Source organism: Aethalodelphis obliquidens, unplaced genomic scaffold (genome assembly GCF_003676395.1).
Source record: "Aethalodelphis obliquidens isolate GAN/ISIS:26980383/991018 unplaced genomic scaffold, ASM367639v1 scaffold89, whole genome shotgun sequence".
Taxonomy (NCBI): domain Eukaryota; kingdom Metazoa; phylum Chordata; class Mammalia; order Artiodactyla; family Delphinidae; genus Aethalodelphis; species Aethalodelphis obliquidens.
Genome location: NW_020838033.1, coordinates 5337847 through 5398794, shown reverse-complemented (window position 1 = coordinate 5398794; position 60948 = coordinate 5337847). Strand labels below are relative to the sequence as shown.

The following is a 60948-nucleotide window of genomic DNA, read 5'->3' as shown; positions in this document are numbered from 1 at the left end:
TCCTTTAGATCTGCTGCCTGACTTTTTCCAAACCCACCAATACTTTCTCTTTGACACACATCGTGGCTCTTCTGCCTCTCCCCAGAATATTCATTTTTGCCTTTTCCCCAGCCCCTCCCCACTGCTTTGACATTTTATGTCTATGCTATTATTCCACCAGGAGAGCATGTGGTTTGGTGGACCTTGAAGTTAGAAAAGGGGTCTAGTTTAGGATGTGCCATTTTCTAGTTTTGTCATCTCTCTGAAGCAGTTTCCTCATCTTTGAAATGAGGACCATTTTGTTGCCCTAACAATTTTTCAGAATTGTCATGAGAATTTTTTTTTAAAAACCCAGCATTAATTTAACTTTAAGTTTTAGCAGTTGTCCAAGTGACTTCACAAAACTTCCTTCACCCCCATGAGAGAGATGTAGCTCATAAACCCATTTTACAGGTGTGGAGAAACAGGGTGAAAGACAAGTAATTTGCCTAAGATCACACAGCTACTAAGTAGCAGAACCCGAATCCAGGACTTCTAATTGTAAAGCTCATGAGCACTCCATCTTTTGGGGAAAAAAATCCCAGCCCAGAAAAAAAAGCCTATGAAATGCTATACTAATACGTTATTACCAGTTTGAGGCAAGGGTGAATAAGCCCAAAGAAGCATCATGCCTGACGCTGAGTTGGCTGGCCAGTGAAGTCATCTGTCCTTTCCCATGGCCCCTCCTGACTCACCTGTTGGACAGGTAGGGGGAAGGGGAGAGTAATCATTCTTACCTGCTCGGGGGTAGGGTGGGACAAGACACACCCCGTCCCTTCCATTGGTTCTTTCCTTAGTCTTACTGACAGTTCCTTGCCCAATCAGGAGGAAGTAACCCTCAATCTGCCAATAGGTGAGGAGTTAGGATGGAACCTCAAGTTGGAAAACGTCTCTAGGGCCGAGTGGCAGTCCCTGGGGCCAATGGCCAGCGGATAAACAGAGGCGGCGGTGAAAGGGGACTGGGCGCGAGGCTCCGCCTCTCCATAGGACAGTCAGGCCGGGCAGCCAGTAAGCCCACATCAGCGGGTGGGCGTCTCCCTCAGGGGCGGAGCTTCGAGGGGCGAGAGGCGTGGCTTGGCTGTCAGGTCCTTTCGCCTTTTGTTCGGTTACTGAGTTGCTGCCTTGGCCAGAGTCCGGAGCAGCCACCGCCCGAGTGCGCTAAGCTCAGTTCGCAGCCCGCGCCGGCTCCCATCCCGGCCCGACCCCTACCCAGCCCGGCCAGGCTCCAAACGCAGCTGCGGACGATCGGGGCAGGTATCGCTGAGGCGAGGGAAGCGGGGCGAGCGGACGAGAGGCCGATCCCCGCCGTCCCCGGGCAGGTGAGGGCGGGAGCCAGGGAGAGCCACCCTGCACGGGCGGCAGGGGGCGCGCTGGGGTCCTGGGCGCGGTGACTAAGTGGGCGCGAGGTTCGCGCGGAGCGCGACTGGGGGCTCCGAGAGCCGGTGTCTGAGAAAGGTGGGGAGGGATCAGGGCAGGTGCCTCCGGGTCGCGCCTCCCCCGGGACCCGCGGAGCTCGCTGGGCGCCGCGTCCCTGACTCTGGCCCTGCTTCTTGCGGGGGAGACTTTAACCTGCTCGGCCTGCGTCCCAGCGCTCACTCTGTAATCAGGAATTTACTGTTTGCGAAACTTGCTGCCGCTGGTCTCTTTGGGGCCACCGTCACCCCACCCCACGCGTTATCCTCGCTTTCCCTCCCTCTCTACTCCCCCAGGCCTGGGTGGGGCCCTATTGTCTACGCCCGGCTTGCCCAACTGTGAGGGCTGAGCGCACATTTTCCTAGAGACGCGGGCCCCACCTGCCGAGCAGGTGAGCACACGGAGTCCGGAGGCCCTGCCCTCCAGCTCTGCGAGCCTGGTCGGGACTGTACCTGCGGCGCCTCTCTCCGCTCCGTTCGGGTGGGTGCCGGGCTCTGGCTCCGCCAGCGGAGGCGGGATGGGATGGCAGGGGGATTGGTGCTGGGCCCGGCTCCGCGCTCAGCCGGTGTCTGGCACCCGAGGCTCAAGATAGGGGTCTGGGCGGAGGGGTCGTGCACGGGTGGAGAATTCACCGGCCCAGTTTCCAGTAGCTTCGGCTTCCAGAGTGTTGATATGGGAACAGGACTACCCTTCCTTTCTATCCTCTTCTTGGCGGAAAAATCACGCCGAACAAACTTTCCAGGAAGGAGTATTCACGGCGGCTTTCTCTGGGGGTTTTCCTGCCTCCTTGCCCGGGGCTTCCCGCAGGCTTTAGGGGTCCTTCTCGGAGCAAAGCCCCCTCCCCCAGCCGGCCAGGCTGAACCTGGGCAGTGCCTGCGCTGTGACCCCGTCCTCCCAGCCCCCACCTCCATCCTGTTTGCTGGGCCCCTTGGGGCCTGAGGGGGGGCCGGGGTGGGGGGCCGGGCCAAAGGGGAAGCAGCTTCTTCCTTGTCTTCCTGTCTCCGGGGACCACCACACCCCCTCGCAGGAGGTCTGCCCTACAGGCTCTCTCCCGAGCTCTGCCCCCCTCCCCAGGAATGGGGGTGGGGCCGGGCCGGGCCAAACTGACTGAGGGTGGGGGGAGCGATTGTTCTGGTGTTTTTTTTCCCTCTATCCCATCCCCCACGTTATTTAGCTGGCTGGGGATTGAGTCCGAAGAGCGCGGAGCAATGGGGCTGGATTTCCATTTGATTTCTGGGTTTTGAAGGTGCATTCCTTCTGGAGGCTTTTGAAGTCCTTTTCCCACCCACCCCCCTTCCGGAGAGACTTCGATGGGGAAGGTGGGACTGGAGGAAGGCTTCAGTGGGGAAGGTTTCAGGCAGAGCTGCGTTAGCTGCTGCCCTCCCTACTCCCCCCCAACAATTTCCTGAGAGCGCCTTCCCTGGCCTCCTTGGGGAACAGAAAGGGGGGATGTAACAGCCAGGTTCTCCATTCCTGAGATGAAGGGAAGACTGGGGGGATCAGGGTTGCTTGCCCTGACTCACTTGGGAAGACCCTTACCCCGTGGGGGGTAGATGGGAGAGTGAGGGCGGAGGTCAGACCCACCCCATGGAGTGCCCTGGGTCAGGGGGAGCCTGGGTCAGGGGGAGTCCCATACCTCTTCTGCTCCAGTGGGTGTCACAAGGGCAAGGAGTTTGGGCAAAATAACCTGTTTTCCCTTTTCTCTGTGCCAAAGTGGAGGAGGGGAAGGCATTGTTAATTACACTGGTTAAATGATTAGGTTAGCTAATCTGTTTCCTGGCTTCGATGAAAAGATAATACTGAGGAAGTATTGTTAGGAGGTGCAAACTGGCTACTTACTGGACTGGAGGGAGAGGGGAAAAAAAGGTAGGATCCAAGTGGTCATTTCTTGCTAGATCAAGCCTCAGCTTGGGTGACATGAGCCCTCTCCATGCCTCCACCCGGTCCCACCCCACCCCAGTTACAACCCCATTTCCTCTGGAATCTCTGTTTGGGCTGCTAGAGATGAGGATTTGAGAGTGCATTGCATGGGAAGGAAGGGGTACTGACTGGGCAGGTACAGGTGACGGGGGTCTCTCCCTGGCCTGGGAGGGCTTGTGGAAAAGAGCCACCTTAGAATGAGATGGGGCAGTTGACTTCTCTACAGAAGGGCTATAAATGGACAGATGTTATAGTGGGGCAGTTCTGAGCATAGGGATTTAGGCTTGGACTGAGCTAGGTTTGATTCCCAGCTCTGTCGCTCGTTACCTGCGTGGCCTTGGTCAAGTCACTTCACCTCTCTGAGCTTCAGTGACCTCCTGGGCAAAATGGAAATAATAGTACCAACTACCGAATAAGTACTTGATAAATGGTCACTTAAAAGGTAAGGGGCTATTTATAGATTCCAAGCACTGTCATTAACTGTTCTCACTTAATCTTTATGACCATCCCTCTAGGCAAGTATCATTACCCCATTCTACAGGTGAGGAAGGGGAGTTAAGTAACTTGCCCAAGGTTGCACAGTGAGACCCAAGCAGGGCCAAGGCTGGCATTTGGGTCCTTTGGCGACAAGCCCAGGGCCCATCTTGCTGTATCACCCCACCATGGCTCTGGGAAGAATTTTGCTGCCATCCCTTTTTTGAGAGTCTCTGCGTAGGAGTTTGGGGAGAAGAGAATTCCAAAGGCTCCAGGGTGGTGTGTGTGGTTGGTGAAGGCGGGGGCAGGTTTGCCAGGTAGGGGTGACTCACGTCCCAGCCTCCTGCCCTCTGAAACCCCTGACCCTCCCGTGGGTTGGTTTTTGGTTCCTGGTGGAGGGGGCTGTCTCCCCAAGGCCAGGGGCTGTGGCGGATGTGTGGAGGAGGTTTCGGCAGGGGGAGGAGGGCAGGGGTCAAAGCTGCTGCCGCCTCCTGGCTTGAGCTGGGCCGAGCCATGGACTGTTCTGGACTTCTCCCTGTATAGGAAGTGGGAGTTGTATGCTTTGCTGGGGGCTGGAGCTGGGCCAGGATAAAGGGGGGCCTGTCCCCTGGGGAGTGGAGAGAAACGAGAGTCAGATTTAGGACCGGACCAGTGTCCTGCTGGACTCTACCAGTCAGCACTGCCAGGCTGGTCTTGGGCGGGGAGCTGGCTGTCCTCTGGAGCTGGGAGCCCTGGGGGCTGGGAGTAGGTTTTCTGCTGCTGAGGAGGCCTTTCTGGTGATTGGGGTGGGGTCAGCAGGGCCTGGGTCCTGGAGGGAGGGGCTGGTGTCACTGTCCTCAGACCTGCTGGCACGTCTGCCTACTGGGCACCTGACACTGGAACGGGCCTGGGAAATGGGGCCTCTATCTGTGTCAGTACAACCTGGGTACTGAGCCTATCGACACGGGGCTTCCAGATCCCTTGAGGTCAGGAGGGGACCCTAGGCATGGGGAGTTACTGATCCTGGAGAAGAGAAGGCTGAGGGGACTTGATGTGACAAAGAAAGAAAGAGAATGAACTTAGTCCCGGGTGATTGCTGTGAAAAGGGTGACAGGTTTGCAGTTTTCCAACAGCCCTGAGAACACAAGAGCGATTGGGACTCTTATGGAAGGAATGGAGGCTAGACAGGAGGAAGGACTTCCTGCCTGTTAGAGATGAGATCTTGAGTTGATGAGCAAGAGGGAGATCCTGGTGGAGGCTCAGGGTTGACTCTTCTCGGAAGAGGATGAAGCAGGGTCCCATCCCTGTGAGCTGGGGGAGAGCCAGGCTGCCCCAGGAGAGAGGGCAGGTAGGAATCACTACCCTTTGGGGCGAGTCTGAGGTCTTTTGGGGTCCCTGGGGAAACTCTTAGTCTTGTGTCTTTTGGGAGGAGAGACCTGGCCATGTGAGAGGCAGGTGGCCATGAGCCGCTGGCCCAGTGATCCCTTTGAAGAGAAGCAGCAGTGTGACTGGGGCAGGTCATCAGGGTTTGTGTCTCTGCAAGCGACACCTTGAGGCCTGCCTCCAGGGACGTGGTTGAATCTGGGGGATGTCTGGGGGGCGTGGACTGTCCTGATTTCCAGCAGCTTCCTTGGCTAGGCTGAAGAGAAAGCTCACCGACCACTCCCCCTTTGCTCAGCCTCCTGGCCCCTCAGGCTTTGGGGGCCCTCAGGGCAGGGAGCTCAGCTTTCTAAGACCTGCAGAGTGTGGGTTACAGGTCAACTGTCTTTCCTCTCTGTGGGGACAGAGGATTCTTGTCTCTGGTGAGTGGCAGGGACAGGGGAGAATTGGGACGGGGCTGGGCAATCAATACACTGCTTATTTTGTGGTGAGTGGAGGATGCACTCACTACACAACTCCCGCTCCCACTTGATTGAAAAAGTAACATCTGATCATTTTACAAAACAGTTGGAAAGTTTAGGAAAGTTTCCAAGAGAAGAAAAAAAGTCACCCGTAATCCTGTTGAGGCATCTAACCATGAACATTTCCTTCCCTTCTCTTTTCTTAGCATCCTCCTGTTATCTCAGCCTCGCTCTCGGATGCTCTTATGCTCTGTATACAATAACAAATTTTAACCAAATCTTTATCCGAACCCTAGTTTTCTCCAGCAAATGCTGAACAGGGAAGTAAGAGTTGGGTCTTCCCTGCTTTTCCAGGAGAGGGCCAGGCAGCGATCCTTGCAGAATGAAACCCTGGGGAATCACACCCTGAGGAGTGGACATGAGCTGGGGACGGGCTCCCCAAGCCCCCCTGGGTGGGGGCGGTCAGGTGGCGACACCAGGCACTTGGGTACTGAGATACGTCACCGACCCAAGTGAGTCCTTAGCTGTTGTTTCCTGAGGCTGGTGAAGTGTTTTTCCATTCCCAGGAGTCCCGGTTTAGGGTCATCTGCCGGTTTGGGATTTTTGCCCACCCAGGGTCCCCAGCAGGGAATGGCGCTCCAGCTGGAGCCCTCTCCAGGGGAGCCCGGAGGTTCCCAGGGTCCAGCCACCTGGCTAGGCATTTCCCTCTCCTCCAAGTCCCCTTCATTTTCCCACCCTGGTTTGTTTGCTTTGGGCAGGAGCCCAGAAGGAAGAAAATAAACAGCAGCTGGGTCGGCCTGACCTGAACCTCCACTCGCAGCCAGTGCTGGGCCACAGCTCAGGCTGTCCTCCAGCCTGGAAGTGAGGGGTTTCCTCCGGAAGCTCAGGATGGGCTTCTGTATCTTCTCCCGTCCCCAGGACCCTGGCCACACATGGTACCCGCTTCAGTCCCTGCCCGTTTGGAATGACCAGTCTGATGGCGGAGACCACAGTCTTTGCCAGGGAACATCTAGTGTGCGGGTGGTGGACATTTCTCCTGGAGCCACCCGTCTGAGGGCAGAGGCCTAGATGGGAAGCCCCAGCCTGATGGGGGAGACAGCGCTCTCAAGGGATGCAGTCCTGTCTGTCTCTGTACTTTTCTAGAGTCTGTTTCCGTCTGTGCTTGGGACCGCTCGCCAGATCTCTTCTGGAGCCAGAGACAGAGTGGGGAAGGGTGGTGGCTGGCGACACTGTGGAGCCCAGCCTCTCCCCTGGGGCTGCTATGTGGGGAATGTCCAGGCCTGACTGGCCTGCAGGCCCCCAGCTGCAGAAGGCGGCACGTGTGACCGGGGAGAGGGGCAGCGCCATGTCTCCACCTGGCCTCCCCTCCCAGGACCTGGACATAATTCATCCTCCCTGGCCACACCTCCCCCGACCCCAGGGGCTCTGGCCTAGGGCCGGGAGGCAGCTCCCCTCCTAGCCTTCATCTGAGGGGTCAGGGAAAGGAAGCCTGGGTCTTGCCCTGAGTACTGGGTCCCACAAAGCAGGCTGGTGGCTACCTTGCCAGGCCCATCTCTGCTGGCTTCCTCCTCTGCCATGTCTGTGCTTCCCTAGTAGAAGGACGCTTGCCTGGGCCTTTCCTACCAACAGAGGCCTTGCACAGTCATGGCTGTGTACCATCCACACAACACACAGCCGTCTGAAGAAGGGAGTGTCTTGATTGTCTCTACTTTACAGAGGCGGAATGAGGCTTCAGGAAGTTGCGTGATTCGCCCAAGGGCACGCGGCCAGTGAGCGCGGGGGGCTGGATGGAGCCTTCCCCTGACCCCCATGCCCTCCCGCCCTGCCCATGGCCCCCTTCGTCTGTCATTTTCTGAGCCCGTGATCCGTGTCTGCACAGGGTGCTGGCCTCTGGCCCAAGGAACTTCTGGGGGGCCCTGACTGCTCTGATGCAGTGTTTCTGAGCCGGGTCCCAGCTCACCTCTCAGGCAGCCCATTTCCGGTCCTGGTCTCCCCGTGTCTTATTGACACTTGGCGTCCTGCAGCCCAGCCCAGCCCGTCACTGCGGCAGGTACTGGCAGGGCGAAGAAGCCTGATGCAGCTCTGGTGGGGGTTCTTTTTATTTCTCTTTAATTTTTTTTTGGCCGTGACGCATGGCATGCAGGACCTTCGTTCCCCGACCAGGGATCGAACCCGTGCCCCCTGCAGTGGAAGCACGGAGTCCTAACCACTGGACTGCCTGGGAATTCCTGGGAGTCCTTTTTAATGTCAGAGCTGGGCCACACTCTGCCAGGACAGTCTTCGATTTAGGGTGCTTGCTGCCAGCCCCCTGGGTCGGCCACGCGGAGGAGGAAGCAGGAGCGACAGGCAGGGCAGGCCCCAAAGCAGTCCCCTTGCTTGCAGACTCCTGGCCAGTGTGGACCAGTGGGGGAAGGGTCCTTCGCACACCCTCTTCAGGGCCCCTGTCTTCTCTCTTCCTGTCCCTTGCCAGGTCCCCCACCCCACCCAGTGATCTCTGAGCTGGCTTCTTCCTCCTGCAATAGAGACTGCTTGCTAAACAAAGTGCGCCCATTCAACTCAGGGCCCCGCCCTGTGTCTGGCTCTGCCCGGCTCCCGCCAGGGTGCAAGGGCAGGGCCCGCGTCTGTCTCACCTCCTTCCACCCTGGCTCTGTCCAGGGGCATTGTGGCGGGTGTCACTCCAGGTCCAGGGCGGAGAGGGACAAGACCAAACCGGGTGCGGCCTCCTCCACCCTGGGAGCTGCAAAAACAGCACTTTTGTTTCTTGTGAAAGAATTCCCCTGGGGCTTCCCTGGTGGCGCAGTGGTTAAGAATCTGCCTGCTAGTGCAGGGGACACAGGTTCGAGCCCTGGTCCGGGAAGATCCCACACGCCACGGAGCAACTAAGCCTATGTGCCACAACTACTGAAGCCTGTGTGCCTAGAGCCCGTGCTCTGCAACAAAGAGTAGCCCCCGCTGGCCGCAACTAGAGAAAGCCCGTGTGCGTCAACGAAGACCCAACACAGCCAAAAATAAATAAATAAATATATTAAAAAAGAAAAAAAGAATTCCCCTGGTTCTCCTGGGGAGTAGGTGGGGAGAAAGGTGGGGCTGCTTGACAGCCCTGCCTGAGGTCTGACTTATATCTTTCCTGTGGCGGGAGTGGCTTCCCACCAGCATCCTTTCTTCAAGAAGAGTTCTGGTGCATGTCCTTTCTGGACTGCTTTCCACCTCTGACCCTGCCCACCCTCAGCCTTTTCTGGTCTGTCATGGGAATTCTGACTCTTTATCCCTAGAATCTTAGATATCAACTTTCCTCTGAGATCACCTGGGCTAGCCTTTCTGAAGATGAAGCACAGAGAGGGAAAGCTGTTGCCCAAGGACACACAGCAAGTTTGCAGCAGAGGTGGGACTAGAACCTGGGACTCCTGATTGCCAAGCAGCAGGTGCTCGGCTCCACCTGTGCCCCTCCTGCCCCCTGCCCCTCACTCTCTTCTGCAGCAGGGTGTCTGGCATTCTCTCCTAGGTGGGCTGGAGGCTGGTTGGCAGTGAGGCAGATCTGGATTTGAGCAGAGCGCCACTGTTTTTCAGCCTGGAGCTTGTTTCCTCACCTAGAAACTGGGAATAATAAAATGCCGGCCAGGGTTGCTTCTAGGGAAGCATGAGATTCATTTGCTAGTTAAGGCTTTCCCCCCACCCCCTCCTCCCCTCCGCCATGGATCCTGTGACCTCTGAGGGCTCTGTCTCGCCCTGGGCAGCTGTCCAGCCCTCAACTTCTTTTGGCTCCAGGCCTGGGCTGGCGGGGGTTGGTGAGGGGCCTGCTGAGGAAATGCCCCTCCTATGGCCAGCCTTGACCTCGGTGGTCCCTTTGGATATGGGGCTGGTGAGGGGATTGTCCCTGAGGTTCCGGCCAAGGCCTGTATCCCTCTTACTTGGCTCAGAAGCATCAGGGTAGGCGGTGGTCTCTACTGGGGAGCAGCTTTTTCTGGCGCGGGTTGCGTGTTTTTACTGATAGGGCTGGAGATGTCCAGTTTGTCCTAAGCGAATCTGACTGAGGCTCGGCGTCCAGATGTCGGCTCAGCCCTCTGCCCGGCAAAGTGGCCTTTACAGGGTTAATGCAACTGTATTTACTGATGCAGTTTCATCTTCCTTCTCCAGTGTTTGGATGTCCAAGGCCTCCTGCCTGAATTTTCTCCCTGGGGCTTCTGCGACAGGCTTTCTCCTCCCAAACTCTCCTGTATTCTGTGTCCAGGGAAGGCAGGAGTGCCGGGCAGTGTGTGGTTAGGGTGGGGGCGGGGGGGAAGGGCTTCCCCTGAAATAGCCACACTTGGCCGGTGCCTGGAAAGCAGCTGGGCACATCTGGAGGCACCGAGCCCACTTCTGTTTATCAGCCTGAAACTCTGAGTCACTCGGGGTGATGGGAGGAGAGGAAGGAGTCCGCGGGGAGCTGGTCTGGCTCCTGCCTCTGCCGGTTCCAGGTGTGCTCACAAGCAGACGGGGAGCTGGGGTCGCCATAAAAGGCAGGGTGACATGAAGGATCTTTGTCATCCTCCTGGAGGGTGGCACTGGGGCCATCCCAGAAGACATATCCTTGGTGATCTTTGTTCCTGGGGTGGGACCAGGCTCACCAGCCACTCCAGCCTCGTCCTTAACTGGTCTCCCAACACAATGGGACAGTGGGTTTGAGGTGCTGGGTACTGCTGCCCAGCCTCACGGGTGGACCAGCCTGGGGTCTACTTGCCATCTGAGGCCACACTGGGTGTGCACAGGCCACAGACTCGGGTGTCACTCACACCTGGGCCTGGGCCTGGCTCTGTCATTTCTCTGCTATGCCTCCTTACTGGGTGGAGCCTCAGTTTCCCCATCTGTAAATGCGGGAGCAGAGCATGTGCTTCGAAACCCACTTGTGAGGATGGTGACCTTTTAAAATTTATTTATTTTATTTGTTTTTTAAATTTTTGGCTATGTTGGGTCTTCGTTGCTGTGCGCAGGCTTTCTCTAGTTACGGTGAGGGGGGGCTACTCTTTGTTGTGGTGCGCGGGCTTCTCATTGCAGTGGCTTCTCTTGTTGCGGAGCACGGGCCCTAGGTGCGCGGGCTTCAGTAGTTGCGGCACGCGGGCTCAGTAGCTGTGGCTTGGGGGCTCTAGAGCGCAGGCTCAGTAGTTGTGGCGCATGGCCCTTGTTGCTCTGCGGCATGTGGGATCTTCCTGGACCAGGGCTCGAACCCGTGGTCCCTGCATGGGCAGGCGGATTCTTAACCACTGCGCCACCAGGGAAGCCTTCTTGAAGGACACCAGGAAGGCCCTCACTGGGGCACAGCCTCCCTTGCCCGTCCTCCCAGCTGCTGGACTCTGGAGGTCAGCACCGAGACGGGAGCTGGACAGACCAAGTGGGAGTCACCACCTCCCTGGTAGAGTCAGGCCCAGCTATTCATGAGCCTCAAGTGGCCCCAAGTCTCTGAATAGTAGTCTGCCCCACCCTGAGGGAGAAGCAATACTGATATCTGGCCATGGTCACCAACATTGAACACCTACTGTGTGCCAGGCACCAGGCTGGGTCCTTTACGAATCTGGTCCTCACAACAGCCTACGAGGGAGGGGGTGCTACCCCATTTTACAAATGAGGACTGAGGTTCAGCAGAGCAGTGAGTTGCCCAGTAGTATGTGGCTGAGATTTGAACTGGTTGGTGGGATTCAGAATTCTGGGAAAGGCTTCTAGAAGCTGGAGTGCTGGAGAGATGGGGTCCTTAGGGCCTGAGCCTCTGGGGTCACTCGTGATCCTGCCCCATCTGCAGGAAAGTGAGATCTTGGAGTCTGAGGCTTCCCAGAGAAACCTGTCTGGCTGCTTCCCTGCCCCACCCGGTTTCCTGCCCAGTGCCTGGGGTGTAGCTGCCTCACCTCTACAGTGCTTCCCAGGGGGCCCCAGTGGATGGGGGTGGGTCTGCGGGACCCTAGAAGCTGTTGAAGGTCCTGAATGCCTTCTCCTGTTCTGGGGGTTTGGGGCTGGGACAGCAAGGTGAGTGAGCTGAGGGCTGGGTTGGGGCATCTGGCCCTTTATACCCCTCCCGCCATTGGGTTCACCCCACCCTGGGCTGGAGGTCAGAGATGCAAGCCCAGGACTCACAGACAGGTGTCCCATCCTGGCAGTCCCCCCCTGGGCTTGGTCTCTCCTGTCTCCCACCCTCCTCCACAGCCTGCTGACGGCCTTGCAGCTGTGGTGCGGGTTAGGGGTGATGGGCAGGGCCTGGGGAGAGGCTGAAGGTGGGGACTGGGCCTGTTGATGGGATGCCTCACTGCGGCCAGCTAATTTCCTGCCCCTCCTTTGTGTCCCCAGCAGCCACCATGGACGTGATGAACCTGATCGAACAACCCATCAAGGTGACGGAGTGGCAACAGACGTACACCTACGACTCGGGCATCCACTCGGGGGTCAATACCTGCGTGCCCTCGGTCAGCAGCAAAGGCGTCACGGAGGATGACGAGGCCTGTGAGCGCCAGTACATGCTGAAGAAGACCACCACCTACACCCAGGCGGTGCCCCAGAGCCAAGGTCAGGATCCCTGGGGACTCTTCCATGGGAATATTCCAGCCGAAAGCCAGGCTGGGCACTGGAGGGAGGTCAGGGTCAGAGGAGGCAGACTTCAGGGGGCTCCCGGTCTGAGGAGGGAGGCACAGCTACGGTTGTTTGTTTGTTTTTTTTTTAATATATAAATTTATTTATCTGTTTATTTTTGGCTGCTTGGGTCTTCGTTGCTGTGCACGGGCTTTCTCTAGTTGTGGTGCATGGGCTTCTCATTGTGGTGGCTTCTCTTGTTGCGGAGCACGGGCTCTAGGCATGCAGGCTTCAGTTGTTGTGGCACGTGGGCTCAGTAGTTGTGGCACACGGGCTTAGTTGCTCCGACGCATGTGGGATCTTCCCAGACTAAGGCTTGAACCCATGTTCCCTGCACTGGCTGGTGGATTCTCAACCACTGCGCCACCAGGGAAGCCCCACAGCTCCTGTTCTTAGACTTACCAGTCTGAGGGAGGAGGCACAGCGACTTCAGAGCGCCCGCATCTGGGAGGGAGGCAGATTCCTCTTCCATGAACCTCTGGTACGGAGCGGAAGCGTAAACCCTGCCCACCAGTCTGAAGCAAGAGGCACAGTCTTTGCCTTCCGTGAACTTACAGTGTGATGAGGAGGCATCACTGCTGCCTTCAGGGAATTTAGGGACTGTGGGGAAGACACAGTCCTCTTGCTCCGGGGAGGCAGAGCCCGGTTCTGGGGCTTAGTCAGGGGTGGGGATCCCCACCAGCCCAGGGTGCCCTGCCTGTCTGGGGGAGAGGAGTATCCAGTCCTGTCTGTAGTCCACAGATACCTCCAGGGCCCTGAGTGTTGCAGCCCAGAGAGCTATGGGAGCTGGGGAGGGTGCTGGGTAGGCTTTGGCAGCCTGGGCCACGGCAGAGCTCAGCCTCTGCACCCTGGGGAGCTCCTCCCACACAGCAGGCAGAGGCCTCTCAGCCTGGCAGGGCCAGGCATTGTGTTGGTAGCTCAAGTACAGCATCCGGATGGGAAAGTCACGTGGATGGTCTCTCCTTCCCGACTGGTTGGAGGGTGGAACCTCTGCCTCCCTCTCTTCGGGGCTTTGGGACACTTGCCAGGGCAGGGCTGCCTGCCAGGGCAGGGCTGCCTGGGAAGCCGGGGCACCTGTTTGTGGGACTCCCAGACCCGCCAGGGGGTGGAGCCTGGACTCTGAGCTGAGAGCCCCCCTCTTGCTTGCTGAAACCCACAGTCTGGACTTTCCCTCTGATCTGCTGTATTCTACTGGGTGGCCCTCTGGGCCTCTATTTGCCTGCCCGTATAATGGGAGAGTTGTCTCCTTTGGGGAGGATGAGGGTATAATTAGAACCGTGAAATTTCAGGGTTGAAAATAGACCGAGGTTGTCTCATCCTACCTCTACCTGGTGGTTAAGGGAGGGGCATAGAGTCGGGGTTGGATTCTGGAGTCAGGCTGTCTGAGTTCAGATCCCAGCTTGGGTTCTTATAACCTCTCTGTGTCTCAGTTTTCCCATCTATAAAGCGGAGATAATAATAGTCCTTACGTTCTAGGATTGTTGTAAGATTAGATGAGAAAAGTATAAGGAAAGCACTTAGTTCACTGCTAAGCACATAATAAGTACAGGCACACCTCGTTTTATTGCACTTCACTTGATGACACTTCGCAGATACTGCGTTTTTTACAAATTGAAGTTTTGTGGTAACTCTGCATGGAGCAAGTCAATCGGTGTCATTTCTGCAACAGCGTTTGCTCACTTCATGTCTCTGTGTCACATTTTAGTAATTCTTGCAATATTTCAAACATTTTCATGACTATTTTATTTGTCATAGTGATGTATGATCAGTGATCTTTGATATTACTATGACTTGCTGAAGACGCAGATGACGGTTAGCATTTTGGGGCAGTATTTTAAAATTGAGATATGTACATTTTTTAGACATAATGCTATTGCACACTTAATACACTACATACAGTGTAAACATAACTTTTATATGCACTGGGAAACCAAAAAATTCATGACGCACTTTATTGCAATATTCACTTCATTGCAGTGGTCTGGAAATGAAACCGCAGTATCTCCAAGGTGTGCCTGTACTCAAAAGATGTTAGCTATTCCTTTTAATAATAATAATCTCTGAACTTTTTCTTAGCAATATGTGCCAGGCACATGCATCCTTTCTTTTTTTTAATTAATTCATTTATTTATTTTTGGCTGTGTTGGGTCTTCGTTTCTGTGCGAGGACTTCCTCTAGTTGCAGCGAGCGGGGGCCACTCTTCATCACGGTTCACGGACCTCTCACTGTTGCGGAGCACAAGCTCCAGACACGCAGGGTCAGTAGTTGTGGCCCACAGGCCCAGCCGCTCCGTGGCATGTGGGATCCTCCCGGACCGGGGCACGAACCCGTGTCCCCTGTATCGGCAGGCGGACTCTCAACCACTGTGCCACCAGGGAAGCACCTCGTCATCCTTTCTTTTAAGAGCAATTCACAACTTTTTTTTTAAAGATTTATTTATTATTTATTTTATTTGTTTTTAGCTGCGTCGGGTCTTCGCTGCGGCGCGTGGACTCTCCATTGTGGTGTACAGCCTTCTCTCTAGTTGTGGCATGTGGATTTTCTGTTTTCTAGTTGTGGTGCGCAGGCTCCAGGACGTGTGGGCATTGTAGTGGCACGTGGGTTCCAGAGCGCGAGGGCTCTGTGGTTTGTGGCACGTGGGCTCTAGTTGTGGCACGTGAGCTTCGTTGCCCCGCGGCATGTGAGATCTTAGTTCCCTGACCAGGGATCAAACCCGCATCCCCTGCATTGTAAGGAGGATTCTTTACCACTGGACCACCAGGGAGGTCCCAATTCACAACTATTATCTCATTTAATTCTTGTAAGAATTCCCTGCGACGGACAGGACAGGTGGTGCCCCATTTTACAGATGATGTAACTGAGGCGATGATGCCCTCCTCAAGGTCACTGGTTAAAGGTAGAACTATGAGTGGTGGTCTGGGAGGCGGTCCAGAGGACCCAGATGGGATGCCTGCTCCCCAGTGTCCCCCTGCCCGCATCCTGCAGCTCAGTCCCTGCCTGTTGGCCCCCAGGTGACCTGGATTACCAGATGTCCACGACAGGCAGAGCCCAGCGGGTGCGGGAGGCCATATGTCCTGGTGTGACAAGAGAGGACAGCTGCCTGCTGGCCACCCAGGTGGAGGGACAGACCACCAACCTGCAGCGGCTGGCCGAGCCATCCCAGCTCCTGAAGTCGGCCATCGTGCATCTCATCAACTACCAGGACGACGCTGAGTTGGCCACCCGGGCCCTTCCTGAGCTCACCAAGCTGCTCAACGATGAGGACCCGGTCTGTGAGGGGTCTGGCTGGGGTGGAGGCGGGGCAGGGAAGGGAGAGGTCAGGTGTCTGCAGGAGAGGGCCCTACCTGGGGTGGAGGGAGGTCATTGACCCAAAGCCCCATCATTGGGAAGAGTCTCACCCGGGTCTGTGTGAGCTTTGTGGAGGGGTCTCCTGGCCCTTCCTTCTCACAGTGGCAACCAGCCTGGCCCATCTGCTCAGATCCTCCTATCCTCCCCCTCCCCCCAGGTGGTGGTGACCAAGGCGGCCATGATCGTGAACCAGCTGTCCAAGAAGGAGGCATCTCGGCGGGCGCTGATGGGCTCGCCCCAGCTGGTAGCAGCCGTCGTGCGCGCCATGCAGAACACCAGCGACCTGGACACAGCCCGCTGTACCACCAGCATCCTTCACAACCTCTCCCACCACCGCGAGGGGCTGCTTGCCATCTTCAAGTCGGGTGGCATCCCTGCCCTGGTCCGCATGCTCAGGTACCGACCCCTACCCAACCGCGGGAGCCTGGGGCTTCCCCTCCCTTGGACTCCCCAACCTGCCCACGTCCCTGGGCTTCCATACATTTACTGAGCACCTACTATGTGCCAGGTGCAGAACCACACCCAGTCTTGGTGCTCAGCTGCTCACAGCATAGCAGGGGAGACAGGCATGTAACTCGCAGGTTAGTTATCAGGATACAGTATAGATGAGAGCAAAGGTGTGTCCAAGATTGGTCAGCGGAGCTCCAAGAAGCTGTTCACTCTAATGGCAGGGGGTTGACGGATGAGTGGAGTTTGGCTGGTGTAGATGAAGGGAAGAGTATTACAGGCAGAGGGAACAGCATGTGCGAAGTCCTTTGCCACCTTTACCTTTCCCAGCCTTGCAGTGTTGATTGGCCTTTTTCCTTACATCATATTAGGCTGCGAGTTACCTAAGGGTGGAGATACTGATCTTATTCCCCTGAGTCCCTTGCAGGGCCTCTCTAGTATGAGGCCTTCCACATGGCAGTTACTCAGTAGGGACAGGTGTCAAGGGGACCAACCGTACGTTTAGCACCCAGCCGGGAGCACAAAGCAGGAGGAGTCCTGGTCCCAGTGGAGAGAGGAGAGATGCTGTGTGCTTTGTGCATAAAAATGGGGCTGGGGGTGGGGGGCTCCCCTGGCGGTCCAGTGGTTAAGACTCCGCGCTTCCACTGCAGGGGGCGTGGGTTTGATCCCTGGTCAGGGAACTAAGATCCTGCATGCCGCACGGTGTGGCCCAAAAAAAAAAAGTGGGGCTGGACTCAAGGGACACCATTGGGGTGTCAGTACTGAGAGGTGGCCCACATTCACCTGGGACCTGACTCACGTGACCCCCCTGCCCCTCTCCCAGCTCCCCCGTGGAGTCAGTCCTTTTCTACGCCATCACCACGCTGCACAACCTGCTGCTGTACCAAGAGGGCGCCAAGATGGCGGTGCGCCTGGCAGACGGGCTGCAGAAGATGGTGCCTCTGCTCAACAAGAACAACCCCAAGTTCCTGGCCATCACCACCGACTGCCTGCAGCTCCTGGCCTACGGCAACCAGGAGAGCAAGGTGGGCCGCACCCCACCCCCAACCAAGACCTGCAGCCCCCGTGGCATCACCCTCCGTCCAGCGGCAGCTTCAGGACACTGCCTTCTTACCCTATTTAGGTTAAATATATATGTATATACAGATGTACATGTTTCACCATATTACTGGATATTTTGAGGACAAGGGAGAGAAAAAATTCATTATCCTCATACAACCATGTGCTTCTCCAGTGCTTTCCTGTGGGCATGTTTGTACACAGTTGTACTTACAGCAATTTACAACTTTGCATCTGTTTTCTGCATGATATTAAATTTTTTTTTGGCTAGACTGTCCTCAAAACCACCCTCTATAACAGCAAATAGCATTTCACTTAAGTGGAGGCCTCAGACTTTATTCTGAGGGAGGGCATCTAGGTTGCTCCCGATTTTCCACCTTGATGAACGCACGATGCTGTAATGAACATATTCAAGTACACAGCCTTTCCCAGAGAGTAGGAAAAGTTTTTCATCAGTGGGGCTGAGGATTTTTAATATCTCTAAGCTTTTACTCAGAGTTCCAGGTACTTTCCAAAAGGATTGCATTATTTGCAATGCCATCAGTGGCAATGTACATTAGTAGTTTCACCTCATCCTTTCCATCATTGTGTTTTACCTTTTTTTGTAACGTTTTGGCTTATTTAATAGTCACAAAAGCTGTTCAGGTTTTAGATGAAGCACAGTAGTAACAGCTCTGTCACCCCCCTTCCTTCTTTGTTCCCTGTCCTAGTCCCTATCTGTCTCACACGCATTTCCCCCCTCCCTCCACAGCTCATCATCCTGGCCAATGGAGGACCCCAGGCTCTCGTGCACATCATGCGGAACTACAGTTACGAGAAGCTGCTCTGGACCACCAGCCGTGTGCTCAAGGTGCTGTCCGTGTGTCCCAGCAATAAGCCTGCTATCGTGGAGGCTGGTGAGTACTGTGGCCGGGCAGGCGGGGGTGTAGGGGCTCTGACCAGTGACCAGGCTCAGTCAGCGGTGCTCCCCTGTGGCTGATGTGCCCCGATCTCCCACCCCAGGTGGGATGCAGGCCCTGGGCAAACACCTGACGAGCAACAGCCCCCGCCTCGTGCAGAACTGCCTCTGGACCCTGCGCAACCTCTCGGATGTGGCCACCAAGCAGGTGAGGGAGGTCATGGAGCCTGGGTCTGCCTCTTCAGCCACCTCGTCCTTCCATCTTACCATGTCCAACCTCCTGTCTGGGAGTCTGACCTTAGGAGCTGGGGAAGGGCTGAGACTTCTGTATCTTGCTCCACTGTGGCTGGGGATGGAAGTGCCCTGTAACCCCTCATCCCTTTAGGCTCAAGGCTCTAATCCCTGTTAGGGATTCAGAAAGGGGACTAGATGAAGGAGGCTGATGTTTCTTGGCTGGGGTTCAGGTGGTGTCAGAGGAACAGTTCTGACCTAGACCCTGGGTGGGGGGGGAGCAGTAGTGTGCAGGAGACGGCTTGGGGGTCGCCGGTGCCTAAAAACAGCTTAAGGAAAAATGCAGTTTCAGGACAAGTCTTCTGGTCCCTCCTTCCAACCTGACTGTCACTGCTAAGAATTGCATCGATCGGCTGCTTGTTGAGCACCTGCCACGTGCTGGGCTCCACTAGGCACCGGGGACATTGGCTCCTTTACCCCTTTCGGTACTGGGAGGTAGAGTGTGGGGCCTAGATGAAGAAACAGAGGCTCAGGTGGTCCAGATACACAGTGGAATATTACTTAGCCATTAAAAAGAATGAAATAATGCCATTGGCAGCAACACAAATGGACCTGGAGATTATCATACCAAGTGAAGTAAGTCATTCAGAGAAAGACAAATATCACACAGAAGCTATTATATGCGGAAGCTAAAAAAAAAATGATACAAATGAACTTACTTATAAAACAGAAACAGACTCACAGACTTAGAGAACAAATTTATGGTTACCGGGGGGAAGGGACAAACTGGGAATTTGGTATTAACATGTACACACTGCTATATTTAAAATAGATAATCAACAGGGCCTACTGTATAGCACAGGGAACTCTACTCAGTATTCTGTAATAACCTAAATGGGAAAAGAGTCTGAAAAAGAATAGATACATGTATATGTATAACTGACTTTGCTGTACACCTGAAACTAACACAACATTGTAAATCAACTATACTCCAATATAAAATTAAAAATTTAAAGAAAAAGAAAGTTTTCACAGAAAAATAGAAAAAAAAAAAAGAAACAGAGGCTCAGGGAGTTAAGGAACGGCCCTTGGTCACAGCTAGCAGAGCTGGGATTTGAACTCAGGACTGTCTGTCCCCAGATCCTAGGGTCTTCCTATTCCATCACGGCCCACATGGCTCCCCTTGGGAGAATGAGGCTCCTGGGTTAGGGGTGTTTCCTGAAAGCAGATTTGGCCTGGGGACCACTGAATGGGCAGCAGCTAAGGCCCAGAGAGGGGAGAAGCGTGTAAAAGTGGGTCAGCTGGGCCATGGAAGCATGGACCTCCTCAACAATTTCTTTCTGGCCTAGGGGCCTCCCTCGGCCTGAGTAGAGCTCTGTTGGGTCTGAGGACAGGAGCGGGTGGAAGGAAAGAGCGTGGAGCTTACAGACAGGCCTGAGTTCAGATCCGGCTCACTAGCTGTGGGTCTGTGGGCAAGGCCCTCAACCTCTCTGGACCTCAGCTGCCCCGTGACTACCTTCTCACGGGGTTTGGCAGGATCACGGGGATGAACACACACAGGCAGGGCCCATCGAGTATGAGCTGAGTGGGCTGGAGACCTCCGTAGGCCATCTGTTCTCCCGGGTACACTTGGGAAGACCCTGCGTTTGGGAATCTCCCTCACTCTGCCTCCCCCGACCCCAGGAGGGCCTGGAGAGTGTGCTGAAGATTCTGGTGAACCAGCTGAGCGTGGACGACGTCAATGTCCTCACCTGTGCCACGGGCACTCTGTCCAACCTGACCTGCAACAACAGCAAGAACAAGACGCTGGTGACGCAGAACAGCGGCGTGGAGGCGCTCATCCACGCCATCCTGTGTGCCGGTGACAAGGATGACATCACAGAGCCCGCCATCTGTGCCCTGCGCCACCTCACCAGCCGCCACCCCGAGGCCGAGATGGCTCAGAACTCCGTGCGCCTCAACTACGGCATCCCGGCCATCGTCAAGCTGCTCAACCAGCCCAACCAGTGGCCGCTGGTCAAGGTACCGCCCCCTGCACGGTGGGGTCCAGCGAGGGGAGGAGCTCTGAAGACCAGATTAGGCGCTGTATGGGTTCAGGCAAAGCTGCGGTAACAAAGAAGCCTGAAATACAGTGGCTCCGATAAGACAAAAGTTTACTCCTCTCTCATGTTCCGGTTTAGACCTCCACAGTGGCTCTGCTCCTGAGACCCAGACTCCTTCTATCTCGTAGCTCAGCCATCTCCTAGAATAGAGCTTCAAAGTTTAATATGCACAGGAACGCCCTGGGCAGTCTCATTCAACTGCAGGCTCTGATTCGGTGGGCCTGGGGTGGGCCTGAGAGTCTGCATTTCTAACAAGCCCCCAGGTGATATTGGTGGTCCATGGAGCACATTCCTTATGCCAGAGGGTCTGGTCATGAGGGTGGGCTGCCCTCACACGAACAGTTGGACTATATCATCCCCATAGGTGCCTTTTAGCCCTGGAGAAGTAGGGAGGGCTAGCAGCGACCAGAAAGTGGGACACAGCACTTCAGCCCGTACTCTGGAACCTGGTCATTTGGCCACATCTGGATGCAAGGATGTTAGCACTGTGTTATGTGTCCTGCTCAAACTCAGGAGGGTTGCGAAAAAGACAAAGGGTAGAGAGGATTCTGGGGACACTGGGTGTCTGCTACTGGGAGCCAGGGTGGAGCCTTCTTCTCGGGGGGCTGCCTGGGTAGAGGAGAGATGTGTATCAGTTCCCTGTCACAGGCAGGGGAGGTGAGGGTGAGCCAGGGCAGAGCTACCGGTGTGTGTGACACCTGGTGCTAGAGAGTGAGGGAAGCCGCCGTAGACTGGGGTCTTGTCAAAGGGCGCAGGAGCCAGCTGGCAGGGGCTCCTGTTGCCTACGTTTTCAACAATAGAACAGTCCAGATGAGAATGACTCTTAAGTGATTATATATATCGTATTTTAAAGAAAGGGCAGCACGCGGTCCCTCCCCTCCTCGGTCTTGGTCTGCAGCACAAGCTCGAGGTGGGTGGAGGGTCTGCACCCTGACCCAGCAGCTAAGTTGACAAGTGACCTTGGCAGGTCATCCACCCTGTCCTCATCTCCCCCGTGATTTTCATCCCTGCCCTCCTGGTTTCTTGTTTTGAGGATCAAATAAGATGATAAATTGCTCCCCAAGGAGCCCTGGGAGGCCAGAATGGCTCCTGGGAGTTGGAGGACCCTGGGGCAGAGACCTCTTCCCAGAGCCGCCTGCTGGGGGTTGATTACAGTGTGAGCGTCACCAAAGCAGGAGGCTTTGGGGTCACCCCTAGTGAGGACCCCCTCTCCCTGATAATCAGGGTTTGGGAACTATCAGAAAAGCAAGACTATGTTGTCTGTGAGTGGGAGGTAAGAGAGAGGGGACAGGGGGCAGTGTCAGGGCCTGGGGGCTGATGGAATATTCTGGAATGGGGTATCATTTTAGCAGGGGCTCTAAGAGTTAGACATGAGGACCCACAGATTGTATGGAATAAGGGGCATGGGCTGGGGGTGATCTCATTCTCTGGAGATCTTCCAGCATGTCTGTGGCTGGCCTGGGGGACAGAAGAGATGAGAGGGGAAGGAGGAGATGATGCTGGAGAAGTGATGCCCAGGAAATGCCCTTGGTGAGTGTCCCTTTTCTTGCCAGGCAACCATCGGCCTGATCAGGAATCTGGCCCTGTGCCCAGCCAACCATGCCCCACTGCAGGAGGCAGCGGTCATCCCCCGCCTCGTCCAGCTGCTGGTCAAGGCCCACCAGGATGCCCAGCGCCACATGGCTGCAGGCACACAGCAGCCCTACACGGTAAGTGAGCTGCAGGGGCCTGTGACCCCTACCCGGGGAGTCAGAGTGTCCTCTGTGTGAACGTGTGCGCACGCGAGTGTGTAAATAGGGAGGCGAGTTGCAGTTGATGCCAACTCCAAGGACCAGTGAGGTTTGCCAGCGTCCTGGGGGTGTGTGACCACTCCCAAGTGCTACCTGTTGCTATGCCCCAACGGCTCTCTTGTACAGGACGGCGTGAGGATGGAGGAGATCGTGGAAGGCTGCACTGGAGCCCTGCACATCCTCGCCCGGGATCCCATGAACCGCATGGAGATCTTCCGACTCAACACCATCCCCCTGTTTGTGCAGGTGAGTCTGGGGCACGTGGGCAGGAGAGGTTCCCCCAACCCCTGCTTCTGCCCACTGCTGAAAGGGGAAGGTTGCCAGCCATGGGTTTGAGGGGGTCTGGGCCAGGCATCAAGAGGTCTTTGGAGGAGTTTGGAGAGAAGTGGCCGTACCAGGAGTGACCACTTAGCAAACGCCAGCAAATGAAAATAAAAGCTATGTTTTAATGTCCGACAAAACCTAAAAGCATTGAAAAGCAAACAGCAAACTGAGAACATATTTGCAAGCACCACAGCAGGCAAGAGTTTAATATCTTTCATATAAAAAGAGCTCGTTAATACTAGACCCCAGTGCTAGACCCCAGTAGTTATATAAGAAGAGGCACATGCAATTCCCAGCTGGCTCATAAACAAACAATGCTCGGGACTTCCCTAGTGGTCCAATGGCTAAGACTCCGCACTCCAAATGCAGGCGGCCCGGATTCAATCCCACACCTAAAGACCCCGCGTACCGCAACTAAGACCCAGTGCAGCCAAATAAATAAAGAAATATTAAAAAAACCAAAAAACAAAAAGCAATGCTCAACCCCAGGAGTTTAAAGAAATGAAACTTACCCTGCAGTGAGAGCCCATTTTCCACTATCAAATTGGCAAAGAAAAAAATGAGTGCTTGGGCTTCCCTGGTGGCGCAGTGGTTGAGAGTCCGCCTGCCGATGCAGGGGACATGGGTTCGTGCCCCGGTCCGGGAAGATCCCACAGGCCGCAGAGCGGCTGGGCCCGTGAGCCATGGCCACTGAGCCTGCGCGTCTGGAGCCTGTGCTCTGCAACGGGAGAGGCCACAGCAGTGAGAGGCCCGCGTACCGCAAAAAAAAAAAAAAAAAAAAAATGGAGTGCTTTGTGCTGATGAAGATGTGATCAAATGGGCAGCCTTAGACCCTGCTGGTGGGAAGATAAGGTGGTAGAACCTTTCCAGAAAGCAGTTTTGAAATATGTATAGACAGCCAAGTAGTACAGGTCTGGGACTCTGTCTTTATGCAATAGCATAATGTAATTGAAAACATGGCATAGATGTATGCACAGAGCTGACAATTGCAGTGTTACTACTAATAATTGAAAATTAACCGACTGTCCAATGATAAGAGAATGGTTAAAAAAGGAATGGTCCATTATATCATGTGGTCATAGACAATGGTGTCGAAGAAGAACTTTAGTTTTTGAAATTTCGTTCCTTTAATTATTGAAGTTCAGAGTAAGGAATTGGTGCCGGTAGCTACCTCCACTTGCGATTGATGAGGTTTTTTTACTTTTTGTTGTTGTTTTGCTTTGTAGCATTCTCTTTCTCTCTCTCTCTCTTTTTTTTAAAATTTAATTTAATTTTTTATACAGCAGGTTCTTTTTTAAAAATTAATTTATGTATTATTTTTGGCTGAGTTGGGTCTTTGTTGCCACGCGCAGGCTTTCTCTGGTTGCGACGAGCAGGGACTGCTCTTCGTTGCGGTGCGCCTGCTTCTCATTGCAGTGGCTTCTCTTGTTGCGGAGCACGGGCTCTAGGTGCGTGGGCTTCAGTAGTTGTGGCTCGTGGGCTCTAGAGCGCAGGCTCAGTAGTTTCGGCACACGGGCTTAGTTGCTCCGCGGCATGTAGGATCTTCCCGGCCCAGGACTCGAACCCGTGTCCCCTGCATTGACAGGCGGATTCTTAACTACTGGCACTGCCAGGGAAACCCCTATACGGCAGGTTCTTGTTAGTTATCTACTTTATACACATCAGTGTATACATGTCAATCCCAATCTCCCAGTTCATCCCACCACCACCACCCCCACTCCCCCTGCTTTCCCCCCTTGGTGTCCTTACTTTTGTTCTCTATATCTGTGTCTCTATTTCTGCCTTGCAAACTGATTCATCTGTACCATTTTTCGAGATTCCACAAATATTAATAGTTAATATACGATATTTGTTTTTCTCTTTCTGACTTACTTCACTCCGTATGACAGTCTCTAGGTCCATCCAAGTCTCTGTCTCTTTCTCTCTTGAGTATCAATATGTGCGCATAGATGTGCTGCTTCTGATTTGTTCTCTGACCAGGGATTGAACTCGCGCCCTCGGTAGTGAAAGTGCAGAGTCCTATCCACTGGACCGCCAGGGAATTCCCGTGAACTCATAGATTTTTAAAGAAAAGTTATTGAATAATGTGGGAAAATGCTTTATGCTACAATGTTTGATAAAAAAACAGGAATCAAATATATGTATATGACTGTGATAAAAATCCAATGGAAAGAAGCTGTGTCTGGGTGGGGGATTGTGTCCAGCGTGTTTTTCCATTTCTTTTTACTTTTCTTAGACTTTTCATGCTTTCTACTATGGGCTTGGGTTAAATCCAAAAAACGGAGGCAGAGATGGGCAGGGCGGTGAGGTGCCTCATGCCCGCCTGCCTCACGCCCACCCCACGCCCCCTCTCCCCAGCTCCTGTACTCCTCGGTGGAGAACATCCAGCGTGTGGCCGCTGGGGTGCTGTGCGAGCTGGCCCAGGACAAGGAGGCGGCCGACGTCATTGATGCTGAGGGGGCCTCAGCCCCACTCATGGAGCTACTGCACTCCCACAATGAGGGCACCGGTGAGGGGCTGGGCTGGGGGCGAGGGGTCGAGGGGGGAAGCTGAGCCTTGTTCCTCCGGCCTGGGTGGAGGCAGGCGCCTGACTTGGCCCGTCCTTTTCTCTGCTCAGCCACCTACGCTGCTGCTGTCTTGTTCCGCATCTCCGAGGACAAGAACCCAGATTACCGAAAGCGTGTGTCTGTGGAGCTCACCAACTCCCTCTTCAAGCACGACCCTGCAGCCTGGGAGGCTGTGAGTATCCCGGGTTGGGCTGCAGTGTCTGGTTGTGCAAGTTGTGCACTGCACAAGGATTGCACTTAGGGAGGCCTCTACCATCCTGTCAACTTCATAGATTTTTATTTTATAACTGGGTCATTTATGACAATCCTCAGCAGATGGAAGTAGTGGGTTGAACCATCTACTGTTTTTGACCTACAAAATGGCAATTTTATTTTGTCCAAACTAATCTGAAGTGTTAGGGCAGGGGTGCCTTTCTCTCACTTGCACGAAGGTGCCGTATAGGCTGGAGGCTGCCCTGATCCTGGGTGGGGCAGCTCCTGGCACCCATTCTCTAGTCCTCTCCCCTCCCCGCTCTAGTTCTGAGGGTGCCTCCTAGCATGAATGGTGGGGACCCTCCACCCTGGGGAGGTGCCTGAGGAGAGGAGTTCATCAGAGCTCTGTGTAACCCTGTCTCATCCTCTGTTCCTTCAAGGGGTCTTTGCTCCCAGCCTGGAGCCTACATTTTCCACCCTTCCCCTCCCACAATGTTTCTCTTTGTCTCCATCCTCAGGCCCAGAGCATGATCCCCATTAATGAACCCTACGCAGATGGTAAGTGTGTGCAGAGCCCAGGGCAGAGGGGGTGCGTGTGTGGGTGTGAGCAAGGGGGCAACTTTGTGACCCCAGGGCCAAAGGACCAGTGACAGCCACTGTCGTGTCCACATGCACTTCTGTCCGGGTCCCTGATGTGAGAGTCTGGGGAAGGGGGCGGACCCACTGGGGGCGGGCGGAGGTAGAAAGTGTGTGGCTGAGGGCTGTCCAGACCCCCCCGCAGGGTAACCTGAGACCCTGGACGGAGCTCCCTTCTCCTCCCCAGACATGGATGCCACCTACCGCCCCATGTACTCGAGTGACGTGCCCCTGGACCCCCTGGAGATGCACATGGACATGGATGGGGACTATCCCATTGACACCTACAGCGACGGCCTCAGGCCCCCCTACCCCACTGCGGACCACATGCTGGCCTAGCTGCCTGGACCCTAGTATGGCGACCCCTCCCCGCCCTGCTTTGCAGCTCTCCCTTCCCGCTATGGGCTGCTGAGGCTCGGGCTTTCCCTTCCCTTCAGAACCTCCTTCTCATGGAGGCCCTCTCAGGTTTCCCCTGAAACCCTGGCTCCTTTCTGGGGGGAACAAGTGTGGGGTCTCTCGGTGCTGAGCTCCCCCAGGGAAGGTGTGCCTCGCCTGCCTCATTCTGTTATCTTTGCTTGAGGCGAGGAGTCCTGCCCCTTCTACCATGGTGGCCGGGTTATGCACGAACTCCTACGGGCCACAGGGCTGGCCTGACCCCTCTGTGTCTGCCCCTCCCTCCAGGTGCGGTTCCCCATCTGAGAGGCTCTCCTCGCGGGCGTTGGGGCGAGATAGCCAAGTGCCTGAGCCTGGGCAGGAGGGCTGCAACTTCCTGCTGAACCCTGCGCCTTCAGAGGTCCTCTGTAGGGTCTTTCTCGGGATGGCGATCTGCTCTTGCTTTCCTGTTCTGGGCTGTGGGTCCAGGGCCCGACACCCCCTCCCACCCCCGAGGCCCTGGCACTAAAGCTTTAGACTTGAGGCCCCCACTCTGTCCCCCCTCCTCCTGGGCTTCCCGTCTCCATAGGGCTGTGGTTCCTTCTCCGGCTGGCTCCGATTTGGTCACTGAACTCCACCAACTGTACTGAGCCCCTGGGGTCTCCAGGCCCCAGGTTCAAGGCCCAAAGGCCCAGAATCCAAAGCTTATCTTGAAAAGTTCAGGGATCCTCTGACCAGGGGGATGGGGCGGAGATGCGGAGAGTGCCTCCCCTGCTCCAGGACATGGCCTGCTCCCTCCCCAGGATGCGCAGTTGGCTTTGGCCCCTCCCAGGGTTAGCAGCTCCCTTGCACCTGTCCCGCCCACACAACTGCCCTAGCTGACCCCCTGAAAAGTGCTCTTGGCTGACCCCTCTGGTGTGCGGTGAGGGGCTTTCTCTTCCCCTTCCTGTTTCAGACTCCCCCCACCACCTCCTGCACACGGGTGTGGGGGGCTGGGGAAGGTCCCAGTAGAAAATTTTATTATTATCGCTTTATGTTTTTGGTTATTGGTTTTTTTGTATAGACCAAAGCAAAGAAAATAAAACTAAGGCACAGATCTGGTGGAGGCTGTTTGGGGGAGGGGTGGGGGGGGCGGGGCTCCGTTAGCAGCCTGATGCCTACTCGGCTGGATCGCGAGCATCGCGAGCGTCCAGGCTGCCTTGTGTGTGGAGAAGGCAAGGTGCGGGGGAGCGGGGAGAAAGGAGCCGTCCAGGAGCTGGAGTTGATTTAATTTAATACACACAACTTGGAACCTTGGGAGGCTAGGAGGGGTGAAGAGATGACGGGGGGTGAGCCCCCCCTTTTGGGCACACCAGGCCGTATTTATCTCTTCAGCGGTCAGCCTCCTTGCCGGCCTCTCAACTTCCAGCCTGCTCTGCCCCCGTCCAGCCTTGATGAACACTGGCCCATCTCTCCAGGGCAGAACACTACCCCACCCCCACCCCACCCCCGCCCCGCCGTGGCCTGTAGCTTGGAGTCCAGGCCCCTTATTGGTCGGTGTGTGGTGGGCCCGCCCCCACCCCTGCACCCCTCCCCTCCGTCCCTTCAGCCAACGTCCTCCGCGCTGTTTCTTGCCTCCTGATCGTTGTCCATGCTGTTCCCTCTGCTCTCATTTCACCCATCACGGTGCCACTGTCAGCTTATGTGACGGTCCCCCACCCTCGTCCCCAAATTCTCCTTCCTGGGGAGGGCTGAATATAACACACATGCCAAGCCTGGAACATGTGGCCCCTGTGGGCCTGCTCTCACCAGATCCGTTGCCTCATCTCTATACCTGTCTGGAGCTTGGGCCGTGGAGGGAGGTCATGGCCTTGTTCTTGGAGGAGCAGTGGCACAGGTCTGGTGTTGGGGGCGGGGCAGGGAGCCCAGTAAGGCGGCAGCTGAAAGGTGCAGGGGAGAGGTGATGAGATGCTGAGGCGAGCTCTGCTGAGAGGGGCCGTGGAATGGGAGGGGAGAACAGAATTTTCAGAGATCATGAGAAGGTCTTTTTTTTTTTTTTGGCCAGTTCTCGCGGCTTGTGGGACCTTAGTTCCCCAACCAGGGATTGAACCCGGGCCCTTGGCAGTGAAAGTGCACAGTCTTAACCACTGCACTGCCAGGGAATTCCCACGAGAAGGTCTCTTAACAATGCGCTTTCTGTACTCTGTGTTCAGGGCCTGCCTTAGTCTGCTCGGGTTGCTATAACAAAATACCATAGACTGGTGGCTTAAACCCCATTTACTTCTCACAGTTCTGGAGGCAGGAAGTCCAAGATCAAGGTGCCAGTAGATTCCATGTCTGGTGAGAGCCTCCTTGGCTTGCAGATAACACCTCCTTGCTGTGTGCTCACATGACCTTTCCTTGGTGCTGGCTCAGAGAGAGAGAGATTTCTCTCCCTCTTCTTATAAGGGCACGAATCCCATCATGAGAGTCCCACCCTTGTGACCTCCTCTAAACAAGATTATCTCCCAAAGGCCCTATCTCCGAATACCATCGCACTGGGGGGCTAGAACTTCAACATATGAATTCAGAGGGACACAGACATTCAGCCCATAAGAGAGTCTTGATAGGAAACGATCAATTTGGGTAATTTGAGAATTTGCTAAAGGGACAGTTTTACAAAGGTGTGGGCAGGTATAGGAAGCAGGAAGGGAGAGGGTAGTACTCTGGACTAATTATGGGGGCCTCACCTTCTCTACCCTCAGGCAGGAAGGGAAGGAGTGCTTCTTGGGGACAGAGCCCTGTGGATGAGGTTCCTGACAAGGGAAGGCTGTGACCTCACTCCCTACTGGTGCTCCCTGTTGGCCAAACCCAAGCAGAAACCAGAGAGCCCATCAATGTGGTCTATCCATGTTGTATCCTGCTGCCCAGAGCAGAGTGGGGAGTAGATCTGGGGAAGCCAGTGGAATATAACTCTCTCCCACCCACCATCTTTCCAAAAGAGAATTGGAGATGGCTTACAAGAAAGGATTGCTCTTTCAAGTCTCAAAACAGGCAATGAGGACAAGGGAAAGCAAGGGGCAGCAAAGCACCCATGTTAAGGGTTCATACTAGCCATGATTGAGCTTCCTCATTGACGCTGAGCTTCCTGGCAGCCTGGTCAAAAGGGGAAACAATGCAAGTTAAACTCAATGGAGTGAGTTGACTGCTGCTTCAGTTTTCATGCAGGAGCTGTCTGAGCCCCACAACCTTGAGAAAGTCAGTTCACTTCTCTGAACTTCAATATCCTCATCTGTAAAAAGGGGGTAATGCCTGCTCCACCTACTGAACATGAGGATGAAATGAGAAAGCACAGCGATTCCAGCAAGAAGAAGGAGAAAGGGCAAGAGGCTTTTTTCTAGAGAGACACCTAGGTGAGGTGGGCAGACCTGATTGACCCACATCCAAGGAATAGGAACCTGGCCCTGTCCGTCTAGAGGGTCTGGAGGAAGGTCTCTGCCACCCACATGATCAACATCTCTACCTTGGTATCAACAGTACCAATGCAGACAGACACCCACCTATGACAAGGGAGGGTCACTTGCTAGATGGCCGAACCAAGCCCCCACCCGCCCAGAAATGGCGATGGGCCGGAATGAGGGGCAGAATCCAACAAGGTGGGATTAATATCAAGTTATTAAAATAGGTCTTTAAAGGACTTCCCTGGCGGTCTGGTTAAGCTTCCGCGCTTCCAGTGCAGGGGCCATGGGTTTGATCCCTGCTCGGGGAACTAAGATCCCACATGCTGCATGGCGTGGCCAAAAAAAAAAAAAAAAAAAGTCTTAAAAATAAGTTCTCATCTGTGGACCTAAAATGGCTCTTAAAATAACGTCTGTCAATTAAAAAAATAAGTTACTAAAAATAAGTTATTAAAGGGAGTCTTACACTAAACATTTAAAAAACATTTCTGCATGACCTCATCTCCAAAGCATATAAGTTGGCTTAAAAGGTACAATCGATAAGATAAAATAACTAGGTAGGAAATAATTTGATGGAATCCTAAATCCTATACTTTAAAAACATCTATGCACATATAGGAAATATGGGGAAATTCAGCTACACCCAGAACGTGTGGGAAAGATTAGTTGCCCCGCGGCATGTGGGATCTTTGTTCCCCAAGGAAAGAACTGTCTCTGGAGGAACGCAGTAGCACTGCGTTGGCTAGATTTGTGGATCGTACATTCATTCATTCATTCATTCATTCATTCATCAACTGCTTCCTAAGGGCCTGCTGTTTGCCAGGCTTTGTTCAAGGCACCGTGGGTAGAGACGCCCATGTTCTTGTCTTCCAGGGGGAAGGTGGACGGACAGTAAACAAAGACCAGCAGGACGGCATGGATGGGAGCATATGCTTAGGAGTCTGGGTGGGTCCAGGAAGTCCGGGAGGGAGTGGGGGACAATTGAGCCTCATTGTGAATAAGGAGGAGGTATTTGCTGGCAGTCACTGGGAGGCACCAGCATTCCTGGCAGTGGGAACAGCAAAGACATGGACATGGGGATCTGGGTGGGGAGTTCAAGAAGTAACAGTGGGTCGGTGTGCCCGGCCCTTAAAGAGGAGGGGGGCGGTACAGTGAGAAACAGGCTGGAAAAGGGGGCAAAAGTCAGATGGCGGAAGGCCTTGTGCATCTGGCCAAAGCGTGTGAACTTGATCCTGGATAAGATGGGGTGTGTGTGTGGGGAAACCACTGAGGTTTTAACCAGAAGGCAGCAGTGACCCCACGTGGAGGGTGAGGTTCTGTCTTGAGGTCATTCTTGGAGGGCCGGTCGTGGTAACAGTCAGTGATCATACCCATCATCACTCATTTACCTTTTTCTTAGTACCAGACCCTATGCTAAGTGACTTCCTCACAACTTTGAGGGTGAGGACTACTTCCTCTCATTTCACTTTTCAGGCTAAAGACGTTCCAGTGACCTGCCTATAACTCTATAGTTTTAACTCATACTAACAACAGCAGTTATGAGCCCTCAGGTGCAAAGTACTTTACTGAATAATCTCAGTCCCCACATCCCTGTGAGGTGTATAAAATGAAGGTAAATTATACAAGGTGCAGCCCCCGAGGCTCAGAGAGGTTAGAAAACGTGCCGAAGGCAGAACAGCTGTGTGAGCACCGGGGCTGAGATCTGAATCCAGGACACCTGACTCTTTCTTTCTTTAATTTTGTTCTATTTCTTTCCCTTTTTTTTTTTTTTTTTTTGCGGTACGCGGGCCTCTCACTGTTATGGCCTCTCCCGTTGTGGAGCACGGGCTGCGGACGCGCAGGCTCAGCGGCCGTGGCTCACGGGCCCAGCCGCTCCGCGGCATGTGGGATCTTCCCGGACTGGGGCGCGAACCTGTGTCCCCTGCATCGGCAGGCGGACTCTCAACCACTGTGCCACCAGGGAAGCCCTTTTTTTTTTTTTTTTTAACATCTTTATTGGAGTATAACTGCTTTACAATGGTGTGTTAGTTTCTGCTTTATAACAAAGTGAATCAGTTCCTCATTGTTTTTAAAATAATCAGCTCATGGGTAACAATCTTACACGGTGAACAGTGAGAGGCAGGCGAGGATGCCAGGAGAGGGCAGATCAAGGAGACACCCTGGTCTCGGAGCAGGGAGGGCTTCTCAGAGGAGGAGGGCAACCTCAGAAGGACAGATGAGCAGGAGTGAGCCTGCAGGCTGTATGGGTGGCAGGGGTTCTACGGAACAAGAGCCCTGTGGGAGAGAGCTTGGTGGGCCTTGGAGAGGAGGAAATGGCACTCTGCCCAAGGTCCTGGCCATCCTCCCTGCAGGCCCTGTGTCCCACCCTGACCATCGCCCCAGGTACTTCCCCACTGTCCTCTCTCCTTGCTTCTCTCTCTTCACTGTCCTGGCCAACAGCAGGGCCTAGAAACCAGAAGACAGTGGGCTGAGGTGCTCAGGACCCCAGTGCATCCCCACGTCCTCACCCCGGCTCAGGGGAGGGCTTGGAAGACTCAGTGTCCCAGGAGTCTGGCTGGGATCCTGGGAAGCGGAGTAAGGGAAAGGGGGCGCTGAGGGGTGGAGGGACCCGGGGGATCGGGGGTTACACTGTCGTGGCCATTGCCTGGTTCTGCTGGGGAAGTGGGACCAGGAGAGGGAGGAGGGCTCCCCGGAGGCCTGCGGGAGACGAGCAGGAGTGGGGGTGGGGGTGAGAGGTCTGTGCTGTCCCACGTCCAGGTCACCCCTCCGTCCTGCCCCCCAGTCTGATGCAGAAGGTAGGCCTGGTGCCTGGCCCTGCCCGGGTCCCTGCATTCAACCTCAGGGGCTCTTTCCACGGGGAACCCTGTCCCAGGTGGCTTTTTCCAGGTTCAGGCCAGGGGAGGTGGCCTGAGCTGGGTGTGTGTCGCCCAAGGCTGGGGATCAGAGTGTCTGTGCCCCAAGTTCATGGCTGCGGTGAGGAGTATGCCTGGCAGACCTGGGCAGAAAGCGGCAGAAACCCAACAGCCAGACCGAAATGCTTATTGCGGACGGACTGGGGGTCTGAGCCCTGGTTTTTCCATCTGAAAAATGGAGTCACCATCCCTGCACTGCCTCTTCTGTGGGGTGATGACCCTGCAGGCGGGGGAGCTGGGGTGGGGGCATGTGGACTGGCACTGCCCTCTGGTGGCTACAGTGAGAGTTGCCAGGCACTAGTGCCTGGTCCTAGAGGGTGTTGTTACCTGGGAGCCTCATGGGTCCAGTTCAACTCTGTCTTCTCCATCCCACTTCCTTCTTCTTTACCCCACACTTCCCAGGGGTCTCAGGGCTACTTTCTCAAGGACTGGGATAATTCAGTTCAGCAAACATCTATTCAGCAAAAATTAAATGGGCCCCTACTCTATGTCCTGTTCTGTGCTTGGTGTTGGAGCTACAGAGATGTCTCTAGTAAGACTGTCCAGGAAGCTAGTGGCTAGTGGGGGAGCCACTCAACAGAGCTGCAGCCTCATGTAGTCCGGGCTGTGCTGATGCCAGGTCATGGCCACCTCCTGGTATTCTCCACCCTCCCTGTCCACAGCAAGCCCTTGGGGTTGGGTTGTGTCTTCTTAAAACTTCTTGTTGACAGACAGAGAAAGACAGATATCAAATGATATCACTTATATGTACAGTCTTATATGTAAATAAGTCCACGAATGGACTTATTTACAAAACAAACAGACTCGCTGACATAAAAAACAAACTTATGGTTACCAAAGGAGGGGCGGAGGGATAAATTAGGAGTTTGGGATTAGCAGACACCAACTACTATACATAAAACAGATAAACAACAAGGTCCTACTGTATAGCACAGGGAAATATATTCAATATCTTGTAATAACATAATGAAAAAGAATATATATATGTATAACTGAACCACTTTGCTGTACAGCAGAATCTAACGCAACATTGTAAATCAACTGTACTTCAATAAAAAAATAATAAAAAACTTTTTGCTGACAAATAAACTGTAGGAAAGACGTGCACACTTCATGCACCTCTATGTTCACAGCAGCATTATTTACAATAGCCAAGATATGGAAGCAAAGTGTCCATCAACAGATGAATGTATAAAGAAGATGTGATATATACACACACACACGTATATATATATATATGTATAAAATAAAATATTGCTCAGCCGTAAAAGAGAACGAAATCTTGCCATTTTCAACAACATGGATGGACCTAGAGGGTATTATGCTAAGTGAAATAAGTCGGACAGAAAGGCAAATACCTATGATTTCACCCATATGTGGAATCTAAAAAAAAAATAATGAACAAACATAACAAAACAGAAACAAGTTTATAGATAAGAGATACAAACAGGTGGTTGTCAGAGGGGAGGAAACAAAAAGTTGAGGGAGATCAAGAGGTACAAATTTTCAGTTGCAAAATAAATGAGTCATGGGTATGAAATGTACAGTGAGGGATCTAGTCAACAACTATGTAATATCTTTGTATGGTGACAGATGGTGACTATACTTATCATGGTGAGATATATATATATATTTTGGGGGGGGTGCTGCATTGTGGGACTTGCGGGATCTCAGTTCCCCGACGAGGGACTGAACCTGGGCCACGGCAGTGAAAACCTGGAATCCTAACCACTATGCCACCAGGGAACTTCCATGGTGATCATTTTGAAATGCATAGAAATATTGAATCACTGTATTGTGCAACAGGAATTAACACAGTGTCGTAGGTCGATTATACTTTAAAAACAAACACAGAAAAAGAAATCAGATTTGTGGTTAACAGAGATGGGGGGTAGGGGAAGGGGGAAGTAGGGGAAATCAGTCCAAAGGTACAGACTTCCAGTTACAAGATAAAGAAGTTCCTGGGATGTGATGTCTAACATGATAAATAGAAGTAACACTGTTTTATGCTATCTGTGAAAGTCGTTAAGCGAGTAAAGCCTAAAAGTTCTCATCACAAGAAAGAAATTTTTTTTGTTTTTTTAAAAAAGATCATTGGGAGACTTCCCTGGTGATGCAGTAGTTGAGAATCCGCCTGCCAATGCAGGGGACACGGGTTCGAGCCCTGGTCTGGGAAGATCCCACGTGCCACAGGGCAACTAAGCCCGTGCACCACAACTACTGGGCCTGGGCTCTAGAGCCCACGAGCCACAACTAATGAGCCTGTGTGCTGCAACTACTGAAGCCCGTGCGCCTAGAGCTCGTGCTCCGCAACAAGAGAAGCTACCGCAATGAGAAGCCCGTGCACCTCAACGAAGACCCAATGCATTCAAAAATAATAAAAAAATAAAATAAATAAATGTATTAAAAATAATAAAATAAAATACAGCTGCTATAAAAAAATACAGCTGCTAGAACATTTAAAATCACATGTGTGGCAAAACAAAAACAGATGGACATAGAGAACAGACTTGTGGTTGCCAAGGAGAAGGGGGTGGGGGAGGGATGGATTGGGAGTTTGGGATTAGCAAATGCAGACTATTACATATAGAATGGATAAACAACAAGGTCCTACTGTATAGCACTGTGTTCAATATCCTGTGATAAACCACAGTGGAAAAGAATATGAAAAAAATTACATCTGTGACTTGTGTTTGTGACTCCCATTCTATTCTTATTGGACAGCGTTGCTCCAGAATTCATTCTTTACCCAGGAGCCAAAGTGATATTCTCATAAATGTAGGTTAGACCATGTTGCTCTCCTGCTGGAAAATCCTCGGGGGTGTCCCATCCCACGAGCATCCAAGCAGGCACGGGTCTCCAGGTCTTTGTACTTACTTTTCCTCTGCCTGAACAGCTCTTCCCTCATATAGGCAGGGCTCACTTGCTTAATTCACTTTGGTCTGTGCCCAAATGTCACCTCCTCAGGGAAGCCTTCCCAGAACACGCTTTCTGAAACAGTAACATCTGTTCCTCCTCCTCCTTACTTGGCTCTCTTTCTCTCCCACAGTGCTTATCACCATAGGATATTATACATGGTGTCACTATGTGACATTATAGGTGGTGTTACCGTGTCTACTTCCCTAGAGTGGAAGCTCCCGACGGTAGGGACTTGTCTTGTTCATTGCTGTATCCCCAGTTCCTAGAAGAGTACCAGGCTCTTGGAGGGGCTCAATGAAGACTTGTTGAGTGAATGAATGAAAGTGTGAGAAGTTCCAAGGGTTGGGAGAAGTCCTGCATGGCTGGAGCGGGGGGATGTCAGTGGACGGCAGAGGTGCAGGTGGGTGAGATGGGAGCCCCAAACAGGAATGAATGTGCTGCCCAAAAGTTGGACTCTTGTTGGCCTTGATGACAATAAAACTATGTAAGATTGGAATGTTCTGGGCGACAAAGCAGGAGAGATGCTTACAACTGATTTTCAGCACTCTTTGTAGAGGATAGGGAGTTATCAGGGGTAATGTGTGTCTGTGTGTTACTACTTTAAAAGTAAGATTTTATTTATTTATTTATTTATTGGCTGTGCCGTGCAGCTTGTGGAATATCAGTTCCCTGACCTGGGATTGAACCCCGGCCCTGGCAGTGAAGGCGCCGAGTCCTAACCACTGGACCACAAGGGAATTTCCTAAAGTAAGATTTTATTAAGACACACCCCCCACAATGTTCATAGCAGCGCTATTTACAATAGCCAAGACATGGAAAGAGCCTAAATGTTCATTGACGGATGAATGGATGAAGAAGATGTGGTCCATACATACAGAAAGGAATACTACTCAACCATAAAAAAGTATGAAACAATGCCATTTGGAGCAACATGGATGGACCTAGAGATTATCATACTAAATGAAGTAAGTCAGAAAGAGAAAGACAAATACCATATGATATCACTTATATGTGGAATCTAAAAAAATGATAGAAATGAACTTATTTACAAAACAGAAATAGACTCACAGACATAGAAAACAAATTTATATTTACCAAAGGGGGGAGGGATAAATTAGTTTGGGATTAGCAGATACAAACTACTATATATGAAATAGATAAACAACAATGTCCTACTGTATAGCACAGGGAACTATATTCACTATCCTGGGATAAACCATGATGGAAAAGAATATGAAGAAGAATATGTATATATATGTATAACTGAATCAATTTTCTGTACACCAGAAACTAACACATCGTATATCAACTATACTTCAATTAAAATGTAAGATTTTATTATGGAAAACAAAAAACACACGAGAGAGAGAGAACAGTATTATGATCCGCCTGTGTTTATCCCATGATGACGACACTAGTTACCAACTCATGGCCGACCTTGTTTCATCTATGTCCCCATCGGCTTCCCCCTCCTGTGTTATTTTGAAGCAAATCCCAGACATTGTTTCATATACAAAAAGTTCGGTATCTATCTTTAAAAAATAAAGGCTCAGGCTTCCCTGGTGGCACAGTGGTTGAGAGTCCGCCTGCCGATTCAGGGGACACGGGTTCGTGCCCCTGTCCAGGAAGATCCCACATGCCGCGGAGCGGCTGGGCCCGTGAGCCATGGCCGCTGAGCCTGCGCGTCCGGAGCCTGTGCTCCGCAACGGGAGAGGCCACAACAGTGAGAGGCCCGCGTACCAAAAAAAAAAAAGGCTCTTTTCAAAAACATAAGGGGACTTCCCTGGTGGTCCAGTGGGTAAGACTCCGCGCTCCCAATGCAGGGGGTCCGGGTTTGATCCCTGGTTGTGAAACTAGATCCTGCATGCATTCCTGCAACTAAGAAGCCCACATGCCCCAACTAAGAAGTCCACATGCCTCAACTAAATATACTGCATGCCGCAACAAAGATCCCGTGTGCTGCAACTAAGATCTGGCGCGGCCAAAATACATAAATAAATAATAAATCAAACAAAAATGAAAGGACATCAGTAGGTGAATAGATTAATAAACCATGGTACATCCAGATGATAAAATATTATTCAGTGCAAAAAAAGAATGAGATATCGAGACATGAAAAGACATGGAAGAACCTTAAATACATATTAGTAAGTGAAAGAAGCCAATCCAAAAAGGCTTTGTGATTCCAACTATATGACATTCTGGAAAAGGCCAAACTATGAGATTGTGAAAATATCTATGGTTGCCAGGGTTGAGGTAGAGGGAGAGATGAAAGGTGGAGCCCAGGGGATTTTTTTTAAATTGAAGCATAGTTGATTTATAATGTGTTAATTATTGCTGTACAGCACAGTGATTCAGTTATACATATATGTATACATTCTTTTGTATATTCTTTTCCATTATGGTTTATCACAGGATTTGAATGTAATTCCCTGTGCTATACAGTAGGACCTTGTTAAACAACAAGGTTATCCAAGGTTGTTATCCATTTTATATATGAGTTTGCGCCATCTAATCCCAAACTCCTAGTCCATCCCTCCCGCATCCTTCCTCCCCCTTGTCCGCCACAAATCTGTTCTCTACGTCTGTGAGCCTACTTCTGTTTCGTAAATAAGTTCATGTGTGTCATATTTTAGATTCCACATATAAGTGATATCATATGGTATTTGTCTTTTTCTTTCTGACTTACTTCACTTAGAATGATAATCTCTGAGCCTATCCATGTTGCAGAGGATTCTTAGGGCAATGAAAATGTTCTGTATGATACCATAATGATGGCTACATGTCATACATTTGTCCAGATCCATAGAATGTAAAACACCAAGAGTGACCCCTAATGTAAACTATGGACTTCGGGTGATGATGATGTGTCAGTTTAGGCTCATCAGTTGTAACAAATGTCCCACTCTGGGGGGAGATGCTGATAATGAGGAAAGCTATGCATGTGTTGTGGGAGGGGATATATAGGGAACTCTTTGTACTTTCTAAGCTCAATTTTGCTGTGAACCTAAAACTGCTCTAAAATATAAACTTGATTTTTTTTGAAAGATAAAATATGGAGTGATGGATATGTTCATTATCTTGATTGTGAGGATGGCTTCATGAGTATTATAAGTCTATCAAAACTTACCCTATTTAAGTATGTTCCACTTTAAGTATGTTCAGTTAGAATTGTCAATTGTACCTCAATAAGTCTGTTTACAAAAAAAGGAATGAAGTATTGATATATTCTACACCTTAGATGAACCTTAAAAACATGATGCTAAGTGAAAGAAGCCAGACACAAAGGCCACATATTATATGATTCCATTAATATGAAGTGTCCAGAATAGGCAATCCATAGAGATAGAAAGTAGATTAGTGGTCGCTGGGGCTTGTGGGGGAGGGGAATGGGGAATGACTACCAATGGGTATGGGGTTTCATTCTGGTTTGATGAAAATGTTCTGAAATTAGGTAGTGGTGTTGGTTGTACAATTCTGTGAATATACTAAAACCAGAGATTAAACACTTTTTCTTTTTTTTGTTTTATCTTTTAATTTTTAAAATTATTTTTAATTTATTTTTATTTATTTATTTATTTAAAATTTTTATTTATTTACTTTGGCTGTGTTGGGTCTTCGTTGTTGCGTGCGGGCTTTCTCTAGTTGTGTCGAGCGGGGGCTGCTCTTCGGTCTGGTGTGCAGGCTTCTCACTGCGATGGCTTTTCTTGTTGCGGAGCACGGGCTCCAGGCGTGCAGGCTTCAGTAGTTGTGGCTCGTGGGCTCTAGAGCGCAGGCTCGGTAGTTGTGGCGCACAGGCTTAGTTGCTCCGCGGCATGTGGTATCTTCCCGGACCAGGGCTTGAACCTGTGTCCCCTGCACTGGCAGCAGATTCTTAACCACTGTGCCACCAGGGAAGTCCAGATTGCACACTTTTTTTTTTTGCGGTACGCGGGCCTCTCACTGTTGTGGCCTCTCCCGTTGCGGAGCACAGGCTCCGGACGCGCAGGCTCAGCGGCCATGGCTCACGGGCCCAGTCGCTCCGCGGCATGTGGGACCTTCCCGGACCGGGGCACGAACCCGTGTCCCCTGCATCGGCAGGCAGACTCTCAACCATTGCGCCACCAGGGAAGCCCCTGGACACTTTTAAATGGTGAATTTTATGGCACGTGAGTTATATCTCCAAAAAGCTTTTATTTTTTTTTTTAAAAGAGCGATAGGGTTGTTACAGACTGTTTTGTCCTCCACCTCCCTCTGCAATTCGTAGGCTGAAACTTCAGCCCCAAAGTGATAGTATTAAGAGGAGGAGGCTTTGAGGAAGTGATTACGCCATGAGGGTGGAGCCCTCCTGAATGGGAATTGCAGCCTTATAAAAGAGACCCCAGAGAGCTCCCTTACCAGGTGAGGACACAGTGAGAAGGGAAGAGCGCTGTCTATGAACAAGAAATTGGACCTCTCACCAGACACGGAACATGCCGGCATCTGGATCTTGGACTTCCAGCCTCCAGAACTCTGAGGAGTAAATTTCTGTTGTTAATAAGCCATCCAGTCTATGGTATTTTGTTAGAGCAATCTGAACGGACTAAGACACCCCCTGCTGGCTGTCTATTCTCAGCCAAACAGCCAGCGCCTTCCTGTTAAAGCTTAAGCCAGGTGACATCACTCCTCTGATGTAAAGTCCTCCACTGACTCAACTTAGGTCTAGCCCATCGGGCCCTGCTGTTACCTCTCCACCTCCCTCATCTATAGTCCCCTTTGTTCATGTCATTTTAGCAACTGTGGCTTCCTTCTCCGGCCTCGAGTCTTTGCATTTGCTGTTGCTGCTTCGAACCCTCTGTTGGTGAATATTCTCCCCAGCTCCCTCCCTCCTTCGGCTCTGGACTTAAGTGACTCTTCAGTGAGAGCTTCCCTGACCACCCAAATATTTAAACTTGCAACCCACAGCCCACCCACCCCTCCCAGGTCCTCCTCCTGCTTTCTTTTCTTCTCCCAGCACTTTTCACATCATTTATGCTATGTGCTCTACTTCTTTGTTTATTATTTGTAGCTCTGCATTGCATGTGGGCCCTAGGAGGGCAAAGATCTTTGTTTTGTCTCACTGATGTGTCCCCAACACCTGTCACAATGCCTGGCACCAGGTGCTTGATAAATGTTTGTTGAATTCACACCTATGTTCATAGCAGCACTATTCACAATAGCCAAGACATGGAAACAACCTAAATGTCCATCAACAGATGAATGGATAAAGAAGACGTGGTACATATATACAGTGGAATATTACTCGGCCATAAAAAAGAACAAAATAATGCCATTTGCAGCAACATGGATGCAACTAGAGATTATCATACTAAGTGAAGTAAGTCAGAAAGAGAAAGACAAATACCATATGATATCACTTATATGTGGAATCTAAAATATGGCACAAATTAATCTATCCACAAAACAGAAACAGACTCACAGACAGAGAACAGACTTGTGGTTGCCAAGGGGGAGGGGGAATGGGGGAGGGATGGAGTGGGAGTTTGGGGTTAGTAGATGCAAACTATTTCATATAGAATGGATAAACAGCAAGGTCCCACTGTATAGCACAGGGAACTACATCCAATATCTTGGGATAAATCATAATGGAAAAGAATGTAAAAAAGAATGTATATATGTGTATAACTGAGTTACTTTGCTGTGCAGCAGAAATTAACACATTGTCAATCAACTATACTTTAATAATAAATAAATAAATAAATATTTGTTGAATGAATAAGGAGTAGAAGGTAAGTTAGGGGGACAAGAAGAGCTGAGATGAAAGAAGAAATGAAGCCAACAAATATTAAGGTTGTTAAGGATTATGACCATAAAAAATGGCCGTGGAGCTTAGATGCCCCATCTTTTTATCCAAAGCCTCTGGCCTGAGCCACCTTTAACAACTTGGCAGAAGTGCCCTGGAGTCTGGATGGGAGGAGAGGAGAGGAAGAGGGAGCAGGGGCCAGGTGGGCAAGGGTTGGGAGGGGTCTGGTTCCACAGGGGAACCACTTCTTACTTCCCAGCCAATGAGGGGGCTGCATTTGAGCCACTGTTTCAGAAACAACGTAACTAGTGCAGACTGCTCCTTTGATAAACTGGCAGATGAATCCCCATGTGGGTATGCAGGATTTGGGGAAGGGGCGGTGAACTGGCTCCAGGGTTCACTCACCAATCAGGAATAAGAAACACAGGCTTCTGGGGAGAGAGGCTGCCACTGGAGGGGGGTGGGTATGAATGGGCTGTGAAGGTGGAGGTGTGGGTTGAGACGCAAAATACTACGCAGTTAATGATTTCTCCTCTGCCACGGCCCAGACCACCCTGTCAGTAGCACTTTCCATTTTTCTCAGTCACAGCTCCGTTTGTTTCTTTCAGAGAACTCCCCACACTCTGTAACTACCTTACTTGTTCTCTTGTTTATCTTCCTCCCCTTCTAGACTCTAAACTCCAGGAGAGCAGGGGATCTAGTTTCCCTTGTTCCCTGGTCTAGCCTGAGAGTCTAGCACAGTGCCTAGTATATATAGTAGGTGCTCAAGAAATATTTGTCAAAGGAATGAATGAACCCAGACAGAAGGAAATACTCTAATCACACTGCTTCTCCACTGGACGGCTGGGGATGGGGCACTCTGATCCTCCTTCCTGGGTTGTGCCTCTTGTTCCAGGCTGTGTCATGGACACCTGGCCCCCAAAGCACGCTGTCAGCATGAAGAGCCTCTGTCCCAGGGGCAGACCTTGGGCACAGCCTCTGTCCTGGGCTCTGGCTTTGAGTGGTGGCGGTAGGAAAAGGGCTCCTGGAATTCCTTACCTAGGATAGGGGTATGAGTGAGAGAGATGGGTTAGAGATGGAGTCATGTGGATGGGGGTCGGGTGGGTGGGAGGATAGACTCACAACAATCTAGAAGAGAGAATGAGGCCTCAAGAGCAGAAGGGCTGAAAAGGAGGTGGCACATGTGAGAACTATTTAGGAGGTAAATTAAGCAGGATTTGGTGATTGACGGTATTGAAGAGAAGGGAATTGGGGCACCAAGAATAATCCCAAGGCTTTAAAAGAATCAGTGCCGCAGCCATTTCTTTTTGGCCTGTAGGTTCCTCCGGTCCAAAGGCACAGAAATGGCCACTGGACTCCTCTGCCGCTCCACAGTTCATTCAGGACTTACGGCGACCCTCACAGGTATCCCGTCACGTGCTGCGCTCTGAGGAACACGCTCCCTGTGTTGAAGGGGCGCACGTCTGGTCTCGGAGACAGACACAGTGTGACCACTGCGGCCATCGCATAAAGGATGCTCTGGGGCCGAGAAGGACGGGGTCGGATGAGTCTTTACGCGGAGACATCTAAGTGGGGTCTCCCGGAAGAACAGGTGTTTGCTACCGTGGTATGAGGTGGGCAAAGTGAATAAGGGCGGAGGTAAAGCACTAGGAAAGGCAATAAAACGACTTAAGAAATAAGAAAGAGGTCTGTCAAGCGGCTGGAACACCGTGGGTGTGAGCGCCGGGATCATGATGTCCTAGACTGGGCAGCGCGTGGAGGCCGTACTGGAGTTTGGATTTATCTCCCAGCCCACGCGGGAGAGACACAATACGGCCCCAACTTACAGGTCAGATCCAGGGAAGGCAGCCGAAAAGCCTCTGGCTGGAGCGGAGCGAGGGGGTTCCCCCAGTTAGGGACTTCCAAGTCCCGGTAACCGAAACCCCGGGAAGCGGCGGCTTTGGGCAAAACCATTCTCCGGAGATGGAGAGGGGAGAGAAGGCCAGCACTCGGATCCCAAGTCCGCTGAACCAGCTGGAACTCCACTCGCCTCTTCTCCTCGCTCTTCTCTTACTTTTGCGCTCTGTTTCGCCTCATTGGCTCGCCTCCTGAGCGCCCGCCAGTGCCGGGCACCACCAGTTGCTCCTCGGCCGCCCCCTCCCGCGCGTGGTACGGCCCGGCGGGCGCGCATCCAGGCACAGGTTATAAAGGCCCTGCTGCGGCAGCCGACTGCGGCCTCAACATGCGCCCGCAAGAGTTGGGGCAGGGTTCAGCCGGCGACTGGCCGGGACCCGGCGATCCGGCAGCAGTCACCCCAGCTCCTCCGCCCGCAGCCAATCCCGCTCCAGAGCCCTCCGCCGAGCCTGAACCCGCCCCTGTGCAGGTACCGGCGGCAGGACAGGCAGCAGGATCCGGATCCGCAACCGTCTCGGGACCCTCAGCGGGAGCTCGCCCCGCCTCCAAGGCTGGATCGGAGGCAGGAGTGCAGCGCGCGTCCTCATTCTCGGCAGTCTAGGGGAATGCCCAGTCCGTGCCCGACAACTCGGACGCGCCGCGGACTCGCTTCATATTCCAAGGTACATTTGGCCCCCGGGCCGCTGGCTTGGGGACTGGAAAGGCAGCGGGCATCTGGAAGACGCCGGCTGCCTACATCGGCCGGCGGCCTGGGGTGTCGGGCCCCGAGCGCGCCTCCTTTATTCGGGAGCTGGAGGAAGGTAAACTGGGTCCCCGGACCCCCGGAGCAGGTGGGACTAGGGCAGCAGCAGGGAGGAGGGGGCCCCGTCGGGTCCGGGCGCCCGGTCCCCTCTGGCACTCAGTCCCACCCCTCCGCCCACCCTTGCGAAGTCATGGTCTGCGGCGCCTCTCCGGTCCCCTTTTCCCCACCTCCTTCTCCCCTTCTCTCGTTCCCTATTTCCGTCGGTGGGTAAGATCCCCGGGGCTCGCGCTCCCCTGCCCCCCTCTTCACGCCTGTTGCTGCAGCAGATCTGCGCACTCTCAGTGCCCCCCTCCCGAGGCTACCGCAGTGCTAGGAGAGGGGCGGGGGGCTGCGGGAGGGCTCTCTGCCCGGTGCGCTCTGAGCCTGCGCTGGCCCGCCGCGCCAGCGACGGGGAGGTGGGTGGGCAGAGGGGAGGTTTTGCCAACCTCCTGGCTGCTGGGGTCAAGATCGGGCTTTCCCCCCTACCCCCAAACAATCTTGGGGGTGGGCGGAGCCTCAGACAGAAGCTGCCTCTCCTCTTCCCTCCGAGGGGAAGTAGGACTGGGATCTCCTTACCCCTCCTAGGCCCCTCCAGAAAAAACAAACAATCAATCAATCAAACAAACAAGAGTCCAGCTGGCCCTGGGAGCAGGGAAGGGAGTGCTGATTACTGGGGGTATGGAGAGGATATTGGGGGCAGAAAGGGAACTCAGTCTTCTCCCTTGTTGCTGACCCTTGCTGTTGAGGGCAGGAAACAGTAGGGTGGCAGGTAGCATGTGCCCCCTTTTCCCTGATGTGGCTTCCCGCTTTCTCTTGCAGTGCTGTGTCCTGACCTACACCCACCAGTCAAGAAAATCACCCAAGAAGATGTCAAAGTGATGCTAAGTTTGCTAGAGGAGGTGTGTGCTGCCTTCCCCGCCAGGGACAGCCCCAGCTTTAGCCAGGCTCCCGTTTTAATTATGTCTGTAGGGGTAGGAGTGTTCCTGCCTGGCTACCTCTCTGGGGGCCAAGCTGGAGGTCCCTCTTATGGAAGACAGGTAGATGTGGGATGTCCAGGCTGCGAGAGCTCTTAGCACCTTCCGGTCTGATCTCTTTTTCCATAGGGGGAAACTGAGTCAGGTCCCACAGTGGGTTCATGGCAGGCTCTTGTCTAGTACCTTGGAGAACTAGGGGATGGAGAGGGTCTCCAGCAGTGGCCTAGCTTTCCTCTGGACGCTAGCTCCTCCCATCTGTCTGGGAGATCCCAGAAACCAGGAACATATTCCCCATGGATGGGGGTCCCTCTGCAGAGAGAGCGGGACCTGAACACGGCAGCTCGCATTGGCCAGTCCCTGGTGAAACAGAACAGTGTTCTGACGGAGGAGAACAGCAAGCTGGAAGCCATGCTGGGCTCGGCCAGGGAGGAGGTACCTGGGTGGGGAGGGCAGCGGGAGGCGTATCTCAGGCCGGCCTCCATCCCACTGTGCTGGGCTGTGTGCCTGCCCCTGCGCATACCCCGCCCCAGGGCTTCTCTTCCTCCTGCCAGATTTTACATCTCAGACACCAGGTGAGCCTGCGGGATGACCTCCTTCAGCTTTACTCAGACTCTGATGATGAAGAGGAGGAGGACGAGGAGGATGAAGAAGAAGAGCGGGGGTATGGTCATCCCTACGAAGCCTCAGATCCGTCAGTGTCCTGCCTTATTTTTTTTTTTTTAAATTTTTCGCTGCACCACGCGGCTTGCGAGATCTCAGTTCCCCAACCAGGGATTGAACCTGGGCCACGGCAGTGAAAGTGCCAATCCTAACCACTGGACCACCGGGGAACTCCCCGCAAGTGTCCTGCCTTTGCACCTGGGCGGCCCCTTCTCCGAGCCTCAGTTTCCTCGTTCGCAAACAGGGACACCACGTACCTGCCACTGGGGTTGCTGGAGCTAACTGAGACCACCGCAGTCAGCCTGGGGTGGGGGAGCCCTGGGTGGGCTGGGAACTGGGTCCCCCGAGCCCCTGCACCCCGACTCCCATCACTCCCTCCCCTAGGACTCCTCTGACAGAGTCAGAGGCACACCACTGCCCGCAGCTGGAGGCCCTGCAGGAGCGGCTGCGGCTGCTGGAGGAGGAGAACGAGCAGCTGCGAGAGGAGGTGAGGACGGGGGAGGAGGGCGTGCCCGTGGGCAGGGGGTGTTGACGCCCCTGCCCCTTCCTCTCTCCCGCTCTCCAGGTCTCTCAACTCGATGACCTTGAGGAGGAGGGACAGATGTTCATCCTGGGTTGTGTGGAGCAGTTTTGTACGTGAACTTGTAACTGGGGATAGGGGGCGCTGTCCAGAGGAGCAGAGACAAGAACCTGGGATTTGGAGTTTGGAGACTTGAGTTCATGTCGCAGCTCTGACACCTTCTAGCTGTGTTACCTTGGACAAGTTCCTTAACCTGTCTGAAACTTCATCCTTAGAATGGGGGTTCATAACTTGGCCCTGCTGACCTCTCCAGGGGTTACAGCTGAGGAAGTGCTTTGTGCAAACTGTAAAGAGCTGTGCGGATGCTATGGGGCTCCTCTAAGCTTGTCTCCTTTTGTTATTTGAGAAGGGGGAGGGAGGGGGCTGGGAGCGAGGAATGGAGGGAGCCAGGAACCGCCAGAGACCGGGGCCCCCCTCCCTCCTCAGGCACTGCATTATTAGGCAGAGGCTGTGCCTGGCACTGTGTGGTCCTGAAGATGAGTGAGGCACAGCGTTTGTCCCTGAGGAGCTCAGGCCTAGCTCGGGAGATGCGTACTCAAGGTGGCAACAGATGAACTCGTGCTGTTCCGCTCACCCCAAATCTGGCCTTCCTTCCCCCTGGGTTCCCTGAATGGCGCCCCCCTGGTCCCAGGCCCCCGGAGTAGGAGCCAGTCCCCACATTCTGTTGCTTCTACAACAGGAAAGGCTAGGAAAGGCTCACGTCTCTTTCCGTTTCCCACCCCAGCTGCCTCTAGCCCAGGCCAACTCTTAACTGGTCTCTCTGCCTCCACTCCTACCCTTCCAGGCCCTTCTGCACACAGCGCAAAGGAGTTTTCTAAAACCAAATCTATGTCACTCCCCTGCCTAAAACACCCAAGTAACTCCCCATTGGCCAAAGGATAAACCCCACCCTCCCTACCCCAGCCCTAGTGATCTGGGCCCTGCCCACCGCCCCAGCCACTCCCTCCTGGTGTCCTCTGGGCCTCTCCACACCCTGCCTGGGGCGTCTTCCCTTCTGCTGGGCGAGCCCCATTTCCCCAGGGAGGTCCTAGCATCTCAGACCTTGCCAGGCTGGCCTGGGTGCGGCAGCTGTGACCCCCCGATGCACCCTTTATGCTTGCCGCATCCTAGACCATAATGTGCACTATCGTGATTTCTTTTTCCCTCAGTTTCCACACTAGTCTTGAGCTCAGTGTGGGCTGGGGCCAGGTCTTGCTGACTGCTTGTCCAACACCCTGCTCTGTGTCAGTCAGTAAATGTTTATTGAAAAGAAGACCCGAGTGAGGGATGCTAAGCCCTGTGGAACCTCGGGTACTTGGCGCGAGCTGAGGGGTGCAGGTGGACGGAGGCAGCTGGGAGACTGAGGACCCAGGGAACCAGGGCTGACCTCTCCTCACTCCTCCCCAGCGGAGGCCAGCCAGCAGATGGCCGAGCTGTCGGAGGTGCTGGCGCTCAGGATGCAGAACTCTGAACAGCAGCAGAGGGAGGCTGCCCAGCTGCGGGCCCAGGTCACGAAGCTGCAGCAGTGCTGCCAGGCGGTGCGTCGGGGTGTGTGCGGGGCTCCTTGCTCCTGTCATGGCCCCATGGGACCCACACCTCCTTCTCCCTGCCCCCACCCCATGGAGCTCAGAGGCCCAAGGCCCCTCTCTGTGTCAGAGTCAGTGTTGGAGGAGACATCAGAGAGAGCCTCATCCTGTCCCCTCGTCCCAAGTTGGGGACCGAGCCCAAAGAGAGATACAGGGTGTTCCAGGAAACAGGCCACGTGACTCCCCACGTTCTTTGGCCTTATTCCACGTGACTTCTTTTTGGAAGAGCTGCCAGAGACTCACCAATGAGCCTGGGAAGACTTGCCAGAAGCAGGGTGTGCGCGGGAGCGGGGAGGTCTGGGGTGAAGTTCTCTGGTCTTGGGTCCTTCCAGTATGGGGCTGAGGTTGAGAAGTTGCAGCAGCAGCTGGCTTCGGAGAAAGAAATCCAGACGCAGCTCCAGGATGAGGTGAGGCTACCCTGGGCTCCTGGGGGACCTGGGACCCTTGGGCAGCTGCCTGACTCTCCTGAGAGGACAAGCTCCTCGCAGCAGGGACTGGGTCTGTCCTTTCCATACCCTCAGCCTCTGGCACAGGGCCTGGCAGGTGGCAGTTCATTTGGGGTCTGAGTGGAGTGGAGTCCGGGGATCACCCTGCATATCATTATGGGGGACTAGAGTCTGGGCCTCTTGCCTCTTTGCCCAGGCTTCCCCGTCCCCTGGGGAGAGAGTGGGCAAGGCGTCTGGGCTGGGTGTGCCTGCATCCCAGCAGAGCCTGGGGGCGGGTTCCCAGCTGCAGGACCTACGGGAGAAGTACTCTGAGTGTGGGAGCATGCTGACTGAGGCCCAGGAGGAGGTGAAGACCCTCCGCCAGCAAGCCCCGGCGTCCACTGGCTCTGTCACCCACTACACGGACACTGTACCTCTGGTGAGGCCCCCTGGCTGCCTGCCTTTTTACCTCTGTGCGATCTGTGTCTATCCGCAGTCCTTTCCTGTGCCTGGGGGTGTGGGTGGGGGGTTCTGTGGGGATCTTCTGGTGATGTCCCCCCTCTCCACCGTAGGAAGCACTTCCTGATTTCCAGGAGACCCTGGCTGAGGAGCTCAGAACGTCTATAAGGAGGATTATCTCAGACCCTGTGTTTTTTATGGAAAGGTGCACTCTGGGCCCCAGACCTTTGCCTGCCCTGCACTCACTCTTGCCTACCTGGTAGGCAGCAGCCTTTCTGGTAGTGGGAGGGGGTTCACCTCCCTCCCCCACTCCTCCCCCCGCCCCGGGTGCCCCTCCTCCTGCCTCATTGGTCCTTGGCCCCTTCCACTCAACACCTTTCCTCTGTGCACACATTCTGGGTGTATCATTTCTCCCTGGGATTTTTCTGCATGATGGGGTCCCAGGGATTTCACACTTTTAGCTTCCCGTTGCCTCGGGACAGTGAAGGCCCTTTTCTATGTTGAAGGAATTATGAAGTGACTCCAGAGGAGACCTCAGATCTGGGGTACGCCGACCAGAGGCTCCCCCTTCACCTGCCCTCACCTTTTTTTAAAAAGTATTATGTTTTTGGCTGCGTTGGGTCTTTGTTGCTGCACAGGCTTTCTCTCCTTGCGGCGAGTGGGGGCTACTCTTCGTTGTGGTGCGTGGGCTTCTTGTTGCGGTAGCTTCTCTTGTTGAGGAGCACGGGCTCTAGGTGCATGGGCTTCGGTAGTTGTGGTGCACAGGCTCAGTAGTTGTGGCTCGCAGGCTCTAGAGTGCAGGCTCAGTAGTTGTGGCACATGGGCTTAGTTGCTCTGCGGCATGTGGGATCTTAGTTCCCCGACCAGGGCTTGAATCCATGTCCCGTGCATTGGCAGGCGAATTCTTAACCACTGCGCCACCAGGGAAGTCCCCACCTGCCCTCACCTTTCAGCAGCCAGACAACCCCCTGCAGCTGGTTCTGTGGCCCTACAACCCTGGAGAAGCCCCTGCTCTCAGGCCGGCTGGGCTAAGAGTTGTTCTGGGAAGGAGCTGCCCGCTTTACCTTCAAATTTTGCCCCATGGGTGGCCATCTGATTTGAGGCTTCTCCAAGTGGGAGCTGAAGCCTTCCCTTCACCTGACCAGGGACTGAGAGGCAAATGGGCACTGGCCTAGGAGCTGGAAACAACTGGGACTGAGTCCCAGCTTGATCCCTTTACTGGCTGTGTGTCCTTGGGCAAGTCACTTGACCTGTCTGGGCCTTTCTAAAAATGGATTTGTTACTATGGCAACTAGAAGTGGGATGGGTTGTGAATGTTAAATAATGAAGGAGGGGGGCAGAGGGGATGTTATTCCTGCTGGTCTGTTCCGTGCAGCAGGGTGGGGTTACTGGGGGAAGGCGGGGCCTAGGCAGTGTTGGTGACCATTCTTCTTTCTACCAGGGTCATGGGCTGGGTGTTTGAAGCCTTGAGGCTGGTACCCAGCTGCCCTCTCCCCTGGCTGGGACAGAACTGGGGAGTAACCATCAGGGTCTGTGTGCAGGCCGGGGCGGAGAGCAGGAGCCCCAGTGGCTGGAGGTGCCCTGGAGCAGTGAAGAGGGGTGGCTCTGGCTTTGGGGGGTTAGGGAAGGACTCTCCTGTCTCCCTGCCCAGCTATGAGCTGCACTACAGTGAAGATCGAGAGCGGGAGCAGGGGCTCGAGGCAGAGGAGGGGCTGATGTCGGCGAGGATTTCGCGCCTGCGGAGGAGCTGGTGCCTGAGGAGGAGCTGGGGGCCACAGAAGAGGCGCTACCAGCTGACGAGGGGGTGACGGAAGAGGCAGAGCTGGTGTCTGAGGAGGCTGAGGCCTGGGAAGAGGCGGAGCCCGAGCTGGATGAGGCAACGCGGATGAATGTGGTCACGTCAGCCCTGGATGCCAGCGGCTTGGGCCCCTCTTGCCTGGACATGAAGTATGTCCTCCAGCAACTGGCCAACTGGCAGGACGCCCATTACAGGCAGCAGCTGCGGCAGAAGATGCTCCAGAAAGGTGAGTGCTCCCGTGGGGGCCTCCCTTCGGCCAGCCGGACAAGCTGCAGATCGTCAAGCCGATGAAAGGTGAGGGTAGGTGAGCCCCCCAGACGCTCACTTACCCCAGCCCGGCCCCACCCGGCATGCTGATTTGCATGGACTTTGCATATCATTTACATAGGCACCTCAGGTCCCCCTCAGTGGGAACTGTGGCCCCAATGCTTATTTACGTGGAGTGTGCATAGGATTCCAGATCTTCACCCTTTTTGCTCCTGGGGCTGGGCTGGGGGTCAGGGCGCGGACTGTAGCCCCTCACTGCATCTCAGCTTCCTGTCTCGGCCCGCCCCCTTCCCGTGTCCCCCCCACCCCCACCTCCCCCATCCCCAAGGCTCCTCAACCCTGCAGCAGGGGCAGCAGCCAAAACAAACATGGGGGGCAGGGTCGTGGAGCAGCAGCTGGGGGGCCGACCCAGGACTTTCGGAGGCTGGAGGAGGAAAGGGCCAATCACCCTCCCAGGGCCTGGAAGGACATTCCCAGGCCATTAGGACAAAAGCCTCTGCCAGCAAGGGCCACAGTCGGACCAGTCCCCTGGGTGAGTCTGAAGGTGGGCTAGGGGCTCCTACAGGGTGATGGGGGGCGGTTAAGGTCTCCTCTCCCCAGCTGGAAGCCCCAAAGGTTGGGGAGTAACACCTGCTGAGTACAGGCCTTGTGCTAGGCTGTGAGAGCCCTGCCTTGAGGAGTTCATGGAGATATCAAAGATGATTTAGTGATGCGAATTATCTTCTCTAATCCTCACAGCCCTGTAGGTACGTATTATCCCCGTTTGGAGAGGAAACGGAGGTTCAGAGAGCAAAATAATTTGTTCAAGGCCACTGAACCCGTTTTCGTCACTGCTATGCCGTAACGACTTCCCTGACCCATCCCTCCCCTCTAACCCTGTCCTGGTGCCTTCTTGGCCTTCTGGGTGAGCTGTGATGTTTATAACCTGTTGGCAGCCTCACCATTATATCTGATCTGCCCTGACTCTGATGGCTGTTTGGTCACTGCTGGGTGGCCTCATCGGGGTCGCCATGTAAGGTTGTGCAGGTTGTAAACTGAATGGTGACCTCTATGGCTGGACAGCCTGCATAACTCTCAATGGTGGCTGTCTCTTTCTGATATAGCTGACGAGGCGTACGTAGCCCCTGCCTGCTGCCCAGGCCAGACCTGTGGTCCTCAGGCCCCCAGTTCATGTCCACCCACTTCTTTTCCAGGCTTTGCTGTTTCCCAGCAGCCTGCTGAGGCCCCATAGACAGCCTGAGGCCCCTCCTTCTGCTGCCTGGCCAAGCCCCACCCTCCCCAGACCTCCCTTCCCTTGCTCAGAAACCGGACCCCCGATCTGTCACCAGCCCACCCGCTGTCCTGATGAACCTGGGCCGGAACTTGAGGGCCCAAGCCTTGACCCTCTTCTGGGACAGGCTGAAGGAACCCCGGCCCTCGTTCTGCGCTGGTGCAAAAGCTGTGGCTGCTGGGCCTGGATCACTTGGTGGCCCCAGGGGCGTAAGAAGCTCAGGGGGCGTAAGAAGCCCAGGGGGAGGCCCACCAGCTACCAGACTCGGCTCTGAGCTGGGGCAGGGCTCAGGCCCGGGGTGTAGGAAGTTGTTTTGAGCACCTTGGTCACTACATGCCCCTCACCCCTTGACCCCCAATCAAAGGTGGCTTCCCAGTCCTTGGTGACTTTTAGGGACCTGGTCGTCTTTCCCGGTTCTTAGCTCTTTCTTCTCAGTCCCTAATTGCTGTGTGTAACCAGAAGCATCTGTCTGTGTGGGCGAGGACTCCCTCTGCCCGGGATGGGGGTGCAGGGCTCCCTCCCCTCCCCTGCCCTCCCCACCTCCCCACCTGTGGCCTGTGAGTGTCCAGGCTCCCTCCCAAGGCCCTGTCACTCCCCACCACATCCTCTCCTCAGTGCCCCTTGTTTCCTTGTTCTAGATGTTTCGCCCTTTCCCACCCTTTACTCATAAACACCTGGAGTTGGGGGCTCAGGCCCCCGTTGGTATCTGCCCACCTCCCCACAGTGCTTCTCATGCTTCTGTTGCTTGTCAGACCGTGTACGTGCCGGTGAAGGAAATAAAAGACCTGTGCGCTACCTGGCCCAGCCTCTGCTGTCTTTCTCAGGGAGTGCACGTGTGTGTGTGTGTGTGTGTGTGTGTGTGTGCACTTTGGTGCGGCAAAGCTGTGGCGAGAGGATGGGCTCCAGTAGTGAATTACGTGCCAGGGGCTTTGATTAAACACATAATCATTTCAACAACCCCTGGGGGGTTGGTGGGTGATCTGATAAATGGTCGTCAGGTGATGAAACTGACACCTAGGCAGGTGAAGTGACCCTCCCAAGAGTGGAACAGCTGGTTGTGGAGCTGGGATTTGAACCCAAGCCCTCAGGCCTCCAGAGCCCATGCTTGGGCAGGCCCCCTTCCCCGATCCTTTCTGTTCCTGGGATCCTGACTCAGTGCCTAGCTGCAAAGGGTAAAGCAGGAATGAAGTCACCACTGTCTTAGGCAGAGGTCCCCCAGAACAACATGTGAAAACACGTCGTTTATTCCGTTAAATGAGGCTGTTGGACTGACTCTTGCCAAGGCAGGATTCTCAAACATGCAGGCAGAGAGGGACAGAAAACAGTATGAGATCAGAGGGTCCCAGAACTTTTGTTATGAGTCTGGCTTGATATGTTCAATTTCCAGTTTAGAGTTTATCATTTTGGAAAATAAGAGCTCAATTCTCTGAGCGGTTTAGTCACCTTCTAATTAATTCTTGGTGTTTCCACAGCATTGATAATAAAGATTTCAATCATGAAAAAAAAAAAAAACCAAGTAGTTTATTTAGAAGATGATCCCAGGAAGCCCTGCTGGTGGGGGAGTGGGGAATTGAGAACAGAAGGAAGCTAACGAAAGGGAGTTTTAGGCAACAGAGGCTCAGTTCTACCGGGGAAACCTGGGAGGGAGTGTAGCCCGTTGCAACTCAAAGTGTGGTCTGTGGACCAGCATCATTAACATCTCCTGGGAGTTTATCAGAAATGCAGAGTCTCAGGTCTCACCCAACACCTATATTGTCGGAATCTGCATGTTGACAAGGTCCCCAAGACCTTGACCTTCAATGCATATTGAAGTCGGAGATGCTACAGTCTAGAACCCATTTCAGTTACCCCATCCAAGGGGCGAGGAAGCTGGGGCAGGCATCCTCCAAGTTTTGTTTGTCATTGGCTGAGGTCTGCTCCGGGGGTTATTAACTCACTGGTGCTCTGGCCTCTCCACACATACGCTGGGGAAAAGCCCCCTGGCAGAGACTAACTGTGCTTGTCATGGACCGCGGTCAGCGTGTGCTAGAATGGTGAGTGCCGAGGAGGCAGGCAGGTCACTGACAGTCTGCTACGGTCCACGCTTTGTGCCACTCAGATGCGCTCAAGCCCCATGTGGAGTTCACTCTGGCCCAAGATGGCGGCTGGTCACAGTGTCTTAGGAAGAAGAATTACACCTGGAGGATGAATGGTATAAGCTGTGGTCCTCAGCTGCAATTGCTCCTGAATCCCTAGATGATACTTCTCATCTCCTTCCTCTACCACCCATCCTATATTCCCCTCTTCCTTGGTCAGCACTTCCGCTGGTCCAGGTTGCTTTCCTGGTGAAGTAACCTAGATCGTAATTCCTGAGAGGTCTGAACACTTGGTCATCGGCCCTGGTCAGGCTATTGTTACTGCAACTGCCTGTTTATGGTTATTGCCAGGCAGGAAGTCCCAAGACGCACCTCAGTGAATCCCCCTGAGTTCCAGACCCTGAATACTCCTTCCTGTCCCCACTATGAGGCAGTGATCCTAACCCCTCATGTTAATCAGAATCAGTAACCCCTGCTAATAATTGACTTTTCTTTGCCTGATGGTCTAATGACATGAACCAAAAATGGCCAGGCAGCCCCTATAACTTTATTTTTTTCTTTTTCTTTCTTTTTTTGTTTTTTTGTTTTTGGCCGCACTGTGTGGCTTGCAAGATCTTAGTTCCCTGACTAGGGATGGAAACTGGGCCCCCCGTAGTGGGAGCACAGGGTGCTAACCACTGGACCACCAGGGAATTCGCAAGCCCCTATAACTTTAGATTTAGGAGAACCTTTACTGTTCTCCCTGGTGGAAGCATCTTTCCCCAGGAACCAGGACTTCTAGTCCAGGAGTGTCTAGAAGCGTGGGGACGGGAAGTACAAATTTCTGAGGTGGGCCACTGGCAATGGTGGTCATAGGGACCACTTCCACTCTCCCCCTAGGTTCCCTATCCCATGTGTTCTGGCTGTCAGGGACAAAGCATTGTTTGAGAACCTCTGGCTCAAAGTATATCCTGCACCCCACCCTCCAGGGTGCATCCCCAAGTTAGTGCCTTAGCTGCGCCTTTAATTCTGACATTCTTTTAGGCCTGCGGTCTCTGGGTCACATGGCGTCTGGTAGGACAAGTGGATCCCATGGTCATGTGCTCATTGCTGCACCTCCTTCACTATAAAGCAGGTCCCTTGTCTGAGGTCCTGTTTTTTTATTTTTTAATTTTTTTTTAACTTAACATCTTTATTGGAGTATAATTGCTTTATAATGTTGTGTTAGTTTCTGCTGCATAACAGTGAATCAGCTATATATATGCATATATCCCCATATCCCCTCCATCTTGCATCTCCCTCCCACCCTCCCTATCCCACCCCTCTAGGTGGACACAAAGCACCGAGCTGATCTCCCTGTGCTATGCAGCTGCTTCTCACTAACTATCTATTTTACACTTGGTAGTGTATATATGTCAATGCTACTCTCTCACTTCGTCCCAGCTTACCCTTCCTCCTCCCTGTGTCCTCAAGTCCATTCTCTACATCTGCGTCTTTATTCCTGTCTTGCCCCTAGGTTCATCAGAACCTTTTTTTTTTTTTTAGATTCCATATATATGTGTTAGCATACGGTATTTGTTTTTCTCTTTCTGACTTACTTCGCTCTGTATGACAGACTCTAGGTCCATCCACCTCACTACAAATAACTCAGTTTCATTTCTTTTTATGGCTGAGTAATATTCCATTGTATATATGTGCCACATCTTTAGCCATTCATCTGTCGATAGACACTTAGGTTGCTTCCATGACCTGGCTATTGTAAATAGTGCTGCAATGAACATTGTGGTACATGACTCTTTTTGAATTATGGTTTTCACAGGGTATATGCCCAGTAGTGGGATTGCTGGGTCGTATGGTAGTTCTATTTTTAGTTTTTTAAGGAATCTCCATACTGTTCTCCATAGTGGCTGTACCAATTTACATTCCCACCAACAGTGCAAGAGGGTTCCCTCTTCTCCACACCCTCTCCAGCATTTCTTGTTTGTAGAGTTTTGGATGACGGCCATTCTGACCCGTGTGAGGTGATATGAGGTCATGTTTTAGGGGATCCTGTGATGGCATGTCACACACTGTACGTCCTTAGATGCTCTGTCGTCCTGTAGTGCTGGGGGAGGCACTGCGGGCAGAAGGGAAAGCCTACATTCAGAACGTGAACCACTCCCCACCAGGATGGTTCAATGCCCCTTCTAGGGTGGAAGGTGTCTGATGGAATCAATTTACCACGTGGCTTGTTGGTCCCCTAAGGGCGTGGTCCCACAGCCAGGGCTCAGAAATGGCCTCTGCTGCTCACAGGTCAGATGTGCAGCAGAGGTAGTAGCTGGATTGATGATCGGTTCCATGCCTGACCTCTGTCTCTGGCACCATGGTCACTTTATTCATGGGCCCAAAGTGCAAGTAGGGAGTGGCCAAAGACTGCACCTAGCTGACCTCCATTGGGTGAGACATCCTGACCACCTGGTCGTTTCAGTGGATGCTCTCGGGTGGGCACTGATGTGAGACACGGAAGTCCACAGGCCCTGTGCCTCCCTCCATGGATCTATCTACTTGCCTCTTTCCCAGATGTCTTCGTCTCGGAATTTCTAGTCTTTCTCTTGCATGTCCCCTGACCGATCTGCTGCTGCCCGGAGGTCTGTGTGTGTTCTTCCCCCAAACCACTTCTCCCTCCACGCCAAGTGGATGCCCAGGTCCAGAACGTGAAGCTCTACCCACCTGAAAGACTGCCCTTCACCACCGTCTTCCAGGGCCACCCAGAGTGAGCCGTGGTTCAGCAGCAGTTCATTTTCAGTTTTTACCGGCTTATCAAGTCTACCCCCTCGTGAACCAGGCCTGAATTTTTCCTCCTGTATGAGCTGGCCATAGGCAACCTCCAGTGAGGCTATAGGGGTAAGCCGAGGAAGAGGCACTGATGCAGTAGACGTAGGTGGCCTGGGGGTGTGGGTGACTGACTAACTTGTTTGTGCCCTCTGGCCTTCCTCAGGCCCAATCTCAAGTGTACCATTTCATCCTAAACTGAATCACTGCTTGGCCCATCCAACCTTATGACGTGGTGAGTCTGAAAACACCCAGCTCAGGGTGGGCAACTCTGATTGCATAGTAACTTAATGTCCAGTGGTCAAGTGCTCATTCCCTACTAGGGCCCAGTAGCATGCTGGGAGTGGCTTTTTTAACAGTAAATAATTCTCTTCTGTAGATAGCATGCCCTTGACTCTAGAACAGGGGTCAGCAAACTATAACCCATGGGCCAAATCTGGCCCGTCACCTGTTTTTGTTTGGCCTGCAAGCTAAGAATATTTTTTATAGTTTAAATGGGTACACTTTGAATGGTTATTTGAGTACCTATGCAATGTCCCTGATTTTGCCTCTTGGCCTGCAAAGCCTAAAATATTTTCCATCTGGCCCTTTAAAAGAAGTTCGCCAGCCCTAGGGGTCTGCACTGCAGTTCTCTTATTGGGACTTCCCAGAGACTTCACATGAAATTCTTGTCCAACACAGATATTTCTAGCACTGTGGGATCTGTAGCAACACAATTACTGAGACTCCTTTAAAAAATTTTTATTTTATATTGGAGTATATTTGATTAACAATGTTGTGTAGTTTTAGGTGTACAGCAAAGTAATTCAGTTGTACATGTATCTATTGTTTTTCAAATTCTTTTCCCATTTATTGCAGAGTATTGAGCAGAGTTCCTTGTGCTATACAGTAGGTCCTTCACAATTACTGAGATTCTTATCTGTAGTGAATTAGGATGGGATCTGGGTGGAAGAGGGTCCATTGGCTTATCAATTGCTTCAGCGTTTGAGAGATAAGAGCAATGATTATTATGACTGTGGAGTGGCTTGGCTATTGTTAATCATCAGAGTATCTCTAAAGGAGGAAAATGTTAGGCTCAGGTCAGCCAACCATTCACTCAGGATATGGTATGAAAGTCAAATGGCCTCCATTGCAACAAAGGGAAGATTGCATTGGAAATCAGGACCAAGACCTGATGGTAAGAGTGCAGAGTAACAAAGGAGGCTGAAAGCAGCACCCCAAAAGTCTCCTCTGCTGAAGTCCTAGAATGAAAGGAATGGGACCATGACACGCATGGGTGGAATATTTGAGGAGATGCCCTTAAAGATCTTTTTTTTTTTTTTTTTTTTTGCGGTACCCCATTGTGGAGCACAGGCTCCAGACGTGCAGGCTCAGCGACCATGGCTCACAGGCCCAGCCACTCCGCGGCATGTGGGATCTTCCCGGACCGGGGCACGAACCCGTGTCCCCTGCATCGGCAGGCGGACTCTCCACCACTGCGCCACCAGGGAAGCCCTGCCCTTAAGAATCTTGAACTCCCAACCCTCCTACACTGTTGGTAGGAATGTAAATTGGTACAGCCACTATGGACAGCAGTATGGAGGTTCCTTAAAAAGCTAAAAATAGAGTTGCTGTATGACCCAGCAATCCCACTCCTGGGCATATATGTGGGCAAAACTCTAATTTGAAAAGATATATGCACCCCTATGTTCATACCAGAACTATTTACAATAGCCAAGACATGGAAGCAACCTAAATGTCCATCGACAGATGAATGGATAAAGAAGATGTGGTACATATATACAATGGAATACTACCCAGCCATAGAAAGAATGAAATAATGCCATTTGTAGCAACATGGATGGACCTAGAGATTATCATACTAAGTGAAGGATGTCAGAGAAAGACAAGTACCAAAAGATATCACTTACATGTGGAATCTAAAGTATGACACAGGGACTTCCCTGGTGGCGCAGTGGTTAAGAATCTGCCTGCCAATGTAGGGCACATGGGTTCGAGTCCTGGTCCAGGAAGATCCCACATGCCACGGAGCAACTAAGCCTGTGAGCCACAACTACTGAGCCTGCACTCTAGAGCCCGCAAGCCACAACTACTGAAGCCTGTGCGCCTAGAGCCCGTGCTCCGCAACAAGAGAAGCCACCGCAATGAGAAGCCCACCCACCGCAACGAAGAGTAGCCCCCGGTCACTGCAACTAGAGAAAGCCTGCGTGCAGCAATGAAGACCCAATGCAGCCAAAAATAAATTAATTAATTAAGAAAAAATGACAGGAACCTGTCTACAAAACAGAAACAGACTCACAGACATAGAAAACAAATTTATGGGGAATTCCCAGTGGTTAAGACTCGGCACTTTCACTGCCGTGACCCGGGTTTGATCTCTGGCCGGGGAATTAGGATCCTGCAAGCCTTGCGTCCCAAGGCCAAAACAAACAAACAAACAAACAAATAAATCCCCTCCCCCATTTAAAAAAGAAAAGAAGGGCTTCCCTGGTGGCGCAGTGGTTGAGAGTCCGCCTGCCGAGGCAGGGGACACGGGTTCGTGCCCCGGTCCGGGAAGATCCCACATGAGAGGCCCGCGTACCGCAAAAAACAAAACAAAACAAAACAAACAAAAAAAACCCTTATGGTTATCAAAGGGGAAAGGGGGTGGGATAAATTAGGAGTTTGGGATTAGCAGATACACACTATTACATATAAAATAGATAAACAACAAGGACCTACTGTAAAGAAAAGGGAACTATATTCAATATCCTGTAATAAACCATAACGGAAAAGAATATGAAAAAGAATATGTATACATATGTATAACTGAATCATTTTGCTGTACACCAGAAGCTAACGCAACGTTGTCAATCAACTATACTTCAATTAAAAAAAAAAAAGTAAAAGAATCTTGAACTCCCGGTTTCCGGGAATCCTCTGGGCTGGAAGAAGGACCTCTACTTTGCCAGAGGGAAGCAGCTTCCCTTTACCTGGAGGCTGCAAAGACCTCCTTGAGGCAGATGCCTCCTGAAATGATGCTTCTCAAGATTTGCCCCTGCCACCCTTAGGTGTTTCTAAACCACAAGCTGACGTCCAGGTCTTACCACGTGGAGAAGTACTGTTCCAGGTAAGAGAAGACAGGGATTATTCTCCGCCAAATGCTGCAGGAGCTGAATGACCTGATAATATGTACCAGCAGGGACCAGGACAGCAAATATAGGAGTGGATTTTTGAGGTTGGTAGACCCAGGAGGGTGAGCTGGAGAATGACTGGCTAGGGGAGAGTTTATTTTATTTTAGTTTATTTTGGCCACACCGCCTGGCTTGTGGGATCTTAGCTCCCCAACCAGGGATTGAACCCAGGCTCTCGGCAGTGAAAATGTGGAGTCCTAACCACTGGACGGCCAGGGAATTCCCAGGGGAGAGTTTATTGATATAAGAGACGAGGATGCCTACTCTCCTATGACTCAGGATCTAACTTCCTGGCAAAGACACCTGAAGCCAAATGACTCGCTGGTAATGACCCCTTGACAGACAAAACAACAGCATACAGCAACTGAATCGAAGATGTCTGAATTGCCTCAGCAGAGTATTGAGGAAGGAGACAACAGGCTCAGAGAGGCAGCAATGAAGACCCATTCCATTGCTAGAATGGAATTGTGATGTAAGATGAGAGAATCCACAGGGGACTGTGATGCTGCAGGTGTTATCAGCACCCTTCTTAGCACAGCAATGGGGTCTGGCCGGTGCAGGACCAAATCTCGGAATCCCATCATGGGGGTCTTACTTCCTATAACTGCTTCTAGTACCCACTGTCTTAGGATGCGTTCCCCCAGGTGCAGACTTGGAGATAGGGATTTGAATGCAAGTAGTTTATCTGGGCGGTGATCACAAGAAATATCTGTAGCAGCCTAAGGCTGTGAGACAGGGAAGGGAAGGGAGCCAATAAAGGAGATCGTTGAGCAGGTTACTGTTGTGGGTAACTAGGGCTCAGTGCTACTGGGGACCTCTGGGAGACAGAGTAGCATATACCTCAGTGTTACCCCGCCCCAGGTGAGGGAGCTGGGGTAATTGTTCTCCAACTCTAATCTGTCATTGACAGATGCTTCTGGAGGCACTAACTCCCCAGAATTTCTAGCCTGCCTTGCGTTCTGAAAGCCCTCAGGTGGCGAGTAGCAGGTGCCTGGGGTAGGATGCTGTGACAGGCACAGGAACAGTAAAGG

General features: G+C 52.9%; 2 protein-coding genes across 5 annotated transcripts; both read left to right on the top strand.

Annotated features, from left to right (window-relative positions):
* The first annotated feature begins 1078 nt into the window (after positions 1-1078).
* On the top strand, positions 1079-27295 carry JUP (junction plakoglobin). 4 transcript variants are annotated; one of them, XM_027094390.1, is made up of 15 exons: positions 1079-1272; positions 11955-12170; positions 15245-15501; positions 15739-15977; positions 16852-17053; positions 17839-17983; positions 18090-18193; positions 19900-20238; positions 21872-22027; positions 22235-22354; positions 24791-24941; positions 25050-25171; positions 25710-25749; positions 26015-26180; positions 26509-27295. In XM_027094390.1, the coding sequence occupies exons 2-14, from the start codon at positions 11963-11965 to the stop codon at positions 26164-26166; spliced, it is 2235 nt and encodes a 744-aa protein (XP_026950191.1). In that variant the 5' UTR covers positions 1079-1272; positions 11955-11962; the 3' UTR covers positions 26167-26180; positions 26509-27295. The 4 variants fall into 4 exon arrangements, with proteins under 4 accessions (XP_026950191.1, XP_026950188.1, XP_026950189.1 ...); XM_027094387.1 differs by having other exon boundaries at positions 1125-1250; positions 11952-12170; XM_027094388.1 differs by having other exon boundaries at positions 1204-1337.
* Positions 27296-43413: 16118 nt separating this feature from the next.
* On the top strand, positions 43414-52679 carry HAP1 (huntingtin associated protein 1). The gene is given in 13 exon segments (XM_027094291.1): positions 43414-43900; positions 44701-44780; positions 45171-45287; positions 45407-45516; positions 45813-46002; positions 46081-46147; positions 47482-47612; positions 47993-48067; positions 48303-48524; positions 48658-48749; positions 49051-49089; positions 50196-50260; positions 50263-52679. Coding segments are annotated over 13 exon segments (2031 nt in total). The 5' UTR covers positions 43414-43428; the 3' UTR covers positions 50634-52679.
* The last annotated feature ends 8269 nt before the right edge of the window (positions 52680-60948 follow it).

Excerpts from the sequence above, each read along its gene's own strand:
- JUP (XM_027094390.1), top strand. The coding sequence starts at position 11,963 with ATGGACGTGATGAACCTGATCGAACAACCCATCAAGGTGACGGAGTGG. Across the intron at positions 18,194-19,899 it reads CGGATGTGGCCACCAAGCAG|GAGGGCCTGGAGAGTGTGCT; the intron begins GTGAGGGAGGTC and ends CCCCGACCCCAG. Across the intron at positions 25,750-26,014 it reads TAATGAACCCTACGCAGATG|ACATGGATGCCACCTACCGC; the intron begins GTAAGTGTGTGC and ends TCTCCTCCCCAG.